At 37.7% G+C, this 72,089-nt stretch overlaps 2 protein-coding genes across 5 annotated transcripts in view; one reads left to right on the top strand and one right to left on the bottom strand.

The window, feature by feature from the left end:
- The window catches only part of LOC134664788 (uncharacterized), a 6,948-nt gene extending 1,133 nt beyond the window's left edge, over positions 1-5,815 (bottom strand). The window contains exons 1-6 of the mRNA XM_063521528.1: positions 5,723-5,815; positions 4,087-4,126; positions 3,429-3,532; positions 2,649-2,741; positions 1,299-1,402; positions 1-345 (exon numbers count right to left, since the gene is read on the bottom strand). The exon at positions 1-345 is cut by the window's left edge and continues 1,133 nt beyond it. Coding sequence (XP_063377598.1) covers positions 186-345; positions 1,299-1,402; positions 2,649-2,741; positions 3,429-3,532; positions 4,087-4,126; positions 5,723-5,752 — 531 coding nt within the window. The 5' untranslated portion in view covers positions 5,753-5,815 and the 3' untranslated portion in view covers positions 1-185. The remainder of the gene's footprint in view (positions 346-1,298; positions 1,403-2,648; positions 2,742-3,428; positions 3,533-4,086; positions 4,127-5,722) is intronic.
- Positions 5,816-13,449: 7,634 nt separating this feature from the next.
- Positions 13,450-63,385, top strand: LOC134664282 (uncharacterized). 4 transcript variants are annotated; one of them, XM_063520837.1, is made up of 7 exons: positions 13,450-13,836; positions 41,056-41,207; positions 41,452-41,632; positions 42,985-43,213; positions 46,504-46,671; positions 59,368-60,160; positions 61,515-63,385. In XM_063520837.1, exons 1-6 carry the CDS (start codon positions 13,561-13,563, stop codon positions 60,132-60,134), a joined length of 1,773 nt encoding a protein of 590 aa, XP_063376907.1. In that variant the 5' UTR covers positions 13,450-13,560; the 3' UTR covers positions 60,135-60,160; positions 61,515-63,385. The 4 variants fall into 4 exon arrangements, with proteins under 4 accessions (XP_063376907.1, XP_063376908.1, XP_063376910.1 ...); XM_063520838.1 differs by lacking the exon at positions 59,368-60,160 and adding an exon at positions 58,605-58,661; XM_063520840.1 differs by lacking the exon at positions 59,368-60,160 and adding an exon at positions 53,135-53,249.
- The last annotated feature ends 8,704 nt before the right edge of the window (positions 63,386-72,089 follow it).

The raw sequence follows: 72,089 nt of genomic DNA, 5'->3' as shown, positions 1-72,089 counted from the left end.
GCGGCAACTACGACTGCTAGAGAGCTAGAGACCAAAATTGGTGTGAGCCGCATGTACTTGTAGCGAAGCGACAAAATCGCGGAGCGAACCACGCCTGGTAAGTATTGGGTCAAAGGGGAGACCTTGCTTATACTGTGCCTGTAGGAATGCTTAAGTTGATCCAATGCAATGAAATGTATGAATAATTAAGCTGTTTCACACACACAGTCTATAGGAATTTGGCCGTCAATTGCTTCTACTTTATTATTTTGTGTATCGTATACAAATAACTTGGTGTGGATGAACTTTTGCCTGCACATTGTCCTCGTGTCTTGTAGCAATAAGTCTTTAAAGCAGGGTTGGTTTCTGCAAAAAAAATAAAATAAAATATTAATTAAGTTCTGGATCATCTATTTTATCTATAACTTAGGTACCTACCTATTGAGTGAATGAGCCGTTGAGCTAAAGATTGGACCTTATTCTTACTTCCTATTATCTCATGTGGAGGTACCACACACACATGGTACATATTTAGTCGATAGCAGGCGTGGCTCACTCCGCGATTTCGTCGCTTTGCTACAGGTAGCTAAAAGTACATCCGTTCGACCCCAATTTTGGGGTTTGCTATAAGCGGCGCGTGGCGCTGTCGCCACCTAGCGGCCATATCTGTGCTGATCGTGACAGACGCGTTTTGTTAGAGAGTGAGTCTTCTGTACCTAGTACTATTATTTATTCTGTGTCGATAGTGACGTGTCCTGGGACCCCTGGGTGCATCGCGGTAAGGGCATTTATTTGTGTGATAAGTATTTGTGCCATTTTCAACCAAAAGGGTACTTAATACTTATTGTCGGTTTTCAATAAGGCGATATTGCCATAGAGGTTTAATTTGAAATCAACCTTATCAATAACCGACAACGTGGGACATTTTGGTTGAAAACGTCACATTTATTTGTGAGAATTTACGAGTAAGTTATATTTATCGTTGTCTAAGTACGTGTTATTGAGCTTAATGTGAGGCTCACGGCTCGATTCGGGAAATGAATTAAAGATTCACTAGATACGAAATAGTAAAGATATGTGACGTTCCATGGAGAAAGGTACCTTATGGTGGCTGGCGCTTACGTCGCATAGCGCCGCAATAATATTGGAGCGGCGTTGATAATAGCGTAAGCGCCAACCGCCATAAGGTACCTTTACCCGTGAAACGTCACATATCTTTACTATATCGTATCTAGTTAATCTCTAATTCATTTCCAGAATAGCGCCGAATGTCCTATAATATCGATTCATTTACTAGATAAGATAATGTAAACACTTACGTGCTACGACACGTCACGTACGGTATCCGTTGCTCGAAAAACTTTGATTGCACGACGATTTGTGGAATCTGGCCTTCATTTCTAAGTTCATATGGAGTCTTTATCTGTAAATGTAAATGAAATAATCGTCTCCATAATTGTAAACATCTCAGTATACAGGGTGGAAAGACAGGTCGGGCCCTGGAGGGAAACTACCTTAAATCCTTAAGCTGGCCGATTTTACTTAAAGGAGGCATTCCTTTATTTTTAAAAAGAACCAAAACTGCATTCAAAGATTTTCTAAAACTCGCTTGCCTCGCCCGGGACTCGAACCGACTACAAATTCCAAAAAAATAAAAACTCGCAATTTTATTCTACTAGTCGATACAGTTAATGTTAATGATAACATTTCTCCAAGAAACATTAGGTCTTACACTCGTCTGTCGTACAAAATATCCATAAAATCTAATATTGAGTACTTAAGATTTTTTTAGACAAGGCAAATTGAAGAAAAAAAAAATTATTTGAATGCAGGTTTGTTTCTTTTTAAAAATAAAGGAATGTCTCCTTTAAGTAAAATGAGCCAGCTTAAGGATTTAAGGTAGTTTCCCTCCAGGGCCCGACTTATCTTTCCAACCTGTATAGCCCGGGTCACACTGGCGTCTTTTGAGCGACGGCGTCGCATAAGACAAGAGTGCTCACTCCATACATCAGTTTTGGTACCAAAAAGACTATTATTTTCATAGTCGACATCTAGCATCGAGTAGCGGAATTATCAGTACTCCTACATCTATTGTCAAGTAGGAGTACTGATAATTCCGCTACTCGATGCTAGATGTCGACTATGAAAGTAATAGTCTTTTTGTTGCCAAAAGTGATGTATGGAGTGAGCAATCTATGTATTTTTTAGGGTTCCGTACCCAAAGGGTAAAACGGGACCCTATTACTAAGACTTCGCTGTCCGTCCGTCCGTCCGTCCGTCTGTCACCAGGCTGTATCTCACGAACCGTGATAGCTAGACAGTTAAAATTTTCACAGATGATGTATTTCTGTTGCCGCTATACGTAACAACAAATACTAAAAACAGAATAAAATAAAGATTTAAATGGGGCTCCCATACAACAAACGTGATTTTTGACCAAAGTTAAGCAACGTCGGGAGTGGTCAGTACTTGGATGGGTGACCGTTTTTTTTTTTTGCTTTTTTTCGTTTTTTTTTGCATTATGGTACGGAACCCTTCGTGCGCGAGTCCGACTCGCACTTGCCCGGTTTTTTTCTCTATGCCCGCTATGTCTTTATTGCACACCTTACATACTCGTAGGTATTTTATTTTATTATAATATGTATGATAAAAGTACAAGTATGACGTACCTCCGTAACTGTTTCGCAATTGCCGCCAGTGCTCCCGGGTTCAATTTTTGGCATTTCTATCGCCAACTCTCTTTTTCTTCGATGGAGCTTTGGCTGGAAAAGGAAATATCTAAAATTACCAAAAGTCAAATGATATCTATGTATGTGACATCCTACAGGTAAAGGTACCTTATGGCGGTTGGCGCTTACGCTATTATTAAAGCCGCTCCAATATTATTGCAGCGCTATGCGACGTAAGCGCCAGCCGCCATAAGGTACCTTTTGCCGTGGAACGTCACATATTCTTTGCGCCACTGGCACCATCCCACTATCCTGGGATTAACCGGTTAAGCCGTCAACCCAGTGTCAAATTTTACTGGTAACCATGGTAACTCGACCAAGTTTAACCAGTCAACCCCGGGTTGGTGGAATGGTGCAAATGGGCCTTAGTAGTTTTTGTTTTTGATGTAACTATCTTACTTTCACTACAACTTATAAAAAATGTCCCCCGTCGCGTATGTCTGTTATACGTCTGTTCGCGATAAACTCGAAAACTACGGAACGGATTTTCATGCGGTTTTCACATATCAATAGTGATTCTACAGGAAGGTTTAGGTGTATAATTTGTTAAGGTTGTGTATAGGGTTTGCAATCCGGATCCGAAAGTATGTAATTATCCGGATCTGGATCCGGATCCGCGGATCTTCCCATACATTTCGGATCCGTCGTACAAACCCTAGTTGTGTAACCCGTGCGTAGCCGGGGCGGGACGCTAGTTAATAATAAAACGTATGTTCTTACCAATTCTTTAATGAGAAGTCTATCAATCTCCTGCTCCGGATAGTCTGCCGGTTTTATGTCACAGAGAGTCTTTCCGTCGCATCCGTTTTGTGTGTCCGGATCAACTGAAAAATGTATAAGAGTCACGACGTGATTCTAATTTTAATATACGTCAAAATTAGATCTACCTCCTATTCATATCGTATCTACATCTAATTATTGACGTATATTAAAATTAGAATCAGGCCGTAATACGAAAAAGGTTTCTAAAGGGTCGGCAACCGCATGCAACACCTCTGAATTTGCAGGCATCCATAGGTGACTGCTTACCATCAGGGAGGCCGTATGCTTGTTTGCTACAGACATGGTAGGTATAAAAAAGCCGCCATACGATTAGAAGACAAAAAGAAGACCAAAAGCTGATACATACCTAATATTAAATATAGACACTTATTCATTATTTGTCAATCTAAGGCCCCCCCCACATCTAGCGTCTTTCGAGCGTCGGCGTCTGTCGGCGTCTGGTCAGCGCTATGGAAAATGACGTCGCTGTGCAGTTGCGTCGACGCTGCGTCGACGTTGCGTCGAGCAGCGGCCATAGAATTGTAGACGCCGACGCTCGAAAGACGCCAGATGTGGGGGGGCCTAATTTAAAATATAATTTTATTATAATTTTTACCTTTGGACACATATTTCCCGTGGACAGCTAGTGTTGACACCTGGAATCGTAACAGAATGACTAATTAACATTATATATTATAACTCATTATGCTTAGGAAATATATTACTAAGTGAGGCCTTCCCTACTGCGTTAACTATGACGGTAAATAATTGTTTACTTTAGTCATCTTTTCTGCTGTACTGTTTATTAAGTATTAACCGGTATTTTCAAGAGCTAGCCCCAATGAAAAACGGTCCTGGAAATTACTCATTCGTAATATAAATTCTTAAAACGTCGACAACACATTTTAAGGCCCCGTAGGTCCGTGTTCTTCTCTCACTCTCATTGAGCGTAAGCGTGAGCGAGATGGGTGTGTACTGTGCAATGTATTTTCAAAAACAATATTGTAGAGAATTTTATGGAGCATTATAATTCTTCTCATTCTTAGGGTTCCGTGTAAAAACGTATTACTAAGACTCCGCTGTCCGTCTGTCCGTCCGTCCGTCCGTCCGTCTGCCCGTCCGTCCGTCGGTCCGTCGGTCCGTCCGTCGGCCCGTCCGTCCGTCGGTCCGTCCGTCCGTCCGTCCGTCCGTCTGTCTTTCACCAGGCTGTATCTCATGAACCGTTTGATTGGGGCTCCCATACAACAAACGTGATTTATTTGCCGTTTTTTGCGTTATGGTACGGAACCCTTCGTGCGCGAGTCTCACTCACACTTGGCCGGTTTTTCTACATCTATTTATATTCTTATAAACGTTAAAGTTTGCATGCCAAGTTTCGTGCTTTCTGCCGGATGGGACCATATTTGAGGCAAAGAAGCCGCGCTAATCAGAATCGCTGCTGAGTTAATTTGGCCCGACTTTACCACACCAAAGTCAGATAGATTCACTCAGAACCGAGTATGGAGAAAACAAGGGCAGGCGGGCTCACTCCGCGATTTCGTCGCGTCGCTACAAGTCTCCTACTAGTACATGCAGCCCACACCAATTTTGGTGTCTAGCCATAGTAATTGCCGCGCACCGCTGCGGAACGGACGCCTGCTCACGCTTGCGCCACCTAGCGGTCATATCTGTCGTAATAGAGGCGTTTCGTTAGAGAGTGAACCTTCTGCACCTAGTACTATTATTTATTCTGCGACAAGTTTCGATACCATCTGTCACGTATACTCGCGTAAAGTATTTACGTAGAATAATTCTGGCTCAGTTTTCATTATATAATTAGAAAGAGAGCGTTTTATGTGTGAAGTTAGGCACGTATGGAAAACTCGCATAAGAACGTTTGTAACTCATGGTACTAATTGAAATTTTTAGTTTTTTAGGTGACCGGTAGAGGCACTGTACAATAACCCATACATTATCCTTAACTTTCTCGCTATAGGCTGTCATTCACGGAACTCATGGTAGAGCTTAAGGGTCTCCCCAGATATATCGGCGCGCATTCGGCAAAAGACGATAGGAAAAAACTTTATGTCTGCGCAATAAGAGCGAAAATGTTGTCGTTCGGCTCGGCTCGCATCGGCCGGCGCCAGCCGACGCGTCGACGGCTTTTTCGCTTTTGTCGCTTTTTCGTCGACGGCTTTTGCCGAATGCGCGTCGATTGATCAGGGGAGACCCTAAGGGAAGGCCTTTTCGTAGGTAGTAAAACTTGCACTTACCGTGAGAAGCATGAATGCTACAGACACCATTATTGGTTTATACACGGCTATGCCACACCTTTTGCGACCACTCTTTACGAAACACGTAGCACCAATAACGTATATAAGGATAAAGTCCTTTATATAGCTCAAAATAATGTTTCTTTGTTACAGGAGCTGACACAATTGACGATGACAATGACCGGTGATGACGATGACGGCAAATAACTATGTCTAGACGACGTTGCTAACTACAAATGTAGTGCATTTAATTACCTCTCTAGTAAGATTTTTTCTTGCGCTTTACCTCTGTAACTCGTAACTTCTTGAAGACGAACAAAAACCTATAAGTACCTCCCTAAGTTGATGCCCTCTATAAAACGAAACCTCATTTAACACAAAGTTTTGGCGTTCCCTTGAGATTCGTGATATCGTGGTTCCACTGTATACTCGTATGTTACTTGAATGTTTATGCCTCATAATACAATTTAGTTTAAGATAAAATATAAAAAACTTAGTTTAAGATAAAATGTAAAAACTTAGTTTAAGATAAAATATAAATACTTAGCTTAAGATAACATATAAAAACCTAGTTTAAGATAAAATAAATTGTATCCCCGAAAAGGGTAAAACTGTTGATACTCATCAAAAAATGTACTTAGTTATAGTTCTTGTACCTACACAGTTTACACAATAAATATTTCTGATTCTGATTCTGATTCATGTTATTTCTAAATGTTATTGTAAATTAAGAGCCTATCTTCGATTGTATGGCAGCGGCCAGGTTCATGTAACTCTTAAGATCTTAGGAAATTGAATGAACCGTTTGGCTATAAATCGGATCCATCCATTCTTACCCACAACACACAAACAAACAGCTCCTAACCTATACTCTGTATCTTTCAGTACTTATATAGAAGTAAACAGAAAATTTGTACATAGGTTAGCTAGGTCTAACATTTATTGATTAACCAACGAAATTCAAAACCACCTGGATCTGTCACTGAACGGCTACATGACTTTAACCTTCATTATTTGATTATTACATGTAATGTTTTACTTTTTTTAAATACCTAAAGAACTATAATAAATGTACCTATTTAAGTAATGTCTTCATTCCATCGGGGGTAAAACGGCAGGACAGTGTTTAAAACTTTAATATATCACAAAATGACAAAACCTTATGTCATAATTTATAACATCAAGATAATCGAAAACGGCGCGAACTAAAAAACCTACTAAACGCTTTTGTAACAATAAACCACAACATCAAATTCCAACCTTTTAACCTTAGTTTTAGAGAACAAATTCCTTTGTAATTTTTACAAAGATTTTCCGCATCCATGCACTGTTTCTCTGGTAAATTGTCAACATTACTTAGTACAGGCGCCATCAGATATATCGGACTGGCCAAGGCGCTCACAAATATCTGAACACGCCTCTATTGTCAGGGCGTTAGAGCGCGTATTCAGATATTTCTGAGCACTTCGGCTGGTCCGATATATAATTATCTGATGGAGACTGTAGGAGGCATGGTGTGTTCACACATTCCTTGACAAGCAATATGTATATAATTGACATAATAAAGTGAACCATGTCGTAATTGTTCTATTTATTGCATTTTTCTATTATTATTCTAGTGTTGTGTCAGCGGGGTTGGTGCAAAGAGTTTACCTACCGGTTTTTATTGTAATGTACCTTCTAGTGTAGGTACGCAGGTATCCTATAGAAACCGGTGCCTCTGTGGAAATCGTTAAAAACCCCATTTTCAGAACTTTAGGAGTGTAATTTCAAAAAAAAAATACAATTCGTTAAACTAAACTACGTCGTTAGTAGGTACACCTGTACGGTTACCATCAGTTTGTCACCGACATAAACGCCGTCGAGAACGTAATTTACTTTCTATACATCTCGCTCGCACTCGCATATTAGTGCAAACGGGATGTATAGAAAGTAAATTACGTTCTCGACGGCGTTTATGTCAGTGACAAACTGATGGTAACCGTACGGGGCCCTATTTCACGAACGTGACAGGTGCGACATTTGTCGACATCACTGTTACTGACTTCACAGGCCTCCATAGGCTACGGTAACCGCTTACCATCAGACGGGCGGCGTGGTTGCCACGAACATGTTAATAAAAAAAACTCCACTATATCGCCAGTTAATAAGTACTTATTTTGCTAAGCTAATGACAATTGTCACAAGAAATACGACAATTGTCACGAAATTCCGATACAGAACTCATTTGCTGTCAAGTATTACCGAAAGCTCTTTGAAATCTTGTGACAATTGTCATCGTTATCATCATAAACATCACAAGAGAAATACCTGTTTTTTGCCGATACATTAAAGTATTTTTTTAATAATACAATGATGGCGACAAACAGGAATACGGCCCGCCCGATGGTAAGCGATAACCGTAGCCCATGGATGCCTGTGACGTCAGCAACAATGAGACTTGTCGAATTGTCGCACCTGTCACGTTGGTGAAAAATAGGGGCCTGTTCCATTTTTTTCCATGTCACCCCATTCGATGATGATGTCTGCGATAAAATAGTTAGGTATTAGGTTATTTAACGTTCATTCCAAATTTCACAATTATATTTCGGTTGAAGTGGTTGCGTGGACGGAACTGACACGGTTGAGGATGTTGCATTGATGTAACATTAAATTTAAATATTCCGATTAATATGAGTACTTATGCTAGGTAGGATATTAGATATTTATTATATTCATTAGCATACTGATATTTACACATGTGCAAGTTGCGGATAGTTTTAAAAAAGTTGTAAAAAATTCTCGGAAAGTTCAGGAAAATGTCTTAGGACTTCTCCATCTCTTAGGACCATTCATTTAGGAAACCGATCTTTTTGCAAAATTTCCAAAATTTTAATGAAAATATCTTAGTACTTGAACGAGCATCTAATCAAATCTTTGTGACATCCATCGTCTTCACTATATCTAACTATGTTTATTTTGATATCGTGGGTAAACATAATTACAAATAAATAAAAAATCTTACTATTGAGCCTACTTTAACCGTTTAAGGTTTTGCTTGGAGCCTATCCTTGCATCTATATAGTCTATTAGTATGTTTTTTTTTCAATTGCATTTGCCTTTGATTAGACCGTTTAAAAATTCAATATAAAAACTACAATTGAGTCGCTTAACTTCAAACTCGGGTAAATCCATCTGTCAAATTATGCGATTTTGGTATTAAGAAAAGGTAGATATTTGCTGAGAGGGTCGAATGGATTTACCCGAGTTGGAAGTTAAGGGACACAATTTTGCATTAAGCGCCTCTTAAGTGCGCTCGCTTGACTTACAACAGTTACAACGCTGTACATATGTCGCAAGCAACTTTGGAAATAGCGACATGTAGGTAAGTTTAATCCGCATTCGAATCCGGGAGCGAATCAATGACTTTCTCGGAAATTGTGTAGTTTAATACGGTAAAAGAAATCCGTAGTAGAGTGTTCAGTTAGGGTTTCTTTGACTAGGTACTAACTATACTCGTAGTGCGACAGAAACTAGTAGAAATTAAATAAAATGGAACAAAAAAATGGTATACTTACTGAATTCGTCGCATTTTGCGTCAAAAATATGACACTATTTTCTACAATTTTTTATCGGACTATAAGTGTGTACTCAGTACTGCACGAGATCAAAGTTATTTAGGTACATTTCGTTGCTTTTGAGTCCCTTACTACGCTTAGGATTCTAAATTAGATGGGAAAAGACCGGACGGCATGACCCTCGTGCCCTGGAAGATGGGACGGCCTTTGGTTTGGGATGCCACATGCGTGGATACCCTTGCGCAGTCCCATCTTCCAGGAACATCTAACAGAGCTGGTGCGGCCGCCAACGCGGCTGAACACCTCAAGCGGCGCAAATATGCAGCCATTGATTCTGGCTGCATGTTTGAGCCGTTTGGGGTGGAAACCCTAGGGCCGTGGGGCTCTGGCGCCCACGGCATATACGCAGAGCTGGCGAAGCGCCTCGTGGAGGCAACGGGTGACAAGAGGGCTGGCTCCTACCTTGCGCAACGCATTAGTATTGCCGTACAGCGTCCAGCGCGGTAATGCCGCCAGCCTTCTTGGCACCCTGCCCCAAGGCACAGAGCTGGAGCCAGTTTTTTATTTATAGGTTATTTTAGTTTAGTAGTTATTTTAGTTGTAGCTTTATTGTAGTTTTTAATTTTAGTTTATAATTGTTTTTTTTTGTTTATATTATATGTATTTCTTGTTTGAATAAAATTTATACTTAAATACTTATTGAACTTGTGGATCATATTTGCATTACTGGACTACTTATTGTTGGGCGGTTTTACGGAATTCAACTAAATTGGCACAATATATCGCTCGATGAACAGACGAAGACGCAAATGAAGAGGATATTGCACCAAGATGGCGATAAAACTGCATTACTGCACTAATGCATATCGTATGCGCAACGGTGATCAGCCTACAGATTGCACTTCCGTTACATTTAAAACTCATAAACCTAAGTATTGGCTATTGTGAATATACGATTGAGTAAAAGTGATACATTTCAAATCACTATCACTTTATAAAATAAAGTCCCCCACCGCGTCTGTCTGTTTGTATTTGCGATAAACTCAAAAACTACTGAACGGAACAGAAACTATCAATAGAGTGATTCTTGAGGAAGGTTTGGGCACAGAATAAATAATAGTACTAGGTACAGAAGACTCACTCTAACAAAACGCGTCTGTTACGATCAGGACAGATATGGCCGCTAGGTGGCGACAGCGCCACGCGCGGCTTATGGCTAGCCACCAAAATTGGTGTGGAACGGATGTACTTTTAGCTACCTGTTGCAAAGCGACGAAATCGCGGAGTGAGTCACGCCTGGTTTGGGTAAATCATTTGTTAAGGTTTTGTGTAACCCGTGCGAAGCCAGGGCGGGTCGCTAGTGAAAAATAGTTGCAATCTAAAGATATTTGGGTAAATCATTTGTTAAGGTTTTGTGTAACCCGTGCGAAGCCAGGGCGGGTCGCTAGTGAAAAATAGTTGCAATCTGAAGATATATTGGACACACACACACACACACACAATACACACATTGCTAATAAACTAAGTGGCCGTAGTAAATAGTCCATAATTTTGACCTGTGTAGAAAACAAAACACATAAATAAATGCCCTTACCGGGACTCGAACCGGGGACCTTCTCCTGCGTAGACAGGGTCATTACCGAGTTGGCTAGGATGCCGTTGAAATCAAAATATGGGGCCACCATTATTTAATACATTTACCTATACATTTTTAATTATCTATATATTTACTGTGTCGAATTCGGAATATGATATAATTTTATCTAGTAGAGAATCAGGATGTACCTACATATAATTTTCTGTGCAAAATCTTGAATAAACGATACAATTTAGAACCATAAGTATGGAGGATCATGTTTTGCAAAAGTGTCATCATCATCATCATCTCAGCCATAAGACGTCCACTGCTGAACATAGGCCTCCCCCTTGGACCTCCATTCGTACCGGTTGGAAGCCACCCGCATCCAGCGTCTTCCGGCGGCTTTAACAAGGTCGTCCGTCCATCTTGTGGGTGGACGTCCTACGCTGCGTTTGCTAGTCCGTGGTCTCCACTCGAGCACTTTTCGACCCCATCGGCCATCTTCTCTGCGCGCAATGTGGCCTGCCCATTGCCACTTCAGCTTGCTAATCCGGTGAGCTATGTCGGTGACTTTAGTTCGTCTACGGATCTCCTCATTTCTGATTCGATCACGCAGAGAAACTCCGAGCATAGCCCTCTCCATAGCTCGTTGAGCGAGTTTGAATTTTGAGATGAGGCCGATAGTGAAAGACCACGTTTCGGAGCCGTAAGTCATCGCTGGTAACACACATTGATTAAAGACTTTCGTCTTGAGGCACTGAGGTATGTTGGACGAAAAGACATTACGTAGTTTCCCGAACGCTGCCCAACCGAGTTGGATTCGGCGGTTGACCTCCTTCTCGAAGTTGGACCTACCTAATTGGACTACTTGTCCTAGGTAGATGTACGAGTCAACAACTTCGAGTACCGAGTTCCCAACAGAGACTGGGATGGGCACAACATTGGCATTTGACATAAGTTTCGTCTTGTCCATGTTCATTTTCAAGCCCACCCGTTGTGAAACTCGGTTGAGGTCATCGAGCATCATGCTGAGTTCCTCCATCGACTTTGCCATGACTACGATATCGTCGGCAAACCGAAGGTGAGTGATGTATTCGCCGTTGATGTTGATGCCAAGTCCTTGCCATTCCAGGAGCTTGAAGGTGTCTTCCATTACGGCAGTAAACAGTTTCGGAGAGATAACGTCTCCCTGCCTTACGCCTCTTTGCAATGGAATCGCCTTCGTGCTCTGCTCCTGTACTCGGACCGACATGGTGGCGTTACTATACAAATACTTCAACACTTCGATGTACCGATAGTCAATATGGCATCGCTGAAGAGACTCAAGCACCGCCCATGTTTCCACCGAATCGAAGGCTTTCTCATAGTCCACAAACGCTAAGCATAATGGTAAGTTATACTCTTCGGTCTTCTGTATAACTTGCCGCAGCGTATGGATGTGGTCTATGGTACTATAGCCTTTTCGAAACCCGGCTTGTTCGGGAGGCTGGAAGTCATCAAGTCTGTGTTCGAGACGGTTCGTGATGACCCTTGAAAACAGCTTATAGACATGGCTCAGAAGCGTGATGGGTCTGTAGTTCTTCAATAGGCTGTTATCACCTTTTTTGAAAAACAGCACCACCTCGCCTCTATTCCATGTTTCAGGCGTTTTGCCCTCGCACAAGACGGAATTAAAGAGCTTCTGGAGGACTTTAAGTACCGGTGTTCCACCCGCTCTCAGAAGCTCTGAAGTGATTCCGTCTTTGCCCGGCGCCTTGTTGTTCTTAAGCTGCTTCAGGGCCATCCTAATCTCGTACAGACTGATGTCCGGGATATCTTCGGTATAATGTCGGGACAGCTTGGCTCTTGGATCTCCTACCAAGCTGTCGACGGGCTTTGCGATCGAAGTGTATAACTGTCCATAGAACCTCTCGATCTCGCCTAAAACCTCCGCTTTGCTCGACGCTATGCTGCCATCTTCCCGTTTCAGCTTCGTCAGCTGGCTTTGCCCAATAGACTTGTCCTTTGCGAACACTTTGGAGCCTTGGTTTCGCTCAATAGTCTCTTTAATACGGTTAGTATTAAAGAGACGCAGATCATGTCGCAAGGACTTAGATATACGTCTATTGAGTTGCCTATATGACTTCGCGTCATCGGGAGACTGCAACTTTAGCGAGCGTCGTTCAGCCATGAGGTTTAAGGTTTGCTCGGTCAATTTCTGAGGTCTATCTTTACGGCGGGGTCTAAAAAACTTAGACCCTACTGTGTGGACAGTTTCCACTAGCCCGTCGTTGATTTCGTCCACTGAAGCCAAGTTCTCTAGGCAAGCAAAGCGGGTTGCAAAAGTGTATCTACTTAATATTGCATGTGATAAATAAGTAGATTTACGAGTAGACCAAGAAAAGTCTGCATTGATAACCTACGCAGTGCAAGTGTTATTTTAAACGTCAAACTTCTTTGAAATTATGACGTATCAAAATCGCTGCCGACTTTTCATGGTCTAACTCTATTAATGACTTGAGTTTAACGAGAATGAAGAACAACTTGCGAACCATCGCAATAACAGTTTGGTGCGTGTCAGATAGAGGGTGCTGTTTACCATTTTCCTCGTGTACCATATTCGCAAGACATCCGTTTGCTCATACCCCTCAAGCGAGTCCGTATGTCCAAATGCTGACCCAAATAACACGAGCCAAGATAACACCTGATGCTGTTATGCGATAATGCACAATAATAGCGAAGAGGGGATTTCAAGTTTAAATAAAAAGAAACGGCGCCGCGCCGGTGAGAGTGACAGTGCATCGCGAGTCGCACGCGCACCGCCGCGCGAGAAAGTTTACAAGTTTTGGCGCCAACGTTCCGAATTCAAAAAACACTTTTGCTTTTTAAATCAGGAACAATCTGGCAGTGTTGTGTCTCGCTCTGTCGTACTGGGTTGGATAGTGACGTGTGTAATTAGTGACTTTCGCTGTTTGGACAGGATGATGCGTTATATGAAGGTAAGGCTTGTTTACACGGTTAATTGCTCGCGATTAATTTCTTTATAAGTGCCAATCTGATATGGAAAGTTGGGGAAATGAATATGTACTGATTGATTTGATTATACAATTGGATTCTAGTTTAACAAATATTATATTTGTCCATATTATTTAATAGTAAAAGATAAGATGAAAAATAAATAAAGAGAAAGATAAGATAAATAAAATATTATTTCTAATAGTAACAAATTGTTAAACACTAAAAAAGTTTTTTTATGTATTTAGCTTAACAAAACACACCAAAATAGCATCGCTCAGTAAAAGGCAAACATAACTACTTCTAAATCGAAAATTGGTATAAAACAAAAATAAAATAAATTAACGTAATTTTAATTAAGATTTCAAAAAATAAAAAGTACCATGGGCTGACAGATCTGATAACATATAGGTATTACCGACGTAATAGCAGAAAACAAAACAATAACAAGTATATCTGAGAGAAATAAATATATTTGAGAGCTAACGGTTAAAGTTATTTACTTACATCAGGAAGTGAATTGTTTTTTCAAATCTTTGAATATCTACTCTACGTACCTGGTATTAAATTTATTTTTTTGCGTGAAATACATTTCATTTAATGTAATCTTGTATAATTATTTTTAATATTTAAAATATTAAATGGTATCCCTCTTACGTTCCGTCTATCATGCTCAATAATGATTAAGTAACAAACATATATTTTATTTAAGTAGGCACGTGTTTCATTTGTATTTCATTTAATGTTCAAATTAATCGCTTTAATAACCTATACTTATTTACATAATAATCCATTAATACTGTATGTAAGTATAGTCTACTTGTCTAAATGTATAATTCTTTCTAGTCGCAACGATCGTTCGGCGAAGTGAAACATTTCTCTACAATTCTTCATTTACGTATTGTAGTATTGTTTCTACATAATTATATAATAAATGTTACCTAGGGCGCGATTCGAACTTTGAGATATCGCGCCGTTATACATTCACTAGATATGAAATAGTGAAGATATGTGACGTTCCACGGAAAAAGGTACCTTATGGCGGCTGGCGCTTACGCTTATAACGCCGCTCCAATATTCAGTCAGGGCAATGGTACCTTTTGCCGTGGAACGTCACATATCTTTACTATATCTTATCTAGTGCATCTCTATTTCATTTCCCGAATCGCGCCGTTAGATCGATCTCAAAATGTGGGGACAACAGATATTGTCATTGAAGTGTAATTCAAAGATTACAATTCATTAAGTTTCCTTACACTAGCTTATGTATTTTAGCGCGGCAGTTTTTACACGACTGCCCAAACAAAAAGAGTGTATTGTGTTCAGCGTTCATGTTTGTATGTATGTGAGTTTCTTTATTCCACCATAACTTCTGAATGCCTTAACCGATTTAGATGTATGATATGTCATTAGAATCCTTACGTCATCCCGGGTGACATAGGCTATATGACGTCATTATAAAAACAATATGGCGGACGTAATACACAATATTGAGTGACGTTTAGAAAAAAAAATCTTCCAAACCTATCGAGTGGGGTCTCAAAATGAAGAGCTTTGAAAGGCGATTTAAAATATATATGCAACATACGCGCTTAAATCTTATTTTGGTTAAATAAGGATTTACAAAATGTGCTAAGAAAAATAAATTCTTCTATCTTATTTAGTGAGCTATCAAATAAAAGGGTATTTACCGCTGATCATAAAAATATATACAAATCATCCATATGACTTGTATAGGTATATTTTTATAAAGTAATTTTAGGAACTAAATCGCCCTATTGAAATCTAAACGTGTGAACTTCGATTTAAGCGATAGGGTTTGAATAATACTAAATGAGTCGGGCATAGCACGACATACGTGGCGCGCTGCACGTGGTCCAAAACCAGGCGCCTTCGACCTTCTCATACTAAAAGAGCCGGGCGTAGCCCGACGTTGTGACACGTTTTACGCTTACCAAAGCCGGGCGCCTTCGGCGCCCTCAAGGACCAAAATGATAGCTAGTGAAGTGGACTGTATGATGAATTGGTGATATAATGGAAACACGCAGATTTTATACAAATATTATAAATAATTTATTTATGAAAGAACAACAAGACCTTAATAGATAGGCGGTGACAGGCAGACTGATTGTCAAACACAAATTAAAATACTTCACAAACAATACGTTCGAAGGAGGCCGCGTGCCAGCCAGTCGCCAACATACCGGACCCCCAGTGGAACACTAACCACTGGTGGCTACTGGCTGAGGCGCGGCCTTCATCAGGATAAGTTTCCGGGCCGGTCTGCGCAGCATGCCCCCTCTGGTGTGGACGTCTGCCACGCGGACCGCTCCGTCAGGTCCTAGGTAGACCTTTGCTACCCTTCCTAGTGGCCACAAACCACGAGGGAGGGTAGGATCGGCGATCAGCACCACGTCACCCTCACTAAGGTTCCGCGAGTTGTTGTTGGGTCCCCTTGTACGTAGCATCGGTAGGTATTCCCGTAGCCATCGTGCCCAAAACTGATCTGCTAGGCGCAGCGTTCTCCGCCAGTCACATCGTCGAGATAGGTCTGCGTCTGTCAGTGACGTGGTCCATGGGACGACTGATGAGGAGCCGAGGATAAAATGGAATGGTGTCAACGCCTCTGGCGCATCTGGGGAAGACGGGACGTATGTAAGTGGCCTGGAGTTCACAATTGATTCAGCCTCGAGTAGGAGTGTTGACAGGACCTCTTCCTTCAGTGGTTGATTTATTAGGCAGGATCTGAGGGCTGCTTTTACCGTCCGTACAAGCCGCTCCCAGGCGCCGCCCATGAACGGAGATGCCGGTGGGATGAAGCGCCAGTCAATTTTGTGGTTAGTGGCGTATTCTACGACCGAGTTGTCATGTAGGGAGCGCAGTTCGCGGGAAAAGCCAACAAAGTTAGTCCCGTTATCGGAAAATATGGTGGTGGGCGATCCTCGGCGAGCAATGAAGCGTCTGAGGCTCATTATAGCGCTATCTGCAGTGAGTGAGTAGGTACATCAAGGTCCCCCGACTGCAATTGAAATTAAATGTACACGTATACCTACAGTCACGGACATAAATGTGCATAGCCCTTTGTACTTACTGTGAATGACCGTGAGTGTATATTTACATTCCAATTTAGATTCATAAAATTATGTGACTAACATATTAACATTATTTTTAGCTTTTCAGTTCGATTTAAAATGCAGCAGTCGTGTTTTTAATTTTTTAATTAATTTATTTTTCATTAATAAATATATACTACAGGAAACATTCTTATAAATATAAACACAGTATCTATATTGTTTTTAATAGTGCGTGTTATATTGATGAATTATTGCGTGTTGCATGAGCAATTAATATTTTAAGTGAATAAAACTTGCGTGATTTAGCTACGCTTTGATCTAGTTGATTGGTTAAAGTTTTCAAGTCGTTGGAAGGTACCTAACAGATGCTCTCTTATGCGTGCCAAACCCTTTCCGTAATAATGTTATTACCGGTCTAACGTGAGTCATCCTTAATGCGAAAATTACGTACCTACTGAACAAGTCATATATTTACCTAAATCATAAATATATCCCATAATGCATGCGTCCATCGCCAAAGAATCAGAGGGCCTGCGCGAACACCGAAATTCGCAAATTGCGGGTATATTTCTCTTTTACTCCAATTAAGGCGTAATTAGAGTGACAGAAAAAAAATGTCCACAAATTGAAAACTTCGGTATTTGCGGTCGGTAGGTCCTCACATCAGCCAAAAATGATCCGCAACTGATAAAAGCTCTATATCACTATTAGCAGCATTCCATGAATTTGTCTACCGTTTGTTCCGTACAAACGCGAATTTTCTGAAGATTTGCAGGTATAAGAGTTTCCTTTTCTATGACAAATGGTCAATAATATGCACAGAAAAATGATCGCTTGCTTTATATACAAAAAAAGTCGCAACACAGGAAATAAAATGCGTTTGTACGGCCCGTGGAATGCTCTATTACCGCCGCACCGTATCATTCTTTACGATTTCCGCCAGATCCCCAATCCATCTTACCTTTCTACTCTTCCACAATGACTATTGACTATTATTTTTACCATTGTTAAAATAAACTTCAATAGACAAATGATATAGTTTACACCCTCATAGTCCGGCCGTTGACATCGTTGCGTCGAACGAAAGTGAGTTCGTCTTGCTTTCTGAGCCCATGTGTTCAAATTATAACTATTACAGCATTTGTTTATATTGACGTGTGTCGTTGAGGCATATATTTTCCTATGCAACTGACCATTACCGTGGCTGGTTGTTAGATAAAAATTACACAGGAACTGAACGGTTGAGCAATGTGATTTTTAAAGGTCTCAATGCAGTTTCAAGTCTAATGCTTGCCGCTTTGGAATGTTTTCCTTTTCATTTTTTTTCATTTCCCGGAGTTCTACAGAAGTTGCGACACTCGCTTGTTTTTACATACAATAGTTGCCATTATTATACAATATTTTACAAACAACAATTGCCATTAGCAAACTTGTCGATAGCTTTTTCCTTTTCTCTATTTTGAGCAAAAGGTTTGCCTACGGAGTCTGAGCTATAGAAAATCACAATGTGGATGGCAATAGTGACAACTGATTTTGTATAGTCACCTGCAATAAATAATACGTTACTCTTCGAAGGTCGCAAAACCATTTGACACGCTCTTTTATGGCTCTACAAATAAGATCGTGTCAGATATGAATGAATGAATGAATTAAATATTATTTTCAGGCAACTATTGGCCCATAGATAAATACCTTAAAACTAGCATACATATTATGTATTACAAAATATATCTTAAAACTAAAAACACAATTATGGCTGCGATGCAGTTCGCGACCCCGCAGTGTCAGGGAGCCGGCCGCGGAACCGCCGGAACTTGACACCCTTCGGCCAAAACTCCTTCTTGGTGAAGGTCGCTAGATGTTCAGTCGGAACGCTCAGTCAGCACAAGAGAATTAAAATTCACACTGTGTCGAGATTCCAACTTAACGACCCTCAGGATGAATCCGGACTTGGCTCGTACATACTTTACGATCTCCTCGACCTTCGTAAGGTAGTGTAATCGGGACACATACAGCAGTGTCGTCGGTGTTGCAGGACGCAGCAAATGGTTAGGTCAAGTCAGTGCGGTACCGCACTGATTCGAACGAGCTGACTTCTTTCTCCTCTCTACCTTTTTGAAGCCATCTCTGTCGCATCCCGACTCTTTTAGATATATTTGCGGCCTTTTGCTGTATGAAGATTTACGACAACATTAATGACAATTCGCTTCTATGAATGAGTAAATGCTTATTGAGATAAAATGAACTACAGTAGGTATCTAACTCGTAGCACGATGTGCACTTTGAATATAATATAACTATACAAACAAACATAATAAAGAAATAGAGGCCACATAGTTTAGCAAAGTTGCATGCACTTAGTGTTAAAAAGCTTACATATGACCCATGATTCAGATGTAATTAACATGTAAATCGGCTAAAAATCACGCAATCACAAACCAGCTTACATCCGGATAGAAGAAAGGTCAGCCTGTGAATCCTATTCAAGACTACCTAACCTAAACTACCTACCTACTGTACCTACTTTCGCAAACGCTCAAAATGCATCATCAGTCACTAAAGATGATCTACGAGTGTTATCTTGGCTAGTACCCCTGTGAATTCTATTCAAGATTATCCAACCAAAAGTAGCGTTGGTAGAAACTCGAGTCAACTGAGTCTGAATTTGAAGAACTCAGCTCGTTTTTGCGAAAATCGGCGCTTAAAAAACTTACGAGTCTTTTAAGTCCCGAGTCGAGTCCTTTGTTGAGTCTTTTTTAAGAGCAACTCAAAAGGACTCTCGAGTGTCCGAATAAAGACTCCGTCAATACTTTTGTAGGTTTTTCTAAAAAACAGTTAATAAATTAGCGTTATATTATATCAATCGTATGATATGTGTACCTTATTCACGAATTTTACATAAAGATAATGCGTTTTGAATTTTTTTGTAAAAAAAATCAAGAGGTCTCTGAAAAGAACTCCAGTCTTTACAAAAGACTAGGGTAACTAACAAGTTGAGAAGAACTCTAATTTAGGCTTAATTATGAGTCTCAAAAACTGAGTCCATTCTTGAAACAGAGGACTCAAAGGACTCGAGGCTTAACTAACACTAACCTAAAGACGGCAATACGTCGTTACGTCAGTTAAGACGCAACGCAAACGCAAACTTCACATCAGTCAGTGAAAACGATGTAAGTAAGTACGATTGTCAGTTTGGATAGGCCCACTGTGAATCATAGTTAAGACTACCTATTCAAACTTAAACATGTGTTGCCTTGCGCAAACGCACAAAACGCACCATCAGACACCGAAGACGAGCCGACAAAGACCAGAAATGCATTTCCTTCCTCTCGCAAACCGGTTAGGATAAAGATCTTCAAAATAACGTGTGACCGAGATACCTAACAATGTGTCATATTATATAATGTAAATTGTTTACGACAATTGCTCTCGCTGTTTGGGTACGGTTTGGGACTGCGTTAACGTGCTGGCAAATTGTTATGTCATCAGAGTTGTGAAGTTACTTTTGGAATATAATATATAGTGGGTATAGCCCGACATACTTTAATGTCTTTAGTGATATGTTCTTTGTGCTAAATTGAGTTTAAATAGACATGACGTAGTTTTACTTAGTAATTTTACCTTCTAATACACCGTTAATTTCAAGGATGTATTCCTTAGCTTTAAATTAAGTTAATTTATAAATGACACCCTTTTTCTAATCAACTCTGTTTTGAAGATACATAATCAATATTTTTTATCTGTTAAGACTTTTACAAGCGTGTACATGTGGCCTAGGGTCTGTTTATAATATAATTGATTAGTGTTTACTGTTTAGTAAGAGTTCGTACATTTGCTGCTAAACGTACTATTTCGGACGATCAAAGTGGTATTTCCGCGTCTATTATGAGAAAAGCATCTAGTTTACAAATCTCGACCTAAATAGGAATTACCAGCCGTGTTACATCACTGGGCTGGCAACACCAGATTTCCTGGCCTTTATAGCAATATATCATTGCTTTCGAGCAAAACTTGCTTGCGGTTACTCGTAAAATGAGCTTTGGCGCGCAGATTTTTACCGATACATATTTCCCGTTCTCCTAATATGACGCCATTACTAAGTAATGGCTAGTGGCTATGCTAAGTACGAGTATTATACTTAGTATAACGTACTGTATGACGACAGACTGGGCTCATTTTAGAGGTGTTTGCGTGTTTGTGGTACAAGTATAATGTACAAATACAAATACAAATGCGTTTATTTCATTACTTTTTACATAAGTTCTTAGGTATAGTGTATAAGTATGTGTCATATTATTATGACAAGGTGTGTTATTTCAATCGCATCCCAAACCTGAATGAGGCAAAAGCCAATATAAGCGCTCTCTGTTTACGAATCCCGAGGTTACGGTATATTGGTGTCTGAAAACTCTGTTCACTTGCGTCCGCGCAACCGACGGAAACAGGACCTGCAGTTTGTAGTATTACTAGATTTACTAGTATTTACCTACTAATAAACTACGTCACCAATTGCAATGAGTGTTGTGGGGTTATTGACTACCACGGCAAAACCAGGTTTTTTCGACCGCAAATAGTGTTTTACACATTGGATTGGCGATACACGATGGCATATTAAAAAAAAAAATTTTTAGTAGCCTAAGTATATATATTGATGATTATTGGTGCAATAAAGAATATTTACTTACTTACTTACTTATATTGAGGAAACCGGACTAATCCCGTAAAGGTTTAAACCCTCTGGGTTGGAAGGTCAGATGGCAGTCGCTTTCGTAAAATCTAGTGCCTACGCCAATTCTCGGGATAAGTTGCCAAGCGGACACAGGATCCCATGAGCCGTGGCAAAAAAGCCGGGAAAGAAGAAGGGTAAATTGACGAGCGTCTACAGTTTTATTAGACCCACTTGCACCATTCTACTAACCCGAGGATAACCGGTTAAACCTGGAGTTACCATGGTTACCAGTACATTTTGATATTAGATTATTAGGTTTAACCGCTTAACTCAGGGTTAGTGGGATGGTGCAAGTGGGCCTTAGAGGGTTTTCTGATTTAAGTAAAATAACCCAGAGCACGATAAACTCCAATGCAGACATAAGTAATGCAGAAAACCGGTCGAGAGGAGACACGGCCGCTTTCTTTCTTTACTATGCGTTAATGGACACCAGAGGCCATTTACACTTGCAGAACTACATATATGCTTAATCACTTTTCTGCAAACAAAAGCCCTCTAGCTCTAGAAAATAGTGTGTGGTCTTTTTTTGTTTAACATTCTCAGTTTGCCATGCTCTTTTATTCAACGTTCTCAGTTTTTTCCGTCTCTCCTGTCGTTTAGGAATCTCCACAAATTTAATATGGTATTCACAAATATTAATTAGCACAGTAAAGTCAGCTAGGTTTACACCTGGGACATGTGTGACAGATTGGGTAAATGCGCATTAGGGTAATGGATAAGCTGAATAGGTATAATCTCGATAAGGATGCATTTACCCTGACACCCAATTCTAAAACTGAAAAATCTTAAGTAATTGATTTTACAATGTTTTTGCTTTATTTGTTTGATGATCAACAAGTAATCTACAATCCCTGCCAATGCTAATACACTTCGACCCATGGGGATCTTGACCCATGGGGGCCGCCCCCTCACAGCAGCTTTTCTCCTACATAAGAGCTTTTTTGGCCATCTCCATGAGTCGGATATCGGAGCTCAACGGCAGAGCTCTGAATTCCTTCGATTTCAGATAGCCTGCTCCAAAGACTTTCTTTCTCTGTCTGGCGAGGGTGTGACATTTGCATATTAGTACTGTCTCTTTCTCGTCGCCACACATTCGACAATCGGCGTTGTCAGAGTGCCCCATCTTGGTCAAAACTCCTTCCTCCTCCTCCGATTGAGGGGGACTTAAATCTTCTCGAGGCAGAGGTGTAGGGTTGGAGCCGATGTATTAGCTTTATTTGACGTTCATAAGCGCATTGTAATTTGCCTAATAAACTATCTTTATCTTCTTTATCTTTGGCCGTGTGGTGACCTGTAAACACCCCAGCGTGCGTAAGTTCCAATAGTTCACGCTCCGTAACGTAGCGTAACTAGTTATCTCTATCACTCTTCCATATTTGTGTGACAAGAGACAGTTGCGTTTCGTCCACTACGGAGTTAACGATTGGCATCTACGCACCTTGTTATAATAACCGTTATAGTATCTTGTAACTGCACAATTTCCAGTATTTACCAATTAAGTAAAACCTTACTGACGCTGTCAAGCCTCGCGTAAGCATCAATTTGTATTTCAAAAAATGTCTCAAAAGGAAACCGGCTATTTGTCGTGGTTACAATTTTACGCGTGTATGGCCACGGTGATTGGTGCTCGTATGGTTTTTTATGACAACCTAGAATTTTGCACATACTTACACATGTTTGTCTTGTTATTTCTTCAGATATCTACACTAGTATTAACAGTGAAAAAACTAAACTAAAAATGTGTTGTTTAGTTCAATATACCGAGTTATTAAGGTGGATCATTACTAACCTAAAGTTAAGATCTGTAACTAACCCTTTTTCTGCAAATAAATATGAATCTGAATCTGAATCTGAATATAATATAGCAATCATTTCAACTAACTAATCATTTCACTAGCAGGTCATTGAAATACCAAAGTTAGGTACATTACTCGTAAATAGTAATTAATTATCACGCTAGCAAGTTGAACGCATCGGTGTGATCTATTTTGATTCTAACGGTTTATGAATTTGAACTCAATTTTTGTTTTTCCATAACAAATCTAGATTAAATTCATAACCTTCTTATATACCTAATCAGAATAAGTCACCGGACTAAAATTAAAGTGTTATCTATTAATTACACAAATCTAACACAAAACAACAATCGTCAACATCCAACGGTAACAAACGAATCTAAATAAATGCCGTTTCGTTCCACGCTTAACATTATAAACACGGCTGCATTCTATTCGATGCGCGTTCCATTTCGCGCGCGCTCGCGCGTGCAATTGAATCATTCGGAACCCCATTGCGAATGAATCGATTTGTTTAGTTATCAGTGACGATGACATTGCGGTTTTTCGTGTACGAATTTGTATTTGTTATAAAGTATGCGTAAAAAATTAAGCAGGCACTATAGACCGACCGCTTATAAATAATAAATAATGAGTCCTCGCCTGCGCGGTACGGGGGCGTCGGGGTAGGACGACTAAGGGTGGCGGGGAAGGTGCGAGCGGGTGTACGCCTGCCGCCCGCACCTTCTCCGCCACCCTTAGGGTCAGTTGCACCGACCACATTTGACAGACTGATCAACGTCAGCCGGCGCGCCCCGGTGCTTTACTATGAAACTTTCCATACATAAAACTTTAGCGAACTCTTTAACGATACGAACAGTTTGGTGCAACCGACCCTTAGTCGTCACTCCCCTTCGCCCCCGTACCGCGTCTTCGTAAGCGGTCGGTCTATAGTAGGCAAGGTCTATATATACCGAGTTATTTTGGTAAGTAGGGATAGACGTCAACTTTAAAAAATATATAGGTAGGCGAGAAGGCGAAGGGTTGATATCCCTTACAAATTATAAATTTCGGTTTCGGTTGTGTAGTTATAAAATGTGCTGCAATGCAGTTGCAAATGAAATGTAACCTTTAACGTGAAGGTAAATTTGCTTTTATGACGCAAAGAAAACTTTGGAAAATCATAGGTGCATGATGGTACCATAAAAAAGGAAAATACGACCGTGAGAATTTTAAAGTAGATATATCAGTCTTTTATATATCAGGAAAACCAAGGAAAAGGTGAACTGTGTGAGAGATGATATGAAAAGAAAGTATGTGAATGAGATGACGGAAGACACAAAGGTATGAAATGAATAAATTTTTCGTTAAACTTTTCAATTTTGATACAAGTTATTATTGCTGACTGTAGTTTTCTTTCAACATATTAATTTCTTACAGTGTTTCTTTGACCAGACAATTCTAATATCAAGGATTATTAATTAAATGTAATATTATTATGCTTATTACTATTAAGTGTAAAGTTCTGAAGGCAATTTCTTTTAATCTTTTACGAGCATAACAACCTCGGAAATCCGTTTATTACCTAAAATAAACTTTCTTTGTAACTTTTATCAGAAAGTTAAATATCGCCAGGCGTGCGGAAAAGCACGATTGTCGGAGAATATGACTGTATTTAAAAGACATTTACTACGGTAATGCCACTGCACTATTATGGAAGTACTAAATACAGTGAAACCTGGTTAAGTGGGACCTGGATAAGTGAGAAACCTCTATAGCTGGGACTCATGGTGCGGTCCCGACACTTTAGCACTGAATTACCTCTGTTACTGAGAAAAAACGAACCTCTATAACTGGGATTCGTTGTTGTGATTTTATAGTCACATTTACCTCTATAATTGAGACAGAGAGTGTATTTTACCTCTTTTACTGAGACTATATTTATAAGATTAGATTTTCCTAATTATTTTTTAGAATTTTATAGGGAATTGACTTCTGTATCTGAGATAACGTCAATCTATGACCTCTCTAACTTGGACTTCATTGAACAATTTCCGTATTCTTACTAACTCTTAGTCTGTCCACAAATTCCGCATTTGCCTAATTGTGTCTAACCAACTTCAAGTTTGATTTAGTTAATTTATGTAAGTAGTTAAAACTATCGAAAAGATAGCTGTAATTTTGTAACACGAAAAAATAAATATTCATTTATTAAATTTCTAATACGCAATGAAGTCCGTATCAAATTTAATAATTTTGAAATATCTATCCTTTGGAGAATCATTCAAAATAAATTCAAAGAAATATTTAAACAGACTTAAAAAATATTTAGGGACAAGGATTATTTTACCTTATTTATTTTTAAAGATAATTACTAAATACCTTATTAACCACCTCTATAACTGAAATATACTCTATTCTCACCTCTATTAATGGAACCCTCTGTAAATGAGACAGAAATTTATTTGTACCTGGCTAACTGGGAGCCTGTGTAAGTGGAAAACCTCTTTAAGTGAGACAAATTTGCTCGTCCCTTGAGATCCCACTTATCCAGGTTTCACTGTATTATATTAAAATGTACCACAAAGGGTATAATTATATAAACGAGCCCTTGAGGCCTACTTGTAGTACTTGTAGAATACATTTTTGAATTTTGTGCAATAAAATTGTAGAAATATAATAAGTACTAGGTTCTATGTTCTACAGATTTATAATGTAAGAAACATGCGAGATATGTGCTTTCGACATAAATGTAGCTTTCTATCACAGAATAATAAAATTGTATGTACAACAATACCATATTATTATTACAATTTAGTAATTGTATAATAAATTTTATTCTCTTTATTTATTTTTCGTCTTAAGTTAGGTTATTTATAATATGAATATAAAAGTAAAATATAAAAACACTTACAAAACAATAAAAAATGCATATAAACACATTATAAAAAACCTAACCTAGGGTGCCGCCGGCACCGTGGCAGGGCCCAAGCTATATATTGTATAATAAATTATTATTAATAATATGGTCACTGTCCAAATTTTGGTAATCATAATACTTATTTCTGACGATATTACTTGTCATGCAATTTACAATGAACTCGCGTTGTGGTTTTATTTTAATCCCATTATGGTTGCCGTTACATCACGAACGCCAGCACACTCATTCTAAATTAATGATGCACAAAAGCTTCTAGCGAATACAATATACATGACAATATGTACAGTCAGCAAAGCTGTTAGCTTGGCACCCCTGCATATAAATATGTATATATGCAGGGTTTTGATACGCAGGCGAGATACTGTGGCGCCACTCCTGTGCAAAGCTGACAGGAGTGCTAAGTTAATAGATTTGACGACCGTGTCTATGTATGTACTACCTATACACATAAATACCTACATAATTTTTCCCCGCATAGCGAATACAACTTAATGCCTTGAAACACTTAACTGACGAAAAAACGCTTCAAACGAAAAGATATAATTCACCATTCCATACCATAGAAAAATAAGTAAGCACAGAGTAGGTTCTAACACCATACTGAAAATAAGTTTTAAGCGAGCTTTGCGAAAACTTATTTATGATAATATTAAAGCTTAAAGTAGATAAGATAAGACCTTTACATATAGTATGGTACGTATAGGTTATATAATGGATGAGTATAACAAAAAATTGTTCATCAACTACTTATTACTAATTCCAACCAAGAAAAAAAAATATTTTAAGTTAATAAAAAATTTAAGCAAGTTTAAAGCTTATTACAAGTATGATTTACCATGCCTTCTATGATCACACATTACAAATATAATCCAAATTAACGTTATTAAGTAACACTCAAAATAATTACATACTTACAAGTCAATCTACCAGTCAACAGTGAGTCAACACAAGGAAACAACTCAAAAGCATGCAATTACTTTGCCATTCTTGCGGACAAAATGCAACTAAAGTGAGCTTTTACTAGCTGTGGTGAAAAATAGGACTGAGTCTTGAGCAACATATTAATGCGAGAGACTGTACGAGTTTAACAATGACTTACACATTTTATTTTAGTAGGTACCTCTTGTAATATGGCATAAAAGATGACACACGTTAGACCGGGCCTTGTCCGGGCCGGAGCTCCCGGCGCTTACTTTTCTATGACATGACAGGCGATCACGTGATGCTTTCCATTGAAAACGATGCGCCGGAAGCTCCGGCCCGGACACGGCCCGGTCTAACGTGAGTAACCCCTAATACTTATATCATCGCCATGATTTCAGACGTAAATAACACGGAATTAAATATTATCTTCAATAACTAATAATTTTACATCCGTCACGACACATAATTGTAAGGAAAACCTGTGGCATACCGCAGACATAAAATACTTAATGTACCAACATCGTATCATAAAATTACACTTAATGAGTACCTTAATGATTGATATTAAGATTCAAAATGCAGTGACCTGCCGGTTTTGATACCGCGGTTTGCCGCGCGGAAGGCGATGACGTCACGACTTTCGCTTTTCACTGCCAAGGCGCGCGCGGCGCGACCGATGACATGATCTTTGTAACGTTAAGTCACTTTTGGTGACAATATGAAACGTAGCTGCTGTCTTTGTCTCTCAGCTTGAGTGTGAAAGAGATACGGGTAATTTATAAAGGTTATTTCGTGAAACGAATGTGATAAACTCTTGATCTTAATTGAGTGGAGAGGTGAATGAATAAAACGCTGCTATTGTCTCGTGACAAGCAAGATCATTGATTTAAGTTAGTGCCTATGAAGTCGACAGTAATGACAACAGCTATGAACATTGTTATATTATTATAGGCAATAAATGTAAATGGCTATTAGTTTCAATTATAACACAAACAATATAGTCTATTAATCACAGTAATTGCATTATAAAGCAACATGTTTTTCTCAGTCATGCGTGGCAGCATCTAGTTTTTCTTTTTAACCTCTTTCCGCCCATACGTCAAACCTTGCCAAGCAAAATGAAATTTTATTTTGTCAACACAGAGTTCAAATTAGAATGGAACAGGAGACCTTTTTATAGGTCTCTGGGCGGCTAGAGGCCAACTTCCAAATCCCAAAGGAGGAGGTTATCGATTATCTCCGTCATTGCTGGACCGATTTTGAAAATTATTTTTTGATTGTATGTATATGCATACAGATTGGTCCCGTTTTTGTCAAAACCCAGTTCTGTTGATGGGATCTTTTCTACATAGCGCACCATCTACTATACTCTTTCACCGGGCGCCATTGAAGTCGGTTTTTCTTTCTTAAAAATTATTATATACTCAATACAATATCTACCTATTACACAATACACTTCTTTTTTTTTTGTTATTACGAGAATGACGGATAAATACTATGGTTCGATAACTATCATTCGATGACTTTACATATTCAGTCGACGAGAAAGGTCAAACTGTGGTCATAAGTATATTCGTTGAAAGATCCATAATCCTCGATAGTAATATCGCAGCAAATGTCGGAAACTGTTGGAAAACCTCATATCTCGAAATGGTTTTCGAAATAGAACATTAAGGCGCTCTTATAGTTGAGTTTTACGTTTCCGAGGGGGTGAAGCAGACGAGTGGTAGAACAGGCGGGCGGGCGCCCCGCGCGCCCCGCCGCACCATTCCCGCGCAGCACGTCTACATCCTTATTCTGGCGCCATCGGTATTCTGAATATTCTGATTTGTCAGTTCCGGGATTTTTTCCGGCAAATAATATCGAATAAGGTTTATTAACAAATTCGTAATTTAATGAGTACTTAATGAAGTTATATACAATATGAGAGTATACCCCGACAAACTAAGAACCTAATCAAATTATACCCAATTACTATGAGACAGAAATTAGTACTTAAGTACTTACCTTAAAAATATAATAGAGTTAGACCAAGAAAATTCTGCAACACGCAGTGCAAGTGTTATTTTGAACGACAAACCTTCATGAAATTATGATTAACACTTGCACTGCGTATGCAATCATCAAAATCGTCGCAGACTTAGTCTAATTCTAGAAGTCAATTTCGGGAAAGTAGGTATTGAAAATAAGGAAGAATACTGTAGTTCGTTTTTTTTAGCATTAGAAAGTACTTGAAAGAAGGTAAGCGATCTAGACATGTCTTTTAATTGAAAAGCGCTTTTTAAAAATCAGTAACTATTACTTATGAAAGCTTATTTTATATATTAGGACTTTTATTTTATATAAAATCAATCAACATTTGGCATGATGTGTCACATCCCCGTAGCTGCAGGCGTCCATAGGCTATGGTGAATGCGGGTCGTATGCTGGCTTGCCACCAGTGTGGTATATAAGAACAGCATTTTTTGGAATAAATTTCCATATAGCAGGGTACGGACTTGGCGGAAATAAGGTAGAAATACTAGTGCTCAACGCTGCACTAGTATTCGACACGGGCACTTTATGTCAAAGTGACAAGAATTAAATTTGTATACAGAAAGATCGTCGCCGTTCAAATTTAACCTATATTACTTTGACATAAAGTATAGTGTGTAGCTTTCAAATAGAGCTCATCGGCTAATCCTATTGTTAGACCGGGAGATAGTGACACATTTTACTGGGTCATTTGTACCAGTATGGCGGTTCGTCAGGGGTCTAAGCACGTAATGAAGGAAAGAAAAATGGTGGTCATAGCGCTGGTACCGGCGGCCCAATCGCGTGGGCGTTAGTCGAACGTGTCGGATAAAATACGAGTGTCGAACGATTTGTTCCACAAAAATCCTCGTATTTTCCGATAGTCCATAAAAAAGAAGTAGGCGGTAGCGTAATGCCATACTTCTCCGGTGTGACTTACAGCCCGCCATACTGAGGCGAACACATTAATTTAAAAAAAACAATTCAACCATTTGTGCCAAGCTAATTTTTGCACAGGTGATCATCGTCGAGCAGCCATTCATGGACATCACCATGCCATACTCTTCGGACGGTTCCAAATGGCCGCCATACCGCCGCAAGGGAGTTATTATTTTTTTTTGCTAAACGATTTGTACCAGTATTGCATTTAAATTTTTGGAAAGTATTTGATAAAATGTGACCGTTATTATAATTGCCATACTTATAGTAGGGGGAAAAAGTGCTGCCATACTTGAAAAACTTATTTAATCGACAAATTTCAAAAATACGACTATGTATACGTAAAATATTTTTTTACAGCATGGCATCATCATATTCTGTTTGTTTGGATACAATTATAACTAAAAAAAAATATTTCAGATTATAACTACGGGGCGGACGACTGTGAGACTTAAGCCAAGACTTAAAACAAAAAACAATTTTTTGACGATTTGTACCAGTATGGCATTTGGATTTTTGGAAATTATATGATGCAATGTGACCATTATTATATTTGCCATACTTCTAATAGGGGGAAAAGGGGACACCATACTTGAAGTAAAAAAAAAAAATTGTACACATTTGCCACCTCCTACTGGTATGGCATTATGAGATTTCCATTTATGATCACACAGAAAGTCTTGAAAAAAAATTACAAGATGGTACAAATCGTTTAGCAATAAAAAAAAAATTAACTCCTTTGCGGCGGTATGGCGGCCATTTGGAACCATCCGAAAAGTATGGCATGGTGATGTCCATGAATGGCTGCTCGACGATGATCACCTGTGCAAAAATTAGCTTGGCACAAATGATTGAATTGTTTATTTTTAATTAATGTGTTCGCCTCAGTATGGCGGGCTGTAAGTCACACCGGAGAAGTATGGCATTACGCTACCGTCTACTTCTTTTTTATGGACTATCGAAAAATACGAGGATTTTTGTGGAACAAATCGTTCGACACTCGTATTTTATCCGACACGTTCGACTAACGACCACGCGATTGGGCCGCCGGTACCAGTGCTATGACCATCATTTTTATTTCGTTCATTACGTACTTAGACCCCTGACGAACCGCCATACTGGTACAAATGACCCAGTAAAATGTGTCACTATCTCCCGGTCTATATATGTCTATTGTTAAGTAAAACCGCACGTGCTACTTACGTGCAAAAAAGGATCTTAATTATTTTATTTGGCACCTGAGCGCCGGCTAGGCCAACGCTCAACAAACCAGTGTAGGTAGGCTCTCCGATAACGCGCCTTTGTGTCATCTCGATGACACATTTGAGACTGGTTCCGTAGCGTTCGACTCGCCGCACTCAGTAACCGGAGTACGTATTTTTTATGCAGGTGGTTGTGGCACGTGGCATGAGCGGTTTTACTTAACAATAGACAATAGGATTAGCCGTCGAGCTCTATTTGTAAGCTACACACTATACCCATGTCGAATACTAGTGCAGCGTCGAGCACTAGTACTTCTACCTTACCTAATATTAAACACAAAACCATTTTAGGCATTTTTCGACCACTTCCCTTAAAACGCATGTAGGTAACTCGGATACTAAAAGCGGTGAAATGGTTAGGTACCACCATACACTAACCACTCCCACATAGGTATTTGAATCCCGTACACATATGTTTAAAAATGATTCAATTTGAAATAGCCTTTAATAATAATAAAATATGTTTACACAATTTATCAATCGTGACTGAATTCCGGATTGGTTAGATGGGTGTGCGCCTTTGCTTCCCAACTTGTTATAAAATGACAATATGACGGGCGAATGTCTGAAATGTCACAGTAATTAAGAATTATTTTGCTTTTCTTCGTAAGAATGTTGAAAAACATTGTGTGTATAACATATTTGCATATTTATACAGTGGTTACCCATTTTATGAAACGTCCAATAAACTAGCATAGGTCCGACGCTGGCAGTGGCCACGGGCGTACTGGCGCGGGGAATGGGCGCAAGGTATTGCCGCGTAGGGTGTAATTTAGTAGGCAAAAGTTGAATTCATAAAATTATGAATGAAAAGATTAACGTATCGATAAAAGAACCAGCAAAAACGAAGATTTGCTTAAAAGCTATCGAATGAGGTAAGTTTCATATCCATTTTCGTCGTAGTACTTCTAAAATATGGATCAAAATACAGCTTTAAGCATGTTTTCAACTTAAGATTCTATCGAGAAAATAATGAGCCGTTGTGTTTCTGACAAGCAATAACGTAGTTCAAGGACTAAAGTTATACATACTAGAAAATAATGCATGAAATCCTTGTAAAAGTCTGTAAATATGGTTACAAAAAGCGCATTTTACTACACACCGCGCCTTAAAAAAAATTACAATCTTAACGGCGCGATTCGGGAAATGAATTAGAGATTCATTCATTAGACATGAAATAGTAAAGATATGTAACGTCCCACGGCAAAAGGTACCATTGCCCCGGCTGAATATTGGAGTGGCGTTAATAATAGCGTAAGCGCCAACCGCCATAAGGTACCTTTTGCCGTGGAACGTCACATATCTTTACTATTTCATGTCTAATGAATCTCTAATTCATTTCCCGAATCGCGTCAGAATTCATCAACAGCACAATCAACGATAGAATATAACATTATGACAACATTCTACATCCAACCATCCATCCAATAATCCATCGTTATGTTACATCCTGATCTGTCATGTCATGTCACTTAGAACTCAAGTTCTACCAGGTTGCTTTGATGGCGCCTGTTATATTTTTGAAATTTTGTTCATCCTGTCTTCTTATTACAAACATGAAAAATACTGCGCAGCTTTTTTTTTGTAGTTCGGATCCTGCTTCGAACATAATACAGGGTGATTTCTGGGTCGTGATCCGGAACCACTTTTTCTGACTCTGTAAGTGTAAATGATCCACATTATCATATGGTAGTGTGATGAATCAAAGTCCTTCGTACAATCAATTACTTTTATTTTACTCCAACTTCTTACTTCAACACTCTGACAATATTTAGTTAACAAGCCGTACCCTTCGTGCTACATGTTACTGGTTCAAGCGCCAAGCGAGAATGATCCCTCCATCCCATGGTAAGTTACATTTTATACTTTTCCCTCATTAGCATTGGCGGGTAGGAGAGTAGGGTCATTTTCGCGACTACCCACAGATTAATTAACAAATATTCGGGTAAACACAAATCACATTTTTAATCACTACCCACTGAATGCCATAAGTTTAACATAACTCACGCAAAATAATTATAATTTATTCTTGAAATCTTATGAAATATCACACTCGGCCATCCGACTGCGTGCTACCTCCGGTGCACGATCAACAATAATATCACACTCGGCCGTGTTGCCTATTGCCTTTTCAATCCTATTTTAGTTAAAAGTAGTCTATTTATACAATACCAATACTCTTCATTGTAATCATTGTACACCAGAATACAATAAAATAATACAAAGAATTACAGCAACTTAAGTAGAGGTAAACTTCAAATTATTTAATTTACTCATGGTAGCAGGTATTGCAGATGTAAACGGTATTTATTCTTCAGACTAGTATTATTGTTACATAAAAAGGGATATTTAAATACCTACTTGTACTACTAATCATGTAAAGGTTCACGAAATACATCGTCCACACTGTCAAACCCTTTACTTTTACTAAAATTTACATCCCCATACGATAAGTTATTTTACCTAATTACACGCAGGGTTATAGACACATTATTATCGGCACGTGCTTATAGAATATAAGCCCAAATTTCATTGCATTGATTTTAGTACTGTAACATACTTATTTTCAATTAAGTTCTACTTATAACAAACATGACGCGAGCAATAAATTTTTGCCTGATATAAGAAGAAAGAAACAACTTCCACAGCATGAGCGATAATAATTGACATTAATAATCGAATTTTTAGACCTTCCATAGTAAATGTAGGAACTGTTTATGGAAATAATATTTTGGGGAAGCTACGTGATTACATTAACGGCTTAATCAGGTTTGTAATTAACAGATGCAATTATCTAATGATTTTTTTCTCTGAAATCAGATGTTTCTTTTTCAAATTACAATACTTTAGTTACAAACTTGATGACGTCCTCCACTGTAAGTCCCTCTTGAGCGTCGCCTTCTTCGTACTGGTCATCTGAGAGAGGCCCCGTCGTCAGCGCCTACTGTGGTGACGACATCTGTCTTCAGGCCCCTCACGCTCGGCTGTCGCAGTCCACAGCGTCCTCTGTGGTAGATTCACCGTCGCTGACTTTCAGCGTCTACCGCTCGCGACTCTGCATCCGTCGTGCTCGTGACGACAGTCTAGGTGATCTCGGGTGTCAATATCGGAATCCATTTTACCCTGTAATTAAATTTCAGTGCGCTGCATGATTGGTTGTTAAACTTTGTTATCACCCTACGCCAGCGAGTTGTTAAACTCTTTAAACTCAAAATAAACTGTTTAACTCAAAATAAAACTCTATTAACTCAAAATAAAACTCTATTAACTCAAAATAAAACTCTTTAAACTCTATTAACTCAAAATAAAACTCTTTAAACTCTATTAACTCAAAATAAAACTCTTTAAACTGTTTAACTCAAAATAAAACTCTTTAAACTGTTTAACTCAAAATAAAATTCTTTAAACTGTTTAACTCAAAATAAAACTCTTTAAACTGTTTAACTCAAAATAAAACTATACTGTTTTAACTCAAAACAAACCGTTTAACTCAAAACACACAGTTTAACTCAAAACACACAGTTTAACTCAAAACAAACAGTCAATTTCAAAACAAACAGTTTAACTCAAAACAAACAGTTTAACTCAAAACAAACAGTTTAACTCAAAATAAACAGTTTAACTCAAAATAAACTGTTTAACTCAAAACAAACAGTTTAACTCAAAACAAACAGTTTAACTCAAAACAAACAGTTTAACTCAAAACAAACAGTTTAACTCAAAACAAACAGTTTAACTCAAAACAAACTCTTTAACTCAAAACAAACTCCTTAACTCAAAACAAACTCTTTAGCTCAAAACAAACTCTAACTCAAAACGAACTCTCTAACTCAAAACGAACTCTGTAACTCAAAACGAACTCTGTAACTCAAAACGAACTCTCTAACTCAAAACGAATTCTCTAACTTAAAACGAACTCTTTAACTCAAAACGAACTCTTTAACTCGAAACGAACTCTTTAACTCGAAACGAACTCTTTAACTCGAAACGAACTCTTTAACTCGAAACTAACTCTTTAACTCGAAACTAACTCTTTAACTCAAAACTAACTCAAACTCAAAACTAACTCAAACTCAAAACTAACTCAAACTCAAAACTAACTCAAACTCAAAACTAACTCTTGAACTCAAAACTAACTCTTTAACTCAAAACTAACTCTTTAACTCAATTAACTCTTTAACTCAATTAACTCTTTAACTCAATTAACTCTTTAACTCAATTAACTCTTTAACTCAATTAACTCTTTAACTCAATTAACTCTTTAACTCAATAAACTCTTTAACTCAATTAACTCTTTAACTCAATTAACTCTTTAACTCAATTAACTCTTTAACTCAATTAACTCTTTAACTCAATTAACTCTTTAACTCCATTAACTCTTTAACTCCATTAACTCTTTAACTCCATTAACTCTTTAACTCAATTAACTCTTTAACTCCATTAACTCTTTAACTCCATTAACTCTTTAACTCCATTAACTCTTTAACTCCATTAACTCTTTAACTCGATCCAACTCTTTAACTCGATACAACTCTTTAACTCGATACAACTCTTTAACTCGATCCAACTCTTTAACTCGATCCAACTCTTTAACTCGATCCAACTATTTAGGTCGATCCAACTCTCTCGATTCAGCTCTAACTCGATTCAGCTCTCTAACTCGATTCAGCTCTCTAACTCGATTCAGCTCTCTAACTCGATTCAGCTCTCTAACTCGATTCAGCTCTCTAACTCGATTCAACTCTCTAACTCGATTCAACTCTCTAACTTAATTCAACTCTCTAACTTAATTCAACTCTCTAACTCAATTCAACCCTCTAACTCAATTCAAGTCTCTAACTCAATTCAAGTCTCTAACTCAATTCAACTCTCTAACTCAATTCAACTCTCTAACTCAATTCAACTCTCTAACTCAATTCAACTCTCTAACTCAATTCAACTCTTTAACTCAATTCAACTCTTTAACTTAATTCATCTTTAACTCTTTACTCTTTAACTCTTCAGATCCTAACTCTGACTTTCGACCACATCTATAGACTCTCTGGCAGCACACTACGTGCCCACACTCATAAACAGCACAGCTTCATGGCTGTAGACTCTAGCAGCACACTACATAGCCGCACTCATAAACAACACATCTACATGGCCGTAGACTTTAGCAGCACACTACATGGCCGCACTCATAAACAGCACATCTACTTGACTGTAGACTCCAGCAGCACACTACATGGCCGCACTCATAAACAACACATCTACTTGGCTGTAGACTCCAGCAGCACACTACATGGCCGCACTCATAAACAACACATCTACATGGCTGTAGACTCGAGCAGCACACCTACATGGCCTCGCCCATGAACAGCACATCTACATGACTATCGACTTTCTAGCTGCGCACTACATAACCGCACTCATAAACAGCACATCTACATGGCTGTGGACTTTCTGGTAGCACACCTAATAGATGGCTGCACTCATAAACAGATGCACTCCTAAACAGCTCGCCTACATGGCTCAAAATAATTCAACTAAAAAATCAAAGCGATCACACATAACTGGCTCATTAGACGTTGGGTCTAGCTATAACATACCACCTCCAAACAAACCTAAATGGTACCCGTAATATAGTAGTCTTAATATCCATTTGCAGTGAACTCAATAACAGATCTCATGTGGTTTGTTTGTCCTGTACCCAATGATACTATCAAAAACATATATATTCAAACCACTAATCATAGGATCAAGCTCTTGTGTACGTAGTATAATATTAAATATATGTAGGTAATAACGTGGCAACTAGATCTTTCTTCCCGTACTCAGGTAATGGAACATCGGGTCCACGAGCAACATAGCACTTGTTATAGGGTACCGCCTATATGATATGTTACGATATATAGCTTCCCCATAGTTCAACAATTTATCAATCAGCGCCAGAGTTCTCATATTTAATAAAGCAGGAGCGATAACGGACCGCGCGCGCCGTGTGCATACCCCGCCATCAACTCAATATTCATTCAGCCGGTGACCGAAACAATAAAAATTATAAAACAACTCAAAAAATAAAATAAAAATAGTCTTGGAGTCGATGAAATCCCGCCCGTTCTTGTAAAGTTAGCACAGCCACTGACAAAACTGATTAACCAGTCATTTAATCAAGGAATATTCCCGGACTTACTTAATATCCATGAAATATCCATTATTAAACCCATATTTACAAACGGTGACGTAATCCATCCAAACCAATATCGACCTATCGCACTCTTACCCGATTTTATCTTAATAAATGGAGTCTAACACAACTTTTTCGTAAAGTACAGTATTTTATCATTTACATTTTATTAATACATACAGAACATCTTAGGTCATAAAGACAACAGAACACATAGTTTAGGATTTTTGGTGGACATGACAAAAGCGTATAAAAAAGTATCACACGAAATCTTACTCTGTAAATTGTACGGGATGGGAATACGCGGCACTCTGTATATTTGGTTCAAATCAAATCGTACCTCTGAGACCGTAAACAATGCGTACAAGTAGAACACTTAGATAAGGACCGCGAGGAACTAAAGACCGTGACATCAAAATCGCGTCATATTGTTTATTCCATTATGTCAATATTTCAGGGAAGCGTTTGTGGATGCCTACTATTTCTTGACCTGCCAAAGATACTTAACACAGACACAACCTGCGTTATGTTTGCTGACGAAGCCTTTCTTCAAGATCATGGACTAACACTTTGTAATTCAGTGCAGACTGACATAAAGGAATCAAAAAGTGACACAACATTCAACAAAAACTGAAATAATTACTTCTAGAACACGCTTATTACTCAATTGACGAATCTATATTATCTATGCAAAACGATTATTGATTCCAACACATCGTATTGAATAGGGTTCTAAGTCCTAACAGTTACCTCCCATTATTAATTACTTATTTACCTACTATAACATTTTCACTTATTATAATTAATAATTTTACTTGTAAAAATTGAATGACATGAAAAATTTACCAATAAAAATCTGTATAACAAAGACATTAGGGTCTGACCCGTCTGACTATGATGGTACACCACCTACATGGTGACTACACTGTTAATGACAACGTGTCATTAACCTAATGGAACCCTTTATTCATTTCAGAAACCAATCAAAGGCGTTATCATGTATGACTTTACTAATTAGATAATTTAGCTCATACTATTTATTAGAATAGATTAAGATCAGTATTCGAAACTCACGTATATATTCAATATGCATGATGTAAATACTTTCATTTTAACGACAGCAAGTATTTAAACTAAATCTGCATGAAAACAGAGCACTTCACGCTGTATGTTTCTTCACAATATGGGCTATTTAAATTTAAAACCACTCTGTTAAATGAAATTGTTCCTTTAATGACAATAAACTTACCTACTTGCCTATAACCGTACACGTACAATTATACATGTTTGTATCTTAATTGCTAATGGATTCATTAAATATTTATCCAAATCGTATCCAATTTCACTATAATCGCGATCACGTATCGTATATGCCTATGCTCGGCTAAACATCGATATTACACAAAATAAGTGTTCCGTAAACAAAGTTTTGTACGGAACACTAAAAATAACATACTACTACACTGTACACACTAATCGTAAGTAAGTATTCAAATTCTAAGACAACTTGTAACCACGGTCTTATCTTAAACATGGCTCTTGTAAAAAAAATAAGGTTAACTCGCTCAATACCTGTACCGATTTTGATTACCAGCAGAATTCTAAATTATGTAATAAGTCTGCATTCGTTACTTCAACTTGACCATGATCGCGAATCTACATGTATTCTTAATCAGGTTTTGAGGTTACAAGCATTGCAACTTAAAACTTACTACCATATTATTAACGTCTGAGTATATAAAATATGTATATGTATACTAGGTACTCACACGTTCTAGTCCTTTTATGGGCGCCGTTGATCACCGCTTCTGACTTGTGATGAATCAAAGTCCTTCGTACAATCAATTACTTTTATTTTACTCCAACTTCTTACTTCAACACTCTTTGACAATATTTAGTTAACAAGCCGTACCCTTCGTGCTACATGTTACTGGTTCAAGCGCCAAGCGAGAATGATCCCTCCATCCCATGGTAAGTTACATTTTATACTTTTCCCTCATTAGCATTGGCGGGTAGGAGAGTAGGGTCATTTTCGCGACTACCCACAGATTAATTAACAAATATTCGGGTAAACACAAATCACATTTTTAATCACTACCCACTGAATGCCATAAGTTTAACATAACTCACGCAAAATAATTATAATTTATTCTTGAAATCTTATGAAATATCACAGTAGTATTTGATTAAAAGATAATTATATAATTATTCTTATTTCTCAAGTAAAATTAATTTTATACTAAGTAATTATGGTCACCCTATGACTTTTGACATACGCTGTATGGAAAGCGACAAGACGTCACATTGAGTAGGGTCACCAAATTGTATGCAAAAATGTTTTTTCCTACTCGTCATCTGGAAAATAATCATCATTATTGGTGATAAACAATAATTAACAACATCATTAGGCTCATCTTTGGATTCTGTATAATGTTTGGCTCTCTTGCTCCACGACCCCGAAATCACCCTGTATATTGCTCAACAGTCATCAATCGGGCACTTCTCACACCAAAGTGCCCATTCTCCGTACAAGTCTCAAGTACAAGTACTCAATAGGTACTAATGAACTAATTTACAGTCATTGCGAGAACTTGCAAACTCTTTATTCGTGGTAAATTACTATTCATCTTTATGAGTCTTGCGTAATCCGTGCGTAAAATAATGCAAGACTGGGTGCATAAGCAAAACGAGAAGAACATGTTTAAGTAACTCGAAGTAGCTAATAAATACTGCAGCTGTACATTATGTTATAATCGACAACGGATCGATGCACGTTATGCATATACAAATGTAATTGCTGCTGCAGAAGCGTTAGGTGCAGACAACAGCACTCTTTAAACAGTGCATCGGTGGACCTTACTGCCAGTTGACAGTGTGGGCAATGCGGATTTTGAAATAGATATCTATTAGATATCTTTTAGACATCACCAAGATACGATAACGATATGTTTAAGATCTAACCTGTCAAATTTGACATTTGCGCGATTCTGGAGATACTCTTGAACGATTTACACAGGATATGTAAGAGCGTGCGACTTTCAATCCGAAGGTCGCGGGTTCAAACCCCAGCTCGTACCAACGAATTTTTCGGAACTTATGTACGAAATATCAACCAGTAGCTTTTATTGAAGGAAAACATCGTGAGGAAACCGGACTAATCCCAGTAAGGCCTAGTTTAGTTTAAGGTCAAATGGCATTCGCTTTCGTAAAATCTAGTGCCTACGCCAATTCTTGGGATTTGTTTTCAAGCGGACCCCAGGCTCCCTTACATAAGCCGTGGCAAAATGCCGGGACAACGCGATAAGATGATGGTTCTATAAAGTTCACAGCGTAAGGAAAGATCTATGAACTAAGTAACTTGTTTAATTCTCTTTCAGTTATGGATGATCGTGTGCCTGACGACCTCACTGGCAGCGCCGTCACCACAACAGCTGGGACTTGACATCATTGACCTGGCTGCTATTAGTAGAATGTCTCCAAAACAGCTAGAAGCCCTAGCTGAGGGTCTAGCGGCCGAGGAAATCATGAGGTACCTACTCACATTGAAATAAATAAAAAAGATATGTTGAGTAATTTTGACTTGATTGAACAGTCAAACTTTTTGTGGTCCAAATACAGGGCTTAACTTTTCCCATTAGCAGAAGGAAATTCCTGTAAAACCACATTCGTTTTGTAGCCATGACCATTTATGCCATTTATATTAAGCTGAAGTCATCCATAATTCTACCTAATCCTGCTTGAATTAGGTAACCTAAAAAGATATCTTTTTCTAGGACAAAGAGGTCATCAGCACAAGCCATTAGCTCGGTCGTCTCGAAAGCATCATCAGCGTCATCCCTAGGCAGCAAGATCGGACTCCTCGGTCAAGCATCATCAGGGGCACTGACTTTCATCGCCTCTGCTTCAAGCAAGTCAGGCCAACACGACGAACATCCTGGATATTCTTATGAACCGGTATAGTAAACGCACCTTTTTTTACTGAGGTCAGGTTTTTGAACAATGCTCGGATACCGGGTAAAATTTCAGACCGTTATCAAGTAAAATCTTTCCGTTTTGGTTTCGTTGTGCCAATAAGCCAAATAAATCCTGTTCGCCCGTTATTCTGCTGGTCGGTTACACCAGTATATTAAAGTTACCTACAATTAAAGTTCTTTAAACTTTCAAGTCTAAAAAAAAGTTCGGAGTGTAACAAAAAAAGACCGCTTAAACCTGTGACTAGCTTTGTTTATGAGCCTTTTGTACAAAAAATCTGTAGGGTGATTGAAATAGATAAAACATTTATCGCAAATACACATTTACGTTTGTATTTTGTTGTCAAACAATCAATAGGAAATTATCACAGAAGCACTCGATAATTTCCCACGATTTCTTTACAGGAAAATGACACATGCCATTTTTTTTTTCATAACAATGACATGATACTGATTTTATTGATTTTAAATCTCCATTCCAAATTTAATATTTTTTTAAATTGCAGCATAAAGTTTTTATTTAAAATTTAGCCACAACAACAATGCGGTTTTGTTGTTGCGATGTAAAATATCGCAATATGGATAACGTCACTTGTGGTCACAGTCGTATTTTCCCGTTACATATTATGTAACACCTGATACTGATTATGTAGTTGGTAGGTACCATATCTGTAAATTAATAAATTCTATCAATAAATCAGAAACTTATTTCGTAAATACAAAATGCGGTAAGGAGCTGAAATTAAACTATTTTTAGTAGCTATAATATTATGTAATTCTGCTGAAATTAAATAGTTATAGCTTAATGATAGGTAGTGATTTAATCTATTGTTGCAAGTTCCGGATCACTTTCATGTAGTATCCTACCTATAGATTTTAATGGTAATCCATATCGAGTAACTGTTTTACATAAAAATCTTCTCTTCTTCTTCTTCTTCAGCGTGTGCTCGCCCACCGTTGGGCATACGCCTCTCCAATCTCTCTCCATTTTGAGCGGTTGTTGGTCACCCTTTTCCAGACTGGTCCCGCAGTCTCCTTTATGTAATACCATACCATAAAAATACAATACCAATACTCTAAGCGACACTTGCACTATCCCACTAACCCGGGTTTAACCGGTTAAACCGTTAACCTAGTGTCAAATTGTACTGGTGACCATGGTAACCAGTTAACCCCAGGTTAGTGGGATGCTGCAAGTGGCGGTTAGGGCCACTAAACTTGCACATCTCAATACAGAAAACCATACAATGAATACAAAATAATTAAATTACATATTCACCAGTCACGAATATTTTTAAACTTCAATAGATTTTAAACCAACACATATATCCGCAGCAAGAAAGCAAAGTCGACTTCTGGGGTCTCAAGAAGTCCATCCTCTACACTCTACTACAAGCAGTGAAGGCCATCACCGGAGGGGTGACCATCTTGAAGGGTCAGCTGATCAAGGGCGGCGGCGCGCTGGCATCGACCTTGGGCAAGGTCATATCGGTCAAGGGTGAAGCTGTCAGCAACTTTGGCAAGAAAATCGTGTCGTCAGCCGCTTTAAGCCATAAGAAGCCATGTAAGTGTTTTACAATAATTGGCCGGAACTGATTCATCTAGTTAATTTATTTATTTATTTATTTATTTACTTGGGAAACATACAGCACATAATAATACAATAAGGTAAAAGATATAGTTAAAACATAAGCCAAAACAGTTTCCACTTATAGCTAATACAAAATTCCTTTGCTCCGAAAAAAAGTACAATTATTAAGTATTTTGAATTTAGAAGTTGGTTAAACAGTAACATTCAGCAAGTAAGATATTCCACAAGAACAATTAAAATATATATGTATATATATATATATAACAAGCATCAATTAGAATTGATGCTTTTTATATATATATATATATTTAAGGTTTGGATCTTGTTATAAAATTTAGACGTCGCTCATACTAATGAGTCGTGCGAAATTTACTTGGGAACTGTCATTACGCATCTCGCTTGCACTTATAGATTCAAGTGAAATCTACTGTTAGCTTAGAGCATTTGATAACCGGAGTCGCCTTTAAGAGCTTACTCCTTTGGCGAAAAACTTGCACAATAGTGCAAACTTTTGTATGGACTGACATGGCTCTTTGTACGTTACGTACAAATCATGTAGAAATAGAATTGACGTCCCCTCCCCTGCAAAAATCGGCAGACTGTTTCGTAAAGAGAATGACAGCGATGACATCTCCAGTTACTAATTGATTTAAGACTGTGAGTCATGTCACGGTCGTATCATAACAAGATCAAAACTGTAACAAATGGCTTAGTCAGAATCGGCCTCTGGGTTTTAATTGTCGTGAAAATAATCTCGCAGAGTTACGGGTATGTTGTTAGATCCGTATGTACAGTCAGCATCATTAGTAGTATGAAACAAAGGGCCAAAAGTTCCTATCTCCCACTCTAGAATACTTAAACAAATAGGCAGAGATACTAGAGATATATTTCTACAGTTCACGATAAAAAGTATCACCTCCTCCACGCTGAGGGTCGTGAAATCCCCGTGGAATCAGCTTCTCTTTGACGGTGTCCCGCGATCTGAGCGGCTACCGCGAAAACCGACATTCGCTAATTGCGGGGATCTTTCTCTTTTACTCCAATGAAGGAGTAATTAGAGTGACAGAGAAAAATCCCTGCAATTTGCGAACTTCGACTTTCGCGGTTATAGCCCTGTGCCTGTTCTTAGCATCGTGAAGCGCGCCATCATGCGACGTATGCATTGATTGTCCGGGGTAGAACGGACTTGATCTGGAAAGTATCTAATACAGCCGAGTTGTCCAACATACATATCTATTATTGTTAAGCTGTTACAGAATGGTAAATACTTTTGACGGTATATTTTTTTTGTCCCCGGGCACTGATGGGAATAGATGCATTCATATAAATCATTCCCGTCTGCCCCCGCCACATGTATGGCGGCGGTCACGTGACAAAAGACAAATGAGAATACACGCTTTTAACACGTAAAACGGCCTGGCCACGACATTGGTCTAAGGCGATCGGCGGCGGCGGTAAGTCGCAAAAACAATAACCCGGCGACGCATAATGCATGCCACGAGCCTTGTCGCCGAGCGGCAACGCGCGCGGCGTGCACCGGGCGACCGGCGGCGGCGGCGAGCGGGGAGAGGCGCGACTCGAACATTTGTATCGGGTAGCGCGGGCGATGCCACGACTTTAGAGCGGCGCGACCGGCCTAGGCGGCGCGACGGATCGAGCGGGGCGATGCGGAACAAAACATTTTGTTTTTTTTTCAAGCGACATGGAGACGGAAGGGTTTATTATTGAAATTTTTAATGTACTTTCGCGTATTTAAGTATCTTGTGACGTCTCCACACTTATTCTTGTGTAAGTACTCGTTTTTTGGAAGCTTTATATATACAATATATAAAATACTTAACTAGATGTAAATGAATTTGTCGTCCTGTATTTAGCCCATGCACCCATTGACAAACAATGAAATATATTCTAGGCACTTTTGAAAAAAAAAACATGATTTTAAATACGTCTACGTCCCAGCCGCTCCTAGTCGCTGCCGCCGCTACTGAAAGTACGTGGCATGCCTGGCGGTCGCTCGCGTTTTCCGCCCCGCCCGCCGCCCCGCCGATCGCCTTAGACCAATGTCGTGGCCAGGCCGTATAGTCTGATCTTTTTTTGTTGCTGACTGTACTCGTTAGTGAGAAAGTTCGTTGCAAAAGTTTCCTGCGATGTCACGTAAGATGCAGTGAAAGGGTTTATGGTTTGTAATCATTTTATGATTAAGTGTAATTCGTTTAGGACGCCCATTAAAATAATTTAGCATGAATTAGTACTTAATTAACATAAAGATATATTTATTTTATAATTTTACAGATATTTTTTCGATATAATATGTAAAACTTTCTTTTCGCGTTGTGAACACATATTATTAACCGCAACCACGACCATAGAAACCTGTGTCGAAACGTCGGTAAATACCTAAAGGTAATAAAATAAATTCACCATAGACCCGTCTATAAGTGTGAGTAAATTTTTCGATATCAGTAAGCATATAGGAAAACCATAAATGTCCTTATTTGTAAATCAAAATGGTTGCTAAATGTATACATTTAATTAATACATTTATCTCACATAGTAACGGTAAATGTTTTCCTGCTGGTTAATTATGTTTGTAGTTAATTATTATGACTCTTATTGTTAAATCATGCGTTTCTTCTTTCATATTTAAATTCAATGTTATTTTAACTGAAATATATTTCGGAAGTTTTCCCTAAAACTTCAACGAGACCGTGCAAATCGGACGCAGTGTGCCATGCCCCAAACATTTATATACTCACGTCAGAATATTTGAGGAAGGGCTATCCCCCCTACTAGCGTCTTTCGAGCGTCGGCGTCTAGTCAGCGCTATGGAAAATGGCGGTATCGTCATGGGTCGTCCCATTCCCATTCTACATTCTTCACAATCGTCGGTGGCTTTCAATGTAAAATGAGTGACGAAAGCAGAATAGGACTAATTTAGGAACTTGACGAAAAACTCATGGGACGACCCAAGACGATACCGTCCTTGCGCAGTTGCGCCTATGTTGCATCGAGCAGCAGGCAGCATAGAGTTAACTAGACACCGACGCTCGGGAGACTTTCACCATCAACATCTAGCCACTTGCACCATCTCACTAGCCCGGGGTTAACCGGTCAAACCATTAACCTAGTGTCAAATTGTCCTGGTAACCATGGTAACTCCAGATTTAACCGGTTAATCCCGGGTTAGTGGGATGGTGCAAGTGGCCCTATGGGTTGAAAACATACCCCGTATTCATAAAAATATGATCTGTTTGAATTTCCAGCACCGCCGGTATACGGCCCGCCGCCCGCGCACGTTGACTACCCGCCTAGCGCATACGGCGCGCCGACGGCCCCCGCGCATTACTCGGCGCCGACCGCGCCGGCGCACTACGGCGCGCCGTCAGCGCCCACAGGCTTCGCTTCGCACAAATACCCCTCGCATTTAGACGGTATGTAAACATGGTTACTTTGTTTGAGTTCGTCTTAAATTAGGATAAACTTGGCTCTGTTATCGACGCAGAACTTACTACTGTGCAAGCTTAGATAGAATAGACAGGCTCTGTTACACTAGCAGAAATTCGATTATTTATATCATAATTTGAATTTCTCAATCCACCTGCTGGATTCTGGAATTAGTGCATCATTAATAAAGGTTACTATGATATCATTAACTGTATATAATACGGTTAAGTGCGACTATTCCACGCCTGCGGCTTTTGAAGTAGTTACGGTCAGCCAAGAAAGTGGTCTACCACTTTTCGACTCTATCAATCAGATAATAGAGTCGAAAAGTGGTAGACCACTTTCTTGGCTACCTAACCTGTGGAGTATAGGCCAATTCGATATAATACTGATCTGTCTGTGTCGAAGTGAAGTTTTTGGTTGAAGAAATGTCACTTTTGACTCTGACAGTTTCATGTCGGGAACAGATTAAATAACTAAAACTTTAATTGGTCTGTTAGTGTATAAACTATTATGCAATAATAATAACATAATCGTGAAGATGTGTGTAATACAGCATAACCCCGGTAGATTGGTACAGTCACCTGCATAATATGTTACTCTTCGAAGGCCGCAAAAATATGTGACTCGCTTTTATGGCTCTAGAAATAAGATCGCATCAGATATTTTTGCGGCCTTTGTTGTGTAATATATTATTGCAGGTGATTGTACCATAACAAGTCAATATGATATCATCTTTGAAAGTGCGGAAGTTCAATCATTGAACTCAATTAAAATATTATATTATTATGTATACCTACAGACTGCTGGTACTTGAGTTTTTGATTACAGGTACCTATTTTATTGGAATAGAATAGTACATTAAATAGTTAGTATACATTATAATTACAATCTTAACCTAGTGTTAATAGTCGAAATAAGTTCTAGTCACTCGTCACATTCCTGCACATTAATAGGTTGGTACAGTCACCTGCAATAGTATGTTACTCTTTGAACGCTGCAAAAATATCTGACACGATCTTATTTGTAGAGTCCTAAGAGCGTGTCACATATTTTTGCCGCCTTCGGAGAGTAACATACTAGTGCAGGTGACTGTACATAATGGTTTATTTAGGTTTCTTTAATGGTTCAAAAATTTGGTCACCGACCACTTATTTAAACCTTAATTTGCCAATTAAACTTAATAATTGAAAATTGAAAAATGGTTTGTGTTATTCGAAATAAAAATATCGATTTGAATTGAATTCAAAAAGACGATAACACGTTGTGTAGGCCCTGGCCTCGTAATTAATTTCAAAACACGTACACGCAATACAAACAGTGTATTAGAACGAAATAATTCAAGGGATTATACCGAAGTTTTAACATAGCAGTACATTATTATAGACTTATCTGTAATTATAGTCAACCTTTTGTCGAATCACGTAAAATCGTAAAATTTTAATGAACTAAACATTACAAAATTTTCTCCTATGCCCAAGTGGTAATAACATTAATGCTACATTACTAAATATAAACACAATAAATACATCTATCGTATACAATACTATTGCTCTATGGTTAAATGTATGATACTGCAATGATATGTACCTAAAAGTGTTAATATAAAAACCTACAGTAGGTACAAAGTTTTTTGGTAGATATTTTGTATACAGACAACCATATAGATAACCATAATTTTTAGGCATTTAAAAGTTTTGACAGTTAGACAAAAAGCACGTTTTGTACAAACAGGTGCAAATACATACTGTATTAAATAGGAAGGGTAATAAATAAGCAATATAATATCATTACAAACAATAACCTGTGTCGTAATTGACACTTGAGCAGATTGTACATTTCTTCTCTTTACTTCTGTACTCCAGTACGCTAAAACATATTTTCACCACTCCGACTCATAAAGGATCTATTTATTCTTCTAAACCTGATGAGAAAGTATGTAGCATTTTGTCCACAAGATTAGCAGACTAAGTTGATGCTAATTTCGAGTTATTACCTCATGTTGGTTATTAGTAGCATTGACATTTAAATGTTGATCTTGAAAGATAAATATTTAATAACGTTTCTTTGGATTTGATTGGTAATACGAGTATTTTGATGATAGACTGAGTTGGCAGCCACATTTAGAACTAACCTCAACACGAATAAGAAAACTAGTTTATATTTTTAAGAAATTAAGATCTGTATCTGAACTAGATTTATTAAAAACTGTGTATGTTGCTTTGGCGCAGCCAGTCATTGGTTATTGCAATGTTGTATGGGGTGGCGCTTGTAAAACCCATATGATAAAATTAGAAAGAGCTCAGAGATCCCTGTTGAAGGTCATGACATGTAGACCATATAGATATCCAACGACTCTATTATATAAACAATGTCAATTGCTATCTGTCAGACAACTATATTTATTACTGTTAACGTTAAAACAGCATAAGCTTACCCCCTATGATCAAAATAAAAATACAAGTAAGCGAACAATGACAAATGTATGTGTGCCATATAAATGCAGACTGGCTACTGCCAGACGGCAACAGGGTTTTATGAGCATCTTTATATATAATAAAATTAACAAAACTCTAAATATCTATCCCCTAACTAAATATGAGTGTAAGAGAAAACTTAAGTCTTGGTTGCTGTCATTAGATTATGATCAAATTGAAAGCATCCTACATTAATATACTCATATACACACACACACACACACACACACACACACACACACACACACACACACACACACACACACACACACACACAATAAATAAATATATATATATATATAATGTAATTGCTATGTAATCTTACTAGAATGGCATTGTTTTCTGGTATCAAAACAAGCCCTATAAATAAATATAATTAATTTCTTTAAATATAAAATTAAAAACATAAATTTAGTAGTTAATAATAATAATAATTTTTTTTTTTTTTTTTAAGCCATTAATTTATTTCCCTGGCGTGGTGGCATAATTTGTTTAACTCTCTTGCCGCAAGATTCCACTTTTCGAATTTTGAAATCTTTCGCCTGCTCAAGTACGAGTATCAATCGAGGGGTTAAACAACAACTTTGTCCACATGTACTCGTAAAACAAGTAACTATTTCCTATAACATCCCAAAGGAACGTAATCCGTCATTATATTACGCAACCCAAGGTAACAAACCAGAAAGAAGTCATACACAGATGTAACTGTTGCGTAAAACATTATTGGCTATGACAAAAAACGATACGGATACGTGCGCTGGCTTTAATGAGTGGACCAGTTAATAGGCTGTCATTTGCGAATTGGTTTTTCCGAGGCACTTCAATAGTGAACACCTTGAAGGCACACGAATAGAAAACTTTAAAGTGTGCTAAAAATCTTAATATGTACAAGTTAGTTTTATAAGTTGCTGAACAAATGTTGGTCAGTTTGAGGACTACAGCCTACAGTTAAATTTTTTGCTCGTACGTATAATATATACTCGTAGTGTATATCAGCTGTCAAAAAAATGGATTCAAAAATTTGTTATTCACTTGCAATTCTCCCAAGGCCCATCTATAGGTACAAATGAAAAATACAAAATAAGCCATTCAAATCTGACCCTATAGTGTAGGAAATACAGTTGATTGTGCGTTGTTGGAAAATTGAACGAAACAAAGCAAAAGCGACTCTGTTCCAATTGAATAGGATTTAAATTTCATCGAACTGATGAGGTACTTACTGTAGGTTCCTACCTACAGTAAGCTCAAGGTCCTGCTTGGCCCTTAGGAGGATATTCATAAGTCGTATTACTGGTTAGCCCAAAAATAAGTTATCAAATAGGTAGTCTAATAAAACATGCTCTTCTCTTCCCAGAGTGACACAAGCCTACGTCACAAAAACATGGTCGCTATATATAGCGCTATCGCATATTATCATATAGCGCTGTCGCATGATGACGTAGCTTGTGTCAGTCACGTGACTACGAAAAGACGGGAAGAGAGTACCAGGCGGAGTATATTATTATACCATGGTTATCAATATTATTACTGCTGTTGCATATTGCTCATAATTTTAACAAGCATTTTTGCTTTTGTGTTTACATGCTAATGGAGAATATCGTGAAGATTACGTCTTGTAACGTTTTAGTTAAATGATTAGGTACCGTTTTAATTATTAGTAAATGACTTTTGTAAAAACGCGTAAGTAAGAAAAATATTCGTAGAAAAAAATCTTGGTCAACGATATTTTTGCGCCACCAAGTAAAAAACAGCAATTTGAATGAAATGTGAATTATTAAGTCATGCATTTTGTGCAATAACAAGTGACCTCTTTAAACTTTGACATATTACTTAACACATGTTTATCAAAGCGATATCCTCCACAGAGCTCAATAAAAATGATTTTAACATTTCGACAAAACTCGATGAGATTTACAATCGCAATTTAAATAATTTGGCATAATTGCTTAATAACCAAGGCAAGTATAAAAGCTAAAAAGTGGAACATGAAGCTAAACATTTCCTAATAGTAATCAAGACTGACCTAGACAGGAACCGCGCATTATAACGTAACTTCCGTGTGAATCCTCAAGTTACATCACTATGAATAGCTAAAGTAATTAATATAGATATTAAATCAATTAAACTTTTGATATTTTAGTATTTTAGGTCACAAATATAACATATTTCTTCAGAATTTTATACCTCTTAGATAGATAACCATGAAATGAAGTTGGTAAAACTCTGAAAGTATTTGTTACTGCCGTAAAACCACCCAACCATAGACCAAAACTACAACTGTGGTCCAAAAGCTTCACTACGTGGTTATGATTAATATCAATGGTTTTTTTCTGTGTTGTTTACTTGTTTCCATTTATTAAAAAATTTTGCTTATGAACTGCGCTTTATAAAAGTTACACCTAAACGAAAATATTTATTCGAATTAATTTAAGACCATATTTGGTAAATTTGCTGACTAGGGCTTGCAATATCGGATGGTCTCCAATTCCGGAACTGATTTTCGATATTAGATTCGAATTCCGGAATTCCGGAACTGGTTCCGGAATTAGGGGTTATCGTATTTTACTTAATTTTTTTTGTAAAATCCAACAAAAAATGTGAAATTCCGATACTTTACGTTTATTAAAGTTAATATTGTTTAAGAAATTTAATTTGAAGTACTACAGATAATTTCATCTCTTTTTTACCACCTTATTAAAATGATTACTTTTATTCAATTCTATGATACGCGGTATTTATTCGGGGAAAATTTAGTTGCTAGCAAACCATTCAATGGATAATTTTATAAAATAGTTAAATATAACAGCTCTATAATCAGCCTACTCTTCGTAACATAGTACGCAGTGGTGTTGTTTAAGAAGTTGAAGGTCGAAATTTGGCTTTTTCCTTCCTAGATCCTAATTATGATTCAGAATATCATATATTATATGCTTCTACAGGATCCGAAATCCTTGATAGAGAAAACCTTCTATCTAAATCGAAGATTCGCTCATGTAGGATTGAGACTATTCTGACTATTCTAAGCAAGTAAATCACTTTGCTTTTTTTTATGAGCCCATATTGTCCCACTGCTTTATCAAACCGAAAAGTAAAATATACCCATACTATAGGTCACTGAATGACTAAGAGGCACTTATTAACAACAAAAAACATCAGTATAGTGTAGTTTCTTAACAATTTTCAATAATAAACGTATTAAAACCTGAAAAAAGTACTTAACTCCAATTCCGGAATTTTCGATATTCAGTTGTATCAATTCCGGAATTGTAATATCGGAAAATTTGTCCGAGATTCCGGAATTTCGATATTAATTTGCTCATTTGGTAAGTTTAATACCATATTTGGTACTTCGACGAATAATATAAATGACGAACAATGCGAACACGTTCATAAGGTAAAATATAAATGCCATTGGTATTATGTAATTGGAAAAAAATATTATATAATGATGACAGTCATAACTTAGGTACCTTTGACCTGACCATATGGGTGACTCGTTATTTAACCGAAAAAGGAAATTGTACGAGGAACAGTAAAATAAGTAAAATTATAAATAATTAATGAATATTTCAGACAATGAATAACTGGTAGACGATGACACCAAAAATATTCGTATTTTCACTGCCACAGCAGAATTTAAATAACTCATGAATTATTCAATTCGAAAAGTGTAACCTACTTACATCACGCGTATTTTGTTTCAACTTCAAACCTAACCTAAGTAAAATGACTAAGAATCCATAATATTACCGAATATTTTTTTCGTTAATTGCCATTTGCGTAAAACTGCAGAAAACTTTGCAGTCAGCTTACAAATTATTGTGACTAGAATGTACTCCTTATATTTGGCTCAATCTAAAAAAAACAAGCTTCATCCAATACAAGAAGGAATTTTAAGGAATGCTCGGTAAAAACAAATGATTAAAACTGTAGTTTGCTATTAAAATTCATCCCATTGGCTATTTTATTTCAGAGCTGATAGTGATGTCCTCAGTGGTAGACAACTCGGTGGTCTCTGACTCTCCACCGCCACCGTACCCTCCTCCGGAGTTATACGAACGATACTATGATTTAGTTGACGCACTTTGGTAAGACGACATCGATCAGATGTTGGTACATTTGTTGTTCTTAAAGATTGTTTGTGTTTCTTGTAGTGGGATTTAATTGTAGTTTTGCGTTCTTCTCTTCATTACTTGACAACATTTCTACTATCCTTGTAGCTTCTAGTATTTGTACTTAGATTTTAGTTATCGTCCTCTTTGCTCTGTATTTTACCTTAACAAATATGTTGTTATTGTAATTAGCTCTCGCTTCGTTTTCCTCTTCATTAGTGACGTGTTTTGATCGTGTATTTATTATTGATTTCACTAACATGTTCTAGTTTTTGCTTCTTCGACGACCTTCCTACTTCTAAGCACACATTTACATAAATGTCTGCTTTCCCTTTCAAACGGAAACAGATATTTATCCATGACGATTACTCAAACGTCGCGAGTATCTGAATCGGTAATTTCAAAAATTTACCCAATAATTTGGGTTTGGCAAGTGTGTTACATGGCGCGGATTTTGGGATTGCAAAATAGGATGAACGTTTGTTACTAATGTTGGATTACTTGAACGTGTTTATGTGTGAAACTTTAATGTCTAACAATGCATGTATTGTTGCCGGGAAAAGTTTAGTCTCACGCCTTTTCCGATCGTTTTTGCATGTGATATTTATAATGAGAAATAAAATAATGTCAATGTTAATAATAATATTCTTTATTATGCACTACATAGTGAAATGAGAATACAGAAAAGGAGCACACATTATATTAGTTAACAATACGCGAATAATAGTCTAAGCAATAATATTACGAAGAAAATCTTTTTTATATCCTTGTTTTGACAAGGATCAACCGGTACACGGTTATGCAATTATTTAATAATGATTTAATGTTTAGTTTTTGTACTAGAAACATCTAAGAAATAACTTAGAAATATTTAATTTTTGAATAGCAAACTCATGAAAACTTTATTTTACGACTGATGATTAAACAAATGAATTCAGCGTGTTACTTTTGAGTTTTAATGATTCAAAATTAGCGGATACTTTAATAAATGATAGTACCAATGGTTGGTTTAAACGATCAGCATACTTTTATTTTAACAGTTAACAAACTTGGGTAAAGTTGCTAAGCCTTATATAAGATGTAGATATACCTACTCGTAGTTATTATGTTTGTTTTGATGGCATCACAATTGTCATAATCACGAAGCTCTCATAATTAAGTTTAATTAAGCATTATAACTATGTGCGGCCGGAAATATATCATTAAGTACAGAATAACATTGTCTGCGATTGTTTTGACCTAGTTTTACTATAGTATTACGCTTTAGATTTTTCTTAAAACAGTTTCATTCGTTTTACAACTTTCGATTTTTAATTCGTCAATAATCATAAATAACTTAATAGAAGAATTAACGTGCATACACAAGTCTAGCTTCTCTCGGTATTGTAAATTGGACTTTATTGGAAGAGAAAAAGATTCCAAAATGGCTCGGTGATTAGGTTAAGTGAAAGTACATTATGTCACCGGTCTGACTGGCTGTGGCTCCACATGTGGACAGGAAGAAGGAAACTTTGCCTTAATCATATAGTATTAAACAGCTAAATTCTGTGCCGAGAAATTAGTACTCATTAACATCTTTCATGCACAAACTTCTTTAGGTATCGTTTCCATCAGCTTATCAGACAGTTATTAGAGGTGTAATGATGATGAAAACACGTATTAGCAAATAGATATTTTAATAAATAATTTAACAATAAAATATAGCACAATTTCGGCAACACAGGCAAACTGACAAACGGCCTGATTCGAACTTTAATATACGTCAAAAATTAGCTCTAGATACGATATGGTTCGGATGTATAATAGTCAAAAGTGACGTTTTTGTTTAAAGAAACATTTTCGACATAAGCACGAAAAGTGCTCTTTACCGCCCTAGTGCGGTAGTGGTAATTAGCACAATACGTGCCTATGCCGAAAATCTAAAGCGACTTATTCTTATTTCGCAATTATTATACGTTATATAATAGTTGCGGAATGGAAATTCGCAACGAGTGGCGATAAATTAAAACACTGAAGGGAGTATTTTAAATCGACGCGAGACACTACTTTTCGCACTTGTATTGTATTGTACTAAGTATCATATTTCTGCACGAAAAACGTTAATAACGTAATAAAATGAATATCATCAGAAGTTAATCGCCGTTATGAAGATAAACATTTTTTATTCCTTATTCGCATGGCGTGACGAATAGTCTAGACGGGCCAACAGACACAGTAATTTGCGATCTATTTATTTAACTACCTCTTTAATGGCGGCGACCGAAATTGGCGACCGCAAAACGCATCGTTGTTTTATTAAATTATATGATTATTTAAATTATGTAATGGCACAAACTAGATTATGTATTTGCAGTTTACTTGGTATTTCCACTTGGGTAAGTTGTAACCGGCTGTAAAGTTAGGGACAATTCGCCTTATAAGCACAACAATCGTAGTGATTTTGTCGAGTGTCATAAACGTCATATTTATGTTCATAGGAATTTGGCATTTATGATAGCACCGCCACACTCTGTCACTAAAAAGTTTGTACAAAATAAATAAGCACAGTCGACGTCAAAGATATGTTTACACTTTTCGCCTTATTAAGTACAAAGGATTAAGGTGCAAAGTGTATACATATCTTTGACGTCGACTGTACAAAATATTTCTTCTACGGTGGGTAGAGTTAGACCGTAAAAAGTCTGCAGCGATTTTGATAGCCCACGCAGTGCAAGTGTCATTTTAAACGTCAAACTTCTATGAAATTAGAGAAAAAAAATAGAGGTCCTTTTTTGACTAGTGATAGCTGTAAACGTAGTAATATACGCTGCTCGATTACTATCATAACTATTATCGATAAAATCTATCGATTGCATGATAACAATCGATAGTTCTGTGAAAGCTTCTAAACTTGTTTGCTCATATTTAGAGAGAACGCGTAAATTGTGTTTATGTAGGAAGTGTTCTTGCTACTGACACATTACACAATGCTTTCTGCCGATACTTGTTTAAGGGCTCATCCGCAGCGATAAGCGATAGCGGATTAAATGTTATTTATTGCAATCATATTGTCACTCGATTAAATAAAATAGAATAGCTTTTCATTCGTAAACACACAGACAATAGACATACTTACATGGAAAAAACATGGTGAAAAATAAAGTGGCGAAAGTCACGAAATGGCCCCATCTCAGCATAAGCTAAATCAGCAGCAGCAAACCAACTTGCAACTTGCTTGTGCAGCTTGTAAGTTAAATCACGGTTGCATAATTACATAAAGACCGCGCTGAAAATATATCGGTATAATATTATCTCATATTAATTGATGTCAGAAAGTAATATCTCTTAAAATGACAAATATATTGTTTAAAAATATATATAAGTAATATATTATTTTTAATTGAAAAATCTACAATGTTATGTGGAATTCATAAGTCAAATATGTTACTGAGTTAAGATGTATTATAAAAGCATTCGTCACATGTTATAAAACATTGATTTGACTTTATTCCAGTAATTTTAAATCAAACTGAATCTGCAAATAACAAATTTTCTATGAAATTATCACATTTAAAGTAACACTTGCGCACTCTGTGCTATCAAACACGGCCCAGAATTAGCTTAGCCTCTAGCTGTATGTAGCAACCTAAAATAATTCCGAATCAAAAACGCTTCCGCTTCCTCGTCCGCGATCGCTCAAGCACTGTATCTTCATCTCAAACGGTGAAAGAGAACCTTAACTTGTGAAAGGTGGAATCGATGATATAATATGAATCATCGCGAACCTACTGGAGCGTACAGTTATATCATTTGTCCGAGATAATACAATGTGGGTCAGTTGGATGTTCTAATCTACTTACTCGTACTAGCTAGTGTATCTTTTTTAGGGTTCCGTACCCAAAGGGTAAAACGGGACCCTATTACTAAGACTTCGCTGTCCGTCCGTCCGTCCGTCCGTCCGTCCGTCCGTCCGTCCGTCCGTCCGTCCGTCCGTCCGTCCGTCCGTCCGTCCGTCCGTCCGTCTGTCACCAGGCTGTATCTCACGAACCGTGATAGCTAGACAGTTGAAATTTTCACAGATGATGTATTTCTGTTGCCGCTATAACAACAAATACTAAAAACAGAATAAAATAAAGATTTAAATGGGGCTCCCATACAACAAACGTGATTTTTGACCAAAGTTAAGCAACGTCGGGAGTGGTCAGTACTTGGATGGGCGACCGTTTTTTTTTTTTGCTTTTTTTTTTCGTTTTTTTTTGCCTTATGGTACGGAACCCTTCGTGCGCGAGTCCGACTCGCACTTGCCCGGTTTTTTTAATAAATGAATGTTTATTGATAAGGTACACTGAGAGAAAAGTACAACAAAAATACACTTAGAATTACAAAAATAAACTTAATCCGGGGACAAGGAGAGTTAACTAATAGGAACAAATTGACTTTTGCAATTTCTATTAGTTCTTGCAATTTCTATTATCTGTTTGTTGAAATTATATTTGGGATTACTGAGCTGTTTGTAGAAATAAATAAACTTTACAGAAATAGTGAAACGTCCATAATTATTGCTAAAACTTCATTTTTTCCCCCAGTACAGAACTGTTTTTTAATTCCTGGTGATGATTTTTCTCTCAGTGTAGATACAAATATTAAAAATGAAAATAAACTAACTTATCTATAAAATAAAACTAAATTAAAACTAAAAACTAATACTAAATAAAATAAGATAAAATTAAAATATATCTAAGTAATTGGGCCCCTTTGGCATGGTGCCGAGGACGCTAGTGTATCTTATATTACGATTATAATAATTGTGACGGCTAACTTGGCCGAATATATCGTAACACCTTTGTTATTATAGAAATAAGGATGTGTTCTGATATATTTGGCTACTTTGGCCGACTTGGCTAGCATCACGATCTATTTAATGCTGTCAGGTAGCGCCATCTATTGTCATTCATAAAAACTTAATAAAATAAAACAACCGCTAATCGTGGAGTATCCTTTAACAAAATAGGGTATCATCTACTTATATCAAATCAAATATCGTATTTTTTTGTTTTTGCACATAGAATACATAAATAGTGCTTTTAATAATGATATTTATATCCTGAAGTACCTATAGTTACTTAATCTCGGAAATTTTCAAGATTATTTAATTAGGTAGGTTAGGTCCTTATTTAAGACTGACTTATATATTATGTATTATGAATAGTTAATCGTTAAAATATTTAAAACCATGCACAAATAATTCATTTCGTACTCTACCTACATAATTGCCTATATTTGAAAGACATCTTAAAAAATAAGTTGATAATACATTTTCAGGTATCTATTTACTAATTTATCTATTTTTAGGTATTCTAGGAGACGCATCGATACACCAAGTCATTCCTGTTCACTTTCGCAGACTAGGTATCTCTTTCATACACGCACAAGACAAAGATTGATGGAGTTTGAAAGACGAGATGACAGACTTTTACTATCTTACGTCAATGACAGAACTGTGACTGGTCTACCTAAATAGGGTTAGGTAAATATAAAACACAGGTAAAAATAAGACTAAGTTTTTATCCCTCAAAAACTTATTCTACTTATTTCATTTCTATTTCATTTAAAAAGAAGCTTTGTATGAAGATTTCCTCTTAAATCGAACAGGAATGAGAGGAAGATTATAAGTTTTTGAGGGTCAAAATGTAGTCTTATTTTTACCCGTGTTTTATATTTACCCCACCTGACACTATTGCTAAACAAAAGCATACGGCGTCAATTTAATATTAGGACTGAACTGTCCATATAATTGTAAAGAAGATAAGATATTTAAATTAAGGTACTGATAAATTACAAAAATCTGCGTAATTCTGATTGAAAATTATCTAAGGGCCACTTACGCGTTCCAGAGTTAGCCAACGCATTCGGAGTTAACCATTTATACTTACAGTATAGTTTAACCCTGTTTAAACGGTTAACTCCGAGTTAGCTGACTAATCCACGAACGCGAAAGTAAGTGGCCTAAGGAAACTAGATTTAAATGTCCCCTAATACTTACCCAAATGCCCATATTTATAAGTTTTTATATGAAATAACTTTATGACTGATTTGAACTGATTCTCCGAGACAGGGCGAGGTAAACTGAACGGAGTTCACGCCGGACTCGTCATTCTCACGCCGCTGGAAGATGGCGGCACCAGCGAGGCCCAGCACACACACACCGGCCACACCCCCCTCGAACCACCCCCCTCCATCCTCCACACCGCCTTCAGCGCCATCAAAAATGTCTTCTCCTCAGTCACACCCTCTTTCCAATCCCCTGAACCAGAAGCAGATACCTATCAACCCCCACCCCCACCAGTTCCCGCCTTCAAACCAATGACCTGGGGCGCCGTCAACTCCTACGGAGAACCGGCCATGGTCGAAGCTCACCCGGACTATGACCCTCGCAACCCATACCCGCCTTTCGATAAAGCCTCCAACAAAAAGGGTGTAGTACCTCGACCGGTCCCAGTCTTTCACAAAACAGGCTTGACTGATGAAAAAATACAAAAGATAAGTCATAATTTGAAAAAGATTGCTGCTCTTATGAATGACAATATTCAAAGATCTTCGGAAGAACATCCGAAAATAACTCCAATGGACGTATACAGGGACATGCTTGTCAAAGGCGAGATTCCTCTAATCCCAACTCCTGTAGTAACCGACAATGAAATAGGGGTTTTATCCGCTGACCTCCTCCCTTCTGAGTCCCCAACGACGACAACGACCACGACCACGACAACAACAACGACAACAACGACAGAGAAACCAAAGACATCGACAGAAAACCAGACGGATAGGAGAAAGAAGGATGTGAAGTATTTCCTACGAGGGAACAGAATAATCGTAGTTTGATCGACTGACCGACAAGACTGACTGAGGTACGTCCGACTAACGACTATAACTGACTGACCTTGTTGATACTTGAAACTAAACTAAACGCATTAAGGTAAGGTCGATACGGATAGTTGTGGCTGAGGGATAAATGTGGCTGGCCATCACCTTTGGGGTCTATTCCGAGTTGCGAGTGCATACATTTACTACCTGCGTTTAGTGCAAATGTATGAACTCGCAATAAATACTAAACAATGTGTAAACACTAAGCAGGCCCCAATCTGAAGGTCAGCCATAAGTACTTGTTTACCTACCCCGCAGCCACACTTAAGGCCCATTTCCACGGTGCGTGAACTCGCATGCGATTTTAGTTACATTGCGGACTGTTGGTTACGTCCAATTCAACTGATCAACCAAAATCCGCAATATAATGAAACTCGCATGCGCATCGTCTAAATGAGCACTTAGCCGTATTGCCCTTATCCACTTTCATCTATGGTTACTGTATAGACGCTAAGAGCAGTGACAGCTGACAATCCCAAAACCAATTAGATACACAAGGAACGTAATGGTGTTGTCACCGCTTAAACTTTACAAGAATCATTGATCAAAGTAATTTCAAATGTGTTTTACAAAACCATATTGAGAGTTACAGAATAGTGACGGTTCTTGACTTTTGTAGATGATCCGACTGACTTAACACACACATGCACATCACTAACACACTCTATTGTATGTAGTTGTAGTTAGAAGTAGTTAGATACACATATTTAATACTATCTATACTTTGTTTTATTATAGATAATCTTAGTGTGAGTACCTAATATCTATTAATGACTTCTGGTATTTAGAAAGTAGTGAACTTTGACAAAAATGTATGACCTGCTTTTTCTCTAAAATTACAAGTACCTATATGGTAATTACAAATTTAAATGTACATACCTTTAGTAACATTTAAGGATAACTCACGCTAGAACGGACCGGGTCCGGGTCGAGGCGTCCACTTCGTGTTCTTTAAAAAATGTCTGACGCTGTACCTTTCTAGGTGAGTCATCCTTTAGGCAGAAAGGTGGGTTAAATATGCCAACGTGAAATTTCATAAAATTCTAGAAGAGACGCATTTACTCCATGGACGCTAATCGCCCTGTCGACCTTAATGTACTGCATTATAATGTCCCTAATTAACTCTAACCTCCTTCCATCCCTAAAGGGGCCCACAGATTAAGTACCAATTCGCCGGACTATATCAGCCTCTCAGTTAAACGCAAAAGGTAACAATTCCGAGTTTCGAACAACTGACAGGCTGATATCGTCCAGCGAACTGGTAATCTGTGGGCGCCTTAACTTTTGATTTTTCTTCAATGCAATACACCAATCTTACAATAATCTTATGCCTTTCAGATGTTCCTGAGCAAGGTGCGGTGTTAGGAGGCGAAGAGCTGCAGCATTACTACTACCACCAGTAACATTGGTCGCCAGTGATAAATAGTTAATAGGGCCCTGCCGGTCTACGCAAGTCTGGGCATTTATATTAAAATGTGCACTTTATGTACCTTCGTACACACGAACTACACACTAAATACATACTTTAATAATATGTTTAGTATGCTTAAGCACTAATCCTTACATTCAACTTACGGATTTCGAGATAATAACGTCGGGTGACAAGCAAAAGTCGCTAAGTACTATCAAAAAATTAAAGTAACAATGCACTTTATTACACTTGTAACACGGTTTCTTGTCTAATCATTTCAATGGTGTTAGTTGGTGACTTTTGCTTGTCACCCGACGGTAAGTTCGTGTTTTGAACAGCCAAAATTCGTAAAACAGAATGTAAAAAATTGTAATGACGCTCAATAGGTGCTATAAAACAGTACACACTCTTGATACTTTGCTTGTAATCTAAACGTAGGAGTTTACGCAAAGTATGAACTAAAATATTATTGACCGAAATGTCTTCCTTACACAAATGAGCAAGTTGTGAAAGTTTCCAAGAACTTGGAAAACTTCTCGTAAATTTTAAAATAAATTCACACAAACAGTTTCCAATTTTGGAAATTTAATTTTCGATATCCTTGCAAAAATATGAGAAATTTCCTAAGTTTTTCAATGTGGCGAGAAAGTTTCCTACGGCAAATGAATATTCAAGAGATTATATAGCTTTTATAAGAATCTCACAGAGATCTCGACTGGACCACGTGAATAGATTTTGGTACATGAAAAAAAGCAGTAGCTTGCGTAGACGTTTCAGAAGCTAACTTTAGTTTATCCGCACCTGTTTAAAATCGTGTATTATTAAGTAAATAAGTCGCTATTTATGTAATATATAACTAAATTAATATTCGAACAAAATTCTTACTCGTGTGTATGTGTTTGTATGTACGCAATGATTGATTTTTTTGAGTTGTATGATCAGAAATGGCTCAATACCAAAGTTATAGTATCATTGGTTTCCCAAATTTCAGAAATGTAACATTGGTAAAGCAAGATAGTGTTTGGCAAACAAAACGTGATATTTTGCTGAAAGACCAAATGTTATTATGCCGAGTTTCCGTAGCAACGGGGCATTCCAGAAAAGTGTCGGGTCCATGACACTTTTTTTTAACACTTCTTATAAAACTTAGACGTCTATCGGCATGAAGTTTAATAATTTTATTTAGTTTTAAATTTAACTAAAATCTTTTCGAGGAATGCCCCAGCAAAAAACTATAATTTTATTTTTTGTTGTTTTATACAATATATTATTTCGTTATAATAATAATTTATCAATAGCACCTTCTTATTTTATGCAAAGCAGAAAAAATATTATTTCCTATAATTATAATTAAAGCATGTCAGAGTACCAAAACATTTTAGGTCGTAGAGATAACAACTCAAAATGACGTTTTGTTGACCAAACTCGAGGGTTAAAGTTTGTAACGAAACTAAATTTGTTAATAATCACTAGAGTTTTGTGAACATATTTAAGAGATTTTTATAACTACCTATCGATTTTGTTCACTTTTTTAATATGAAATAATGACACAAAATGAAATGGGTTTGTATTGTACAAATATTTTTCGAAAAACCTAAGTTAACACTTGTAGCCTTTTTATATCTGATGTTAAACATTGTCCTAAGCTTATTTATTTAAACTCATATGTTGTAAATAATCGGTGTAGTTAACATAGAACGAATTTACTAGCGAGGGTGTACATAACATAATGCTCAATTAATTTTGTATTTATATCTTTGTAGGTATTGAGTATTTGATAAATAAATATTAAGGGTAATCGAACTGTGTTTTATTTTATTTTTATATATTATTGCTTTTGTAATACAATTAAACATAAACATATAATTATTTTAATAGCCTATGTTGTGTCTCACTCCTGATGGTGGGCTGGGTAAATGCAATCAAAATCAAATCGTAGCTACTGTTAAAGAAACTAAAGAAAGTATTTTTCATTTCTCATGCTCTGAAAGAGGGTTATTGTTGTTATAAAAGGAGTGCAGAAAATGATACGTTTTTGCACTAGAGCAGTTTTGGTACCAAGTACCATTTTTTTTTACGATAAGCAATTGAAATTTGGGTACAAATGGATTTGTTATACAATTTCCATTGTGATATTTGACTCCCCATTTCATAAACAGCGATTTATTTGCCTAAATTGTTAGTTAAAAGTACCCTCAAAATACTATAAAAATTATACTAAGTCATGTTTTTATAAAAAAACATGGATTTAACTTTCCTCGTATTGGTAATGAAACTACTTCAACAGAAATGAGTGCCTTTCATCCCTTGGTTAACAATGTACTTTATTTCAAAAATTAATATCTGATTGAATTTGACGACGTGTCTGGCCTAGTAGGGACACTTTCATAGGCAGTGTCACTAGACTTTAGCTAAGAAATAAAGCCGATGGTCCGGTTTAAATATGAGCCACTCCCAATTGTCTGATCCAATTGAACTTTAGCGTATTTCCTTCCCTTATTTAATTGACATTGCTAATTAGGTATATTAACATGGATCTGCTCTGATGAATGAAGATGCAATCAGAAGTTAGCTAATGAATCTTGGTGGAAAAATATAAGCACATCGAGTTTAGGCTCATCAGAAAGGTCTCATGGCTCCTCTACACGATGGGCCAACGCCAGTCACTCCAACGGATGCAGCCATGCGGCAGAAAGAGATAGAAATATCACTTGCTCCCTCTAACGCATAAATGCGTCCCTCGGAGTGGCCGGCGTTGGCCCATCGTGTAAAGGAGCCATCAAAGAGTACTTTATAAACTTGCAAAGGAGAGGAAGTACAATCAGCAATAGATAGAGTAAGACATAGCATATAAAGTTTTCATATTTTTAATTTGAACCTTATTTATAAGTAAATTGGAACGAATATCGTTTGTTTTAAAAAGCAATGAAATAAAAGTAGTTCTACTTCATTTGGTTCATGAAAGGTTCAAATTAGATTGCACGATTATGTACATTGTAACGTACATAGACTGCCGTATTCGACACGTACTAGATCCATTCTAGATACGTTATAGTTTAGATATCAACTAGTTCTCTTTTGCAGCGCAATTCGGGCAACCAATGTCACTTTTACGTTAGATAGAGTAAGATATCTATTAAATGTGAATTAGATCTCTAAGTCATATCCTGTGGAAATCGTTCAAGAGTATCTCCAGAATCGCGCAAATGTCAAATTTGACAGGTTAGATCTTAAACATATCGTTATCGTATTTTGGTGATGTCGAAAGATCTACTCTCTCTAGATGTCTAATATATGTCTATTTCATAATCCGAATCGGGCCCTTAGTTTCGGGAGGATAAAAGTGTGTATCAAATATTTTTTCATCTCTCCTGTTCGGAAAGTTTACCTTTCATAGGCAGATAACCGGGTGGAAAATTGCATTTCCCACCCTAGGGTGGAAAGTATTTTTTTTTTAATTTTTACTTCGAGCAACGGCTAACAGCAACATATGCCATATTATAAGCTCTCATATCAGCTTCCGCATGGCTGAAATTGGCGCCGTTTACATTTTCAAGTGATCCGAGTGACTTAAAGTTATGTGATTTACCTATAAATCCGTTCATAATTTGTTCTAAAGAATTATACTTACCAATAGTAAACCTACATTTCTCGTGTTTAACTTTCCTCATAGTCGAAATGAAAAGTAGAGTGTTTAACTCGGGTAAAAGTAACCATCTCACCCTCGAACTATCGGCGCTCTCTCTTCGTTCGAGCGCCAAAATATCTCGGGTGCAATGGTTCACTTTCCACCCTTGGTTAACAATCTACTATTGTACAGTAGGTAATTTGTTTTAGTGCAGCGATGACACGTGTTTCCATAACATTACAATACAATGCAAAAACCCGTTAAAACATTGGCATTTTTTAACGCGAAAATATTAGAGGTGATAACATTGCAATAACTATGATAAATTAATTTTCTAAATACCAGTTAATGGAAAATTGTGGTGAATAAGCAGTGCCAGGTGCAAAAAAAAATGTAAGAAATAAAACAAAGTATTTATGACACACATGTCAGGTGTAACTGATAAGAATGAGTAGGTACCTAGGTATCAAATAAAAAAAATAGAAAAATAAAATTAGGTAACAATTTTTGTATTTAAGATTTGAGATTCATGTGAATGGTGCCTGGCACGAATGATTAAGTAAGCCCTAAGATAGACACATGCACAGCAATGTTTATAATTATAAGGGAACTAAAAATCCAAAATCCTTTCTGAAGTAAAATTTATAAACTTTGTTATAGATAATTTCCATGACGAATAGCATCCTGGGTGCAACATCGTTAAGTGGTTAGAAGTAATGAACCCTCGTGAACGCGAGCTGTCGCTCTGTTGGTGGTTTGAGGAACGGCAGCTACTTCGGCCCTTCTTCTTCCTCGCGTTATCCCGGCATTTTGCCACGGCTCATGGAAGCCTAGGGTCCGCTTGACAACTAAGTCCAAGAATTGACGTAGGCATTAGTTTTTATGAAAGCGACTGCCATCTTAGGGGACCTTCTAACCCAGAGGGGAAACTAGGCCTTATTTCCTCACGATGTTTTCGTTCACCAAAAGCAACTGGTAAATATAAAATTTCGTACATAAGTTCCGAAAAACTCATTGGTACTAGCCGGGGTTTGAACCCGCGACCTCCGGATTGCAAGTTGGACGCTCTTACCGCTAGGCCACCAGCGCTTCAAGTGGGAATACCATTGAAATAATATACAGGAACAAATAATATACAAACTTTTGGGCCTTGGTCGACAGACACCAAAACCCTAATAACGGATAATTCCCGAAAACTTGTTGGAGTGTCATATTTTGCACAAAGGCTCAGCTTAACCGTTCAGCGGAGAAATGCGGCCAGTGTCCTGGGGACTATGCCCCAGGTGACATTATAGACGGAGAACTAGCCACATACTTATGGTAGGGTCAGTAAGGTAATTTAGCATGCACTTTAGTCTCAGGCGATGCCGCTTGGCACGATTGTTCCTTAGGTCAAACAAAGTTGATCTGGCGCGGTAGCCAGGAGATCGTACCATGCAGACCCCCCAAAAAGGGGGGGTGAAAGAGTCGGCTCCCCAGGTCCAATCTATGCTATATTCCTTCCTAGTCTTAGCAACTAGGGCAAGTTATATATTATTTTCGTGTAAATTAGGGACGAGAAATTCATTTTTGAAATAATTATTATGCCTATCCATACAAAAAAAATGATTTTTGTAAAAAACTTGAAAATGTTACGTCAATTTTTGTGACAATTTTGGATGTTATAATCACAGTGTGGCGATTTGCACTAAATAAAAAATTGGACGATGTAGCCCATGTATTCTTTATTTTGGAAAATATCACTTTATAGTAGGCATTCATACATTTTTTTTGTAATATTGAAACGTGCTATTTTAAAGGGGTTAAATAAAATCGCAAAGCTCCGGCTTGTTCAAAGAAAGCACGTTAGCACAAAAAAAAATGAAATTAAATACTTAATAAAAAATGTGGTGTCTAAAATTGCTTGCTATAGGAACCTATTTTGGGAGTTCAAGAAAAAAGGTGAACACAAATTATATTATGGAAACTTTATTTAAGCCTAAATATCTTACCTGTGGAATGTTAGTTGATAAATCTAAAGTTGTTGACTTCTGTGTGAACCTCTAGCTTGATTTGACGACACCTAATTTTAGAACTTAGCTCAGTGGAAAGCCGGGCCGCTTAACAGGTCCAGAATAGAGCTTCACACAGAATTCTACTTATTTAAGAACTAATTTATTTTAATACTAAATATTATGTACCAGGATTTTCAAATGTCTTTATCTTACTTTAGTGGTTGCTCAAAATTCTAAATTTACTCTAAACTTTGCAGCTGGCGCTGATGCCCTACTAAATTAAATCATGGAAAGGACCGACCTCAGAATTTAAACGTTCCTCAGATGCAGCGGGGTGACAGGCTGCTTTCCTCGGTGAAGCTAGATGCTGAGCGGTGACGTAGAGCTCAGGGGCCGCGCACGCGGTACCAAAATGACGTGGCAGAGGCAGATGGCGTGCTTAAATTCCTCGCTCCAGGAGGTCTCCAAAACTAAATTTACTTCCAAGCTTTTTGAAGCTTTTTAGATAAATTACTCAGTGAATGAAATAAATGAATGATTGAGTAAATCAATGAATAAATAAATGAATGAATGAATGAATGAATCCCGGCTCCTGAAAACCGAGAAAAGGTTATATTAGCCTACGCCCTTTATGGCCGCTAGAAAAGAGATGAAACAATTGGAAATTTGGCTCACCGCACTGGAAGCTGCTAAGACTTCTGGCGGAGCGCTCCCTTCCCTCGAGCAGGAGTCTCTTTGCACCCATATAACCATTCCAGTCGCAGAATCATCAAAGTGGTAACTAAATGTCAGATGTGTCGTAACAGAGTCCACACAATGTGTCTAGAATTGTTTCGAAACAAAGTGTCGTCGCCGTGTGTACACTTTTCCGTAACAAGGTGTCGACACATTTGTGTGCACTTTGCGTGCGGTTTGCGACTAAATCTGACAGCAAATTTGTGACAGCAAATGTCAATATAAAATACCTCTTGAAAACCAAGGTTTGTCAAACTACTATTAGTGTCTCGTGTGCTCGTAAGTAATTCTAGTAAGTCATCATGGGCGATGCAAATGATAATAATCGAACAAAACCATATAAACACCCAATACCCGTCAACCTTTTACAGAAAAGTTTTTAAAGAAATGCAATAAGCTACTTAGGTCAGCCAACGAATGCTCCAAAAAGTTGTAGAGGGACTCGGAACACAATTTTTGACTCTGTAACTTGGTTTGGACAAGTTAGGAGGTGAACATATCAAAAGTCCCCGGCCGTAGCCCTTGAGAGGGGGCTTTGAAGGTCCCATTTTCCGGTTTTTCGATTATATCTCGGAAACTATGCATCTTAGCGATATGGCCACTTATACAAAATGAAAGTTAATTTAATTTGTTACAAGTTTATTCAGTCAATTTTTTCGATATGTTGAATAGTTTTTGAGATATCCGCTCTTGAAAGTTTATTTAGGGCTCTCAATTTTATCTTGATATATCTACATCAGTGAAGGTGCTAGGCCGTGTATGGTATCGTTTTTGTATAAATATGGGTTGCTGAATCCATTTAGGGTATCACATTGACACCATTCCACAAAATTAAAAAAAATCTTTTTAGGGTTCCGTACCTCAAAAGCAAAAAACGGAATCCTTATAGGATCACTCGTGCGTCTGTATGTCTGTCCGTCTGAATACACGAAATAGTTCTTTACCTATAGATGACAGGAAAACCTATTAGAAATGTGCAGTCAAGCGCGAGTCGGACTTAATGTACGGAACCCATAATACGCGAGTCCGACTCGCACTTGGCCGGTTTTTTTTAAACTCCTCTTGACGCTTTAACCGCTGAACCGATTTCGTTGAAATTTGGTATAGAAATAGTTTGCGTCCCGGAACAGGACATAGGATAGATCTTATAACCAAAATCATCTTTTGAAGGTGTGACAAGTGGCGTGGAAATTTGTACGGGAAATCAATAACCGCTGAACCGATTTATATTAAATTTGGGATGGTCTACAACTTTGATTTAGTTAAAAATGATAAAAAAACATGACTTCAAACCTAAACTTAAACAGTATTAACTTCAAGAAGTCAATTCTGAATTCCCCCCTACACCTCATTTCACACCTTTAAAGGATGATTTTTGAGATAACTGATTATGTCCTGTCTCGGGACTCAAAATATGTGTACTAAATTTAAATTAAAACTGTTCAGCAGTTTAAGCGTGAAGAGGAGTTTAAAAGAAAGTATTTTAATAAGTTTATATGTTTTTACTTTGGAATGGTGTCAATGTGATACCATAACTAAATTTGGTACTGCGAATTTATACGAAAACGATACCAATCATGGCCTCGTAGCTTTACTGTTGTAGAAGTCAAAATAAAATTGAGAGCCCTAAATTCTTATTACTTGGCCAAACTTGTGTAGAAGGAAAAGGAAAAATAAAAGTCTTCGGCAGGAATATAAGACACAAATATAATTTTTTTTTGCGTTACTATTTCAATCATCAAATAAAACATACCTTGATTATATTTAGAGAATGCTCCCGGTACTGAGTTTGTATGAAGAGAACCGGGAATTCCCGGTTCCGTTACTGTGTTTGTATAGAAAACCAGTACCGGGAGCACTCCCTAATTATATTATTCTAGTGAGATCCTCATAGATAAACAAAAACATTTACTTAAAAAATTACAAGGTCGAAATGTCACGGAACTTGTGAGAGTAATATGTGAAAAATAAAAACTTTTATAACAAAAAAATCTGGACACAATTTAAGAAGCATCCAATTGCGTCGAGGAATCATCTGTATTTTTGCTTGTTTCATTACCTCCTCGCTTCTTTTTTGTCCTTTGTATTCTGTAGCAATTTGTTAGATCTGAAAATAAAGATAACTTGCGTCGTCACGGATGTCAATTTATAAGTTTTAGGGAGTGCAGAATTCGAAAACGATGACCATTATGGATTCCAAGATGTCTGCCGTGCAGTTTGTCATATAAGCCGTCATAGATGTTGATTTATAGGTGTTAGGAAGAGCAGATTTCGAAAATGATGACCATGACCAATAAAACGACATCCATGTCGACTTTTAACATAGTACATGGCCGCCATATTGGATTCCAAAATAGTTATTATTTTCGAAATCTGCGCTCCCTAAAACCTATAAAACGACAGCCATGACGACTTTTATGACATACTGCATGGCCGCCATTTTGGATTCCAAAATGGTCATCATTTTCGAAATCAGGGCCCCCTAAAACCTATAAAACGACACCCATGACAACTTTTATGACATAGTGCATGGCCGCCATTTTGGATTCCAAAATGGTCATCATTTTCGAAATCAGGGCCCCCTAAAACCTATAAAACGACACCCATGACGACTTTTATGACATAGTGCATGGCCGCCGTTTCGGAATCGGAAATGGTTATCATTTTCGAATCTGCGCCCCCCAAAACCTATAAAACGACACCTATGACGACTTTTATGACATAGTGCATGGCCACCATTCTGGATTCCAAAATGGTCATCATTTTCGAAAGCGGGGCCCCCTAAAACCTATAAAACGACATCCATGACGACTTTTATGACATAGTGCACGGCCGCCATTTTGCATTTCAAAATGGTCATCATTTTCTAAATCGGGGCCCCCTAAAACCTATAAAACGACATCCACGACGACTTTTATGACATAGTGCATGGCCGCCATTTCGGAATCGAAAATGGTTATCATTTTCGAAATCTGCGCCCCCCCAAAACCTATAAAACGACACCCATGACGACTTTTATGACATAGTGCATGGCCGCCATTCTGGATTACAAAATGGTCATCATTTTCGAAAGCGAGGCCCCTTAAAACCTATAAAACGACATCCATGACGACTTTTATGACATAGTGCATGGCCGCCATGTTGGAATCCAAAATGGTCATCGTTTTCGAAATCTGCGCTCCCTAAAACCTATAAAACGACAGCCATGACGACTTTTATGACATACTGCATGGCCGCCATTTTGGATTCCAAAATGGTCATCATTTTCGAAATCAGGGCCCCCTAAAACCTATAAAACGACACCCATGACAACTTTTATGACATAGTGCATGGCCGCCATTCTGGATTACAAAATGGTCATCATTTTCGAAATCAGGGCCCCCTAAAACCTATAAAACGACACCCATGACGACTTTTATGACATAGTGCATGGCCGCCGTTTCGGAATCGGAAATGGTTATCATTTTCGAATCTGCGCCCCCCAAAACCTATAAAACGACACCTATGACGACTTTTATGACATAGTGCATGGCCGCCATTCTGGATTCCAAAATGGTCATCATTTTCGAAAGCGGGGCCCCCTAAAACCTATAAAACGACATCCATGACGACTTTTATGACATAGTGCACGGCCGCCATTTTGCATTTCAAAATGGTCATCATTTTCTAAATCGGGGCCCCCTAAAACCTATAAAACGACATCCACGACGACTTTTATGACATAGTGCATGGCCGCCATTTCGGAATCGAAAATGGTTATCATTTTCGAAATCTGCGCCCCCCCAAAACCTATAAAACGACACCCATGACGACTTTTATGACATAGTGCATGGCCGCCATTCTGGATTACAAAATGGTCATCATTTTCGAAAGCGAGGCCCCTTAAAACCTATAAAACGACATCCATGACGACTTTTATGACATAGTGCATGGCCGCCATGTTGGAATCCAAAATGGTCATCGTTTTCGAAATCTGCGCCCCCTAAAACCTATAAAACGACACCCATGAAGACTTTTATGACATAGTGCATGGCCACCATTTTGGAATCCAAAATGGTCACCATTTTCTAAATCTGCGCCCCCCAAAACCTATAAAACGACATCCATGACGACTTTTATGACATAATGCATGGCCGCCATTTTGG

Source organism: Cydia fagiglandana, chromosome 5, assembly GCF_963556715.1.
Source record: "Cydia fagiglandana chromosome 5, ilCydFagi1.1, whole genome shotgun sequence".
NCBI lineage: Eukaryota > Metazoa > Arthropoda > Insecta > Lepidoptera > Tortricidae > Cydia > Cydia fagiglandana.
The sequence above is the reverse complement of the archived record's forward strand: the minus strand, read 5'-3'. Positions and strand labels throughout refer to the sequence as shown.

Bases quoted from the DNA above. Each gene is read 5' to 3' on its own strand.
- LOC134664282 (XM_063520837.1), top strand. From the start codon at position 13,561: ATGCACAATAATAGCGAAGAGGGGATTTCAAGTTTAAATAAAAAGAAA. The intron at 43,214-46,503 runs GTAAGTGTTTTA...TTGAATTTCCAG, and splicing joins TTTAAGCCATAAGAAGCCAT to CACCGCCGGTATACGGCCCG. The intron at 46,672-59,367 runs GTATGTAAACAT...TCTCCGAGACAG, and splicing joins ATACCCCTCGCATTTAGACG to GGCGAGGTAAACTGAACGGA.